The following is a 72089-nucleotide window of genomic DNA, read 5'->3' as shown; positions in this document are numbered from 1 at the left end:
GAGCAGTGGAGTTTTTAGATGAGGGTTTTCCTTCTCCTAGATCAGCTGCCAACCACAACTGATGAGCCCCCTCTGCCTAAAATGACTGGTTTTAAGGTGCCAGACATCTGCTTTTGCTCTTCTCCCATCAGTAGAAATTGTTCCTTTAGGCTTTATAGCTATGCCACACATGAAGTTCAGCAGCTGGACTTGGTAGTCAGGGACAATTTGAGATCTACACCATTTAATAGGTAGTGGGAGCTTATCCCTACTACTCTCCCCTGGCTATAGACAACATTAAGGAATCTTCTTAACATAAAAATGCAAAGATATGATGTAAAATGGAATATTTTTCAAGCAATCTTTGAAATGTACTTCATAAGCTAATTTGTACTTGAAGTGGTAATGATATTGAGTGTCATGACAAATCATCCTGATTAAAGGGCTCTGTTTTCTGCTTGCGGTGGGGTAGATGGAATAGTGGAATGGCTGCAACATTTTTGCATCAAGATGAAAAGAGGGTAAAATATGTCACTGTACAAAATTAAGCATTTTGTTCCTACTGCAGGCAATACATTGCATTTTGAGCAGATTACCAAAGTATTTAGGACAATTACACTAAGATAATCAAATAAGATCATCTAATATTTTAACTTTCTTTGATTGACAGTATTAGCAGATGTATAGTATCTGCATTTTAAATAAAAACAGAGAATGCTGTAATTTTCAGCATATTAGGAAGCATCTGCATAAAGGGCAACACGATTTTGAGAATATTCATGTTCAGAGCTGAGATGGGCCTAAAGACTTTAAGACACAGGAGCAAAATTAGGACATTAGTCCCACAGAGTCTGGTCTGCCATTTCACCTCATCCCCATTCTCCTGCCTTCTCACAGAGGTCATGGTCCAAATCTGTACCAATAACATGGGTAGGAAGGGTGATGAGGTCCTGCAAAGTATGTTTAGGGAGTTATGTGCTTACTTAATAGGCGGGACCTCCAGGGTTGTGATCTCAGGATTGCTACCTGTGCTCCATGCAAGTGAGGCCAAAAATAGGAAGACCAAACAGATTAAGGAAATGGTACACGAAGGAGGGGTTCTGATTTTTGGATCATTGGGCTCTATTTCAGGGAATAAATTTACTTTGAACTTCGAAGCTCCTCTGGACCTTGTTCATTGTCAGCACATATCTAAGAGGCCCTAATCTACACACAATACTTGAAATGAATTGATTTTATTTCTTACATCCTTCACATACATGAGGAGTAAAAATCTTTACGTTATGTCTTCATCTAAATGTGCAATGTGCAGTCATAGTAATTTATAATGAATAGGACAGACGATGTAATATAGAGTACACTCAAATCAGCATGAGTTAATCAGTATGATGGCCTGGTGGAAGAAGCTGTCCCGGAGCCTGTTGGTCCTGGCTTTTATGCTGCAGTACCACTTGTAGCTGGGTGGTTGGGGCTGACTTGGGTCCCCAGTGACCCTTCGGGCCCTTTTTTACACAGCTGTCCTTGTAATTGTCCTGAATCATGGGAAATTCACAACTACAGATGTGCTGGGCTGTCCGCATCACTTTCTGCAGAGTCCTGTGATTAAGGGAGGTAGGGTTCCCATTCCAGGCAGTGATGCAGTCAGTCAGGATGCTCTCAATTGTGCCCCTGTAGAAAATTCTTAGGATTTGGGGGCCCATACCAAACTTCCGTCTGAGGTGAAAGAGGTACATTCAGAGACTCATTCCACTGAGATGCAATGCTGAGCGTCATAGGAAGTCATTCCTGCTTGTGGCCATCAAACTTTATAACTCCTCCCTCGGAGTGTCAGACACCCTGAGCCAATAGGCTGGTCGTGGACTAATTTCCACTTGGTATTATTTTCTTCTTATTATTTAATTATTTATAGTTTTATATTGCCATATTTCTACACTATTCTTGGTTGGTGTGACTGTAACGGAATCCAATTTCCCTCGGGATCAAAAAAGTATGTCTGTGCTGTTGTGCATTTTTCACCACCTAACTGGTGTGTACAGACCACATAAGGTCCATGGTGATGTGGATGCCAAGGAATTTAAAGCTGTTTACCCTCTGAACCCCAGATCCATTGATGTCAATGGGGGTTAGCCCATCTCCATTCCTCCTGTAATCCACAACTAGCTCCTTTGTTTTTGCGACGTTGAGTGAGAGGTTGTATGCTTGACACCACTGTGTCATAGAGATGACTTCTTTCCTGTAGGCCACCTCGTTATTGTTTGAGATATGGCCAATCAATGTAGTGTTGTCGGCAAACTTAATTAGCAGATTAGAGCTGTGGGTGGTGATACAGTCATGGGTATACAGCGAGAAAAGGAGGGGACTCAGTAAGCAACCCTGAGGGGCTCCTGTATTGAGAGTCAGAGGCTTGGAGGTGAAAGAGCCCACACTGACAAGCTGGTGAATCTGACAGGAAGTCCAGGATCCAGCTAGACAAGGCAGGGTCAAGGCTGAGGTCTCCGAGCTTCTATGGTGTTGAATGCTTAACTATAGTCCAAGGACAGCATTCTCACATAAGCAACCTTCTTCTCAAGTATGTTCTGACCAATGCCTTAGAGAAAAAAAATAGCTCTAAGTTGTAGAGAGGATGGGGAGAGTGGAAAAGGGTGATGGATAAGTGTGGATGGATAGAAGTCATACTGAGGGTAATTTTTAAAATTGATTCTTTCTTCAAGTACAACATCCACGTAGACTCTCTGTGGAGGTCAGCCAATATTGGCCTCCTACAATGAGCTCCCATAGTAGTTTTGCCCTTTCGTTAATAATAACTTGTATTTACATTCAGTAAAGAACATTCTGTCATATCCACAATCCATTACCACGATCAACAGAATTTGATCTGCACATTCATTTTTGCTATTCTTGTAAAGATCCAATATTCTACAGCTGGAATAATGATCTATGAATATTTTACTTGCTGATTTGCATTTGAGCTACACTCAAAACATTGCTTGCAGGTAATTTATTATTTAGTTTAACTTTTTGGTCATGTAACTAGGACACACTTATCTATAGAATTATAGAGTCATAGACACTGCAACGATAAAACAGGCCTTTTGGTCCATCTAGTCCATGCTCAACCATTAATCTGCTAGTCCCATCAACTTGCACCTCACATTCGTGTACAGTGCCTATAAAAAGTATTCACCCACCTCGGAAGTTTTCATGTTACATTGTTTTACAACACTGGATTCCAATGGATTTAATTTGGCTGTTTTGACACTGATCAACAGAAAAAGACCCTTCTGTGTCAAAGTGAAAACAGATCTCTACAAAGTGATCTAAATTTTATTACAAATATATAAAACATAAAATAATTGATTGCATAAGTATTCACCCCCTTCAAGTCAATATTTAGTAGATACACCTTTGGCAGGGTTTACAGCCTTGAGTCTGTGTGGACAAGTCACTATCAGTGTTGCACATCTAGACTCTGCAATTTCCCTTTCTTCTTTACAAAACTACTCAAGCTCTTTCAGACTGCATGGGGATTGTGGAGTGAGCAGCCCTTTACAAGTCCAGCCACAAATTCTCTGTTGGATTGAGGTCTCGACTCCAGGACATTAACATTATTGTTTTTAAACCATTCCTGTGTAGCTTTAGCTTTATGCTTGGGGCCATTGTATTGCTAGAAAGCAAACCTTCTCCCAAGTCACAGTTCTCTTGCAGACTGCATCAGGTTTTCTTCCAGGATTTCCCTGTATTTTGCTGCATTAATTTTACCCTCTACCTTCACAAGCTTTCCAGGACCTACTGCAGTGAAGCATCCCCACAGCATGATGCAGCCACCACTGTGCTTCACATTAGGGATGGTGTGTTTTTGATGATGTACAATGTTTGGCTTTTGCTAAGCATAGCGTTTAGTCTGATGGCACAATTTTGGTTTCATTAGACCATAGCACCTTCTTCCAGCTGATTTCAGAGTCTCCTACATGCTCTCTGGCAAACTCCAGCTGAGATCTCATGTTAGTTTTTTTTCAACAGTGGCTTTCTCTTTGTTTCTCTCCCATAAAGCTGTGACTGGTGAAGCACCCAGGCAACAGCTATATGCTCAGTCTCTTCTTTAGAGTTGTCATAGGTCTCTTGGCCTCCTTCACTAGTCCCTTTCTTTCACAGTCACTGACTTTTTGTGGACAGTGTGACTTAGGCTGATTTACAGCTGTGCCATATTCTTTCCATTTCTTGATGATAGACTTAATTGTACTCCAGGGGATATGCACTGACTTGGAAATTTTCTTGTATCCATCTCCTGACCTGTGCTTTGCAATAACCTCTTTGTGCAGTTGCTTGGGGTGTTCCTTTGTCTTTGTGATGTTGTTTTTGCCAGGATACTGACTCACCTGACATTCCTATGTACTTTTTCTGCAATCAGTTGAAACACCTTGACTGCACACAGGTCTTTGAAAACATTTAACTAATTATGTGTCTTCAAAAACCAGTTGGCAGCACCAGTGATGATTTGATGTGTCATATTAAAGCAGATGAATACCTATGCGATCAATTATTTTGTGTTTTGTAGTTGTAATTAATTTAGATCAATTTGTAGAGATCTGTTTTCACTTTGACACAAAAGAATCTATTTCTGTTGATCTGTATCAAAAATCTAAATCAAATTCACTGTGATTCAATGTAGTAAAACAATATGGCATGAAAACTTCAAAAGGGTCTGAATACTTTTTTATAGGCACTGTACCTATCCAAATTTCTCTTAAATCTTGAAATCAACCCAGCAGCTTCCATTTTGCTGGTAGTTCACTCTACACTCTCACCAACCACCCTCTGATGAATAAGTCCCTCTTAAACATTTCATCTTACACCCATAACCTCTAGTTGTAGTCTCACCCAAGCTCAGTGGGAAAAGCCTGGTTGCATTGACCTTATTTATACCCCTCATAATTTTGCACACTTCTATCAAATTTCCTCTCAATTTTCTATGTCCTAGGGTATAAAGTCCTAACCTCACCCCTACCTATAACTCAGGGCCACAAGTCCTGACAACATCCTTGTAAATTTTTTCTGCACTGTCTGTCTTATTTTCATCTTTTCAGTGGGTCACTGACCAAATCTGCACACAATACTCCAAATAAGGTCTCACCAATGTCTTATACAACTTCAACATAAAGCCCCTGCGCAACACAAGCAAACCTTCCCACTAGGATATTGGTCCCACTGCAGTTCAGGTACAAACCATCCCTTCTGTACAGGTTCCACCTTTCCTGGAAGAGAGACCAATGATCCAAAACTCTGAAGTCCTCCCTTCTGTACCAACTTCTTTGCCCGGTGTTAACTGTATGATCTTCCTATTTCCATCCTCACTAGCACAAGGCAGAGGTAGCGATCCTGAGATCACAATCCTGGAGCTTTAGCTTCTAGAGTACAACCCTTTAACTTGGCACATAAGTCCCTTTGCAGGACCTCTTCACCCCTCCTACCCATGTCATTGACACCAACATGGATCACGATGTCTAGTTGCTCACCCACTTAAGAATACTGTGGACCTGATTCAGGATGTCCCTAACCATGGCACCCAGGAGGCAACAAACTATCGTCCACAGAACCTCCTTTCTTTTCCCTTAACCAATGCATCCCCTATCACTACAACTTTCCTCTTCTCCCCCTTCTCTTCTGAGCCATAAAGCCAGGCTGAATTCTAGAGATCTGACTGCTGTGGCTTTCCTCTGCTAGGACATCCCTTCCAATAGTATCCAAGCAGTACACCTGCTGCTGAGGGGAACAGCCACAGGAGGTCCCTGCACTAGCTGCCTGTCCAACTTTCTCCCTCCTGACGGTCACCCAGTTACCTGTGTCCTACACGTTAGGTGTAACTACCTCCCTGAATGTCCTGTCTAGCAATCCCTCAGTCTGCCAAATGAATCTGTGTTCATCCAGTTCCAGCTCCAACTCCTTTATATGGTCTGTTACAAGTTTCAGCTGGATGCTCTTCTTGCAGGTGAAGTCATCAGGGACACTGGAGGTCTCTCTACTTTCCACATCTGGCAAGAAGAGCATTTCAGTAACCTGCCTGGCATCTCCACTGCCCTAAATATGTAATAAGAAAGAAATAATTAATAAATAATGTAAAAGAAATCTACTTACAGTTATTGAGCCAAAGCCTTAACTGCCCTATCTAAAACTGGCCCACTCCCACAAAGGCCACTCCACTTAAACCTAATTTATTTCTATTGATACTTACCAAGTGCTTGATTATGTGCAAACCAATGTCTCCTCAGGATTGTAGTGCAAAAAAAAATGCAACATTACCTTGTAACTTTTCAATTCAATGTCCCAACTAATGAAAACCAGTACAATATACACCCTATCCACCCTATCAATGACTCACCAACTTTGAGGGATAATTAGACTTGGTCCCCCAATCCTTCTCTTCCTCCACAGAGCTAAGAATTCTGACATTAACCTTGTCCTTCACCTTCATATTCAATCTTCCAAAACATTATATTAATATTTTGTCTGATTGAACTCCATCTGTCACTTCTCCACCCAACTTTACATCTTGTTGGTATTATGTTGTAATCTATCACAACCTTCTACACCATCCATAACATTGTGTCAGCTGAAAATTTACTAATCCGCCCTTCCACTTACTCATCCAAGTGATTTATAAAATTCACAAAGAGATCAGGTCCCAGAACAGATTCCTGTGGAACACCACTAGAAACGATCTCCAGCAGAGTATGCTCCTTTGACTACCGCCCTGTGCTTTCTGTAGGCAAACCAATTCTGAATCCATGAATTCAAGTTTCCATGCATCCCATGTCTCATGACTTTCTGGAACGTCTGAGATATTTTCACTCTGTTGATATTCTGCATTATTGAAACTGCTCTTTTAAAAAATATATAGGCATGTGTTGTGAATTCTTTTGAAAATCAAGCAACTATTATCAATAATGACTTGTATGAACATTGTACCTTATTATTTTGGATGTTCTATCAATTTTTGCTCATAGGTAGTTTTGTTAAAATAATGATTTCTAATGTAATTAGGGGAATTTGCAAGAATAATTTATTGAGCTTGCCAGAGTGAAGAAAGTTAATTATCAGTCGTGTTTAATAACATGATTACTGAATCAGGTGGAGATTAGCGAGTTCACATTGCCAATTCTATCAGATAATAGGTGTTCTTCTACATGACTAACTGACAGCTCAGCTTGGATTTAAGAAGATAAGTGGTATGTTGGCCTTTATTGCAAGAGGATTTGACCTCAAGAGCAGAGAAGAATTTCTTGAATTTTAAGAGTGACTATTCTGTTCAGGCCCTGTATTCCTACCTAAGAAAGGAGATACTTACAATGGAGCAAATACAGCTTCCCCACTCTGACTCCTCAGATTTCCTTTTCTGTACAAGGAATGACCAAGTAAAGCAGTCTTATACTTTACTGAATTCAGAAGTCTGAGAGCTGATTTTATTGAAACATAAAACTCTTTACCATGTTTTTAAGTGCAGAGTTAATGTGCTCCTTGGCATGAGTGAAGGTCTCAAAATAATGAACTGGCCAATCAAGACGAGGAGCAGGAGAGATCCTTCACTGAGAGTTTTCTGAGTCTTAGAATTCTCGATCTAAGGAAACACTGTTTGCTGAGTATATTCAAGATAAAGATACATAGATCTTTAAGTATTCAGGGACACAAGAAATATGAGATTATTTCAGAGAAGTTGCATTGAGATGCCTAGTTCATCACAAGCTCTTTACACTTCATCGTGTATTGCATAAGGAATGCTAAACATATTGTCAAGTTTGTCTTTTAGCTTGGTACCATCTAACCTGTTGTCATGAATATCAATTTCTCCTTTTGGTAAACACATTTCCCTCCCACTTCATTTATTCCCCACTCTGACCTTTTACCTCTTTTCACCTTACTTCCCCCTAGATCCCCTCCTCCTTCCTTTGCTCCTATGGTCCACTCTCCTCTCCTATCAGATTCCCTCTTCACCAGCTCTTGTCCTTTCCCATCCATGTGACTTCACATAGCACCTTCCAGCTAACCCTTCCCTCCCCACAACTTTTTATTCTGGCATCTTTCCCCTTCCTTTTCAGTCCTGAAGAAGGGCCTTGGAACAAAATATCAACTATCTATTAATTTAATGGATGCTGCTGGACCTGTTGAGTTCCTCCAGCATTTTATGTGTGTTGCTCTAGATTTCCAGCCTCTGCAGACTTACCCTTGTTTGTTACCCGGGTGTTCCCTTTTCTCTCTTCTACATTTTTGGAGAAGATATAGGGATTTGAAAGCTCAGATAACTAGACTTAAAAGCTTCTTCCCCACTGCAGTCAGACACCTAAATGAGTTGCCTTTTTCACATTGCCTTCCCAGTGGTACTGTCACGTCCTCAAATCCTTAATTCTACTTCTTCTGATAGTGTCACTTCAGCATTTCTTTTTGAGCTGTTTGCTCTACTGTACTTTGTAAAGTTCTGTTGTTTTTGTGCTCATTGCTGTATTACTGTTGCACTTACTGACACCTTATATAACTTTTACTTTGAAATCTGTCAGCTTTTAAGTGAGGAAAGAATTTTATTGGACCCACATAAACTAAAATAACCTGAAAAAGTCAGCCTTGAGCATTTTGATTGGTGGAGCAGGCAGAAGGATTGCATGGCTATCACTTCTAGTTCTCAAAGCTGGTTGTTTTTAATTTGATTTCTCTATTCTATTTTTACTTCTTTTAATCAGAAGGAATAAAACAGAAGAATGCCCTGAGTGTGACTGTCCCCATCAATCAGGTGCTTACTCTCCACTTATTCTGCAATTTGCCTGCAGTACCCAAAGGATAAACATTTTGGGCTAAAAACATACCCTCTGATAAAGGGTACAAGGAGCACAACAAATTGCAAAATTAGACTCACCTAATGCAAATTTTGTTCATTATAATGATTTCATTGCCCAACCAGCACCACCTGAATGGTAGTGTACATCAGCAGGGATCACAATTTGCAGGTTACCACCTGTATTCCCATAAAACTAGGCTCAATCAACAGGCTTGAATTTTGCTCATTTCACTGCATCTCCACATTCTAACCATCTTTAACACCAGGATTCAAATCCCACAACAGGTACTTCGTCAGCTTTGGCACGGTTGTAAGCTTCAATAATACCTGTCTTTGCTTCTGTACAACACCAACGATTCAGTTTTGAAAGTCAGTGAGATAAATTGGGCACGACTTACTGACCCCCTCTCAGGTGAGATGATGGCTCAGATTAGAGACAGCAATGATTAATTGTAAGGGAGAGACACACCCTAATTCACTAACATCAATGACAGAATGTTTTGTGGCCAGAAATGGGACTAAGCATATTTTATTATTTATTTAGAGGTAAAGGATGGCTACAGGCCCTTTCAGACTAATGAGGCTGCAATACTCAATTACACCCATGTGATCAATTAACCTACTAACCCGTATGTCTTTTGAATGTGGGAGAAAATCAGAGTACCAGGCAGTAGCCCAAGTAGTCATGGGGATAACAGAAAACTCCTTACAGACAGTGGGGGGAATGGAACCCACATCACTGGTGCTGTAATACTGGTGCACTAACTGCTAAGCTACCTTGCCACCCATCGTTATAATATTGCATCATTAAACTCATTCATTCCTCATTCCTTAATTTCATCAGCCTTATAAAAAATATAATTTGCAAAAAATGACTTGTTTGTCTTCACTACAACATTACGACTGTGCCACTCTCCTGCTAAGTACACAAGAAGGAAAATCTAGCCACACAGTGAAGAGTTCAGTGAGGAAATGATTAACTGTTTCGTTACTGTCAATATTCGTGAAATTGCTGGAATCTTTCCTCAAGGTTCTAATATTAGAATAATAGGGTTAGGCAGAATTGACATGGATTGACGAAGGCAATATCATATTTGACTAACCAAATACAGTTCTTTGAGCGTATGACAAGTAAATAACTTGGAAAGGGATTAATCCAAAGACTCAGCATGGCCCAATCAAGGCTAGATTTTGTTTGATCAATGTGATTGAATATTTTGAGGAATGTGTGGATGAGGGCAGTGCTGTAGAAGTGGTTTAGATGGACTTCAACACTATCCCACATGGCAAACAGATCCAAAAGGTTAAAGCCCGTGGGACCAGGCAAGTTGAAAAATTGGATCCAAAATAAACTTTATTAGGTACTTCCTCTCTTCTGCCTCTGTAGCCCAACCACTTCAAGGTTTGGCATGCTGTATGCTCTTGTGCACACCACCGTTGTAACACATGATTTTTTGTGTTACTGTTCTCCCTCCTTATGGCTTGAACCAGACTGCCCACACTCCTCTGACTTTCCCCATTAACAAGCACACAGAACTATCACTCACTGGATGATTTTTTTTTTTTTTGATTATCACACCATCCTTTGTAAACTATTGTACTCGAAAATTACAGATCAGCAGTTTTGGAGTTGCTTACAATTTGGAGCATCAGAATCTGAGTCAGATTTATTATCACCGATATATGTCGTGGTTTATTGTTTTGTGGCAACAGTACAGAGCAAAGCATAAAAAATTACTATGTTAGAAAAATAATTAAAAGGTACAAGAGACGAATAGCATGGTAGTGTTAATAGGTTCATGGATGGTTCAGAAATCTGAATGCAGAAGGGAAGAAGCTGTTCTTGATATGTCTAATGTGGCTCTTCATGCTCTTGTACCTCTTCCCCGATGGTACTAACACCACAAGGCAACAACACACACAAAATGCTGGCAGAACACAGCAGGCCTGGCAGCATCTATAGGAAGAAGCACTGTCAATGTTTCGGGCCGAGACCCTTCTTCAGGACTAACCAAAAGAAAAGATAGAGATTTGAAAGTAGGAGGGGTAGGGGGAAATACGAAATGATAGGAGAAGACAGGAGGGGGTGAGGTGAAGCTGAGAGCTGGAAAGGTGATTGGCAAAAGGGACGCAGAGCTGGAAAGGATCATCGGAAGGGAAGGCCTAGGGAGAAAGAAAGGGGGAGAGGGGAGCACCAGAGGGAGATGGAGAACAGGCAAAGAGTGATGGGCAGAGAGAGAGAAAAAAAAGGAAGGGAGGGAAAAACAAATAAATCAGGGATGGGGTAAGAAGGGGAGGAGGGTATTAAAGGAAGTTAGAGAAATCAATGTTTATGCCTTCAGGTTGGAGGCTACACAGATGGAATATAAGGTGTTGTTCCTCCAACCTGAGTGTGGCTTCATCTTGACAGTAGAGGAGACCATGGATAGACATATCAGAATGGGAATGGGACGTGGACTTAAAAATGTAGCCTCTGGGAGATCCTGCTTTCTCTGGTGGACAGAGCGTAGGTGTTCAGGGAGATGGTCTCCCAGTCTGCGTCAGGTCTCACCAATATATAAAAGGCTGCAAGCAACAAGGCAACATTCAGGTTTTGGTGAAATGGGCTAAGAAATGGCAGATAACGTTTAATCCTGATAAATGTGAAAAGACGCATTTTGGAAATACTAATGAGGCTAGGACAGGCACTGTGAAATATAAGGTCCTATGGAATATTGAACAACAGAAGCATAAAAGGCTATAGATAAAGTGCTGGAAGATGGTACTAATACGATTAGGTTCCCATTGGTCATACTGTAGGAGCTGAATGGTTTATTTCCAGGCTACCTCTAGTAGTAGAGTAGAGCAGGAATCACTGCTTGTACTCCAGTTATTCATAACCTTTATCAGCATTTTGGCTCAGGTGACCAAATATCATATTTCCAAGTTTGCTGATGATGCTAATTTAATTGGGATTCTAAGTAGTGAGGATTATGTGAAGTGATTTTAAGAAGTAATGGACTGGTTGAGTCAGTGGACAGAACATGACTGATGGAAAATGATATCAAAAAATGTGGTGTCATTACCTTTGACTTACAAAATTGAAAAAAGTACTTTTGAAAATGGTGAGAGATCAGGTGGTGTGGATGTTCGAAGTGACATACTGTAAGTGTCTTTATACATATGTCACTGTAAGTCAAAATACATGTCCATCAAGAGATTAGGAAAGCAAACTTGTTTAGCTTCATTTATTTAGTTTACAGCGTAGAACAGGCCCTTCTGGCCCAATGAACTGTGACACCTATCAACCCATCTATTCTACCCGAATCACAAGAAAATCTACTATAGCCAATTTACCTACTAACCAGTACATCTTTGGACTCTGGGAGGAAACTGGAGCACCTGGAGGAAACACATGCAGTCAAGGGGAAAATGTACAGTCTCCTTGCAGACGGAGCTGGAAATGAACTCTAAACACCAGCACCCCAAGCTGCAATAGTGCCATGCTAACCACAATGCTAACATGTTAACTATATGATATTAGCTCTATGTTAATATTTTATTAAAAATGAATGTTGGCTCTTAATTAGGTTTTACTGCATTTTTATAGTGTTCAGTGAAACTGCGTAATGAAATGGGCCATCAGTGTTTCATGTTGAGACTCTTCACCTGGACTGTCCATTACTTTTTCATTTATGTCCATTTCCTTCCACAAATGCTGCCTGTCACAGTGAAGTCATCCAGAATCCTTGTGTCTCCAGGCTGAGCAATCTGGAAACAAACATTAAGACTCTTATAACCTTTGGATCTCTCTATCACAGGGAGGCTCAGTCATTAAATTAATCTAAAATAAAGATTGTTAGATTTCTAGATATTAAATGAATCCAGGGATATGTGAAAATTACAGAAAAACTTCTCTTAGGTAAAAGATCAGCTATGATCTTGATGAATGAAGGAGCAGATCAAAGAGCTGCATGGCCTACATCTGTTCTAATATCCTCTGTTCTTATATTCCAATTCAAACCCGTTTTCACTCAATTTCATGTTCATAGTGAGCAGATTAGATTTTGGCACTGCATATAATTTAGAGGATAGATCAGAAGCAGAATCTGCTCTTCATTAGACACTTGGCACAAGTGTCCTGAAGCCAGGGAAGGAGGTAAAGTTAATTCTACAGAGGGTACCGAGAGGGCTGATGGATATACGTACACAATCTTGCCCTTGATGGATTGGAATGGCTGCCAGAAAACTTGTGTTCAATGTGCATTTCTTCGGATGTGAGGTGGTGGGCAATCTGACTGGTTGCATCACCATCTGGAATGGAAGCACCGGTGTTCAGGATTGGAAAAGGCTGAAGAGGATTATAAACTCAGCCAGCTCCATCATTAGCACAAGCCTCCTCAATATTGAGGACATCTTCAAGAGCTAATGCCTTGAGAAGGCGGCATCCATTATTGGACCCTCACCATCTGGAACGTGCCATTTTCTCATTACTGGAGTAGGTACAGGATTCTGACGACCTCACGGCTACAGCTTCACCCCTTCTGCTATCAGACTTCTGAACAGTCCATAAATCCATGAACATGCACTACTTATTTATTTAGTTTCATTGTAAATTATAGTAATTTTTTAATGTCTTGGACTATACTACCACCACGAAACAACAAATTTCACAACAGTTAAATCTGATTCTGATTAAGGAGTTGAGTAAGATTCTATCAAATGAATTTAGTACAGGTAGGCACTGCCTACTCCTCGAACAGTGGCTGCAGAGAGTTGCAGAATACCTCCGTCTGAAAGAATGAAGGCAGAGTATGTTAATTAAAATGTACTTTAAGATACTTTAAGCAATGTGCTTAAAGTATAGTACTTTAATAGTACTTGCTATGTGTTGTACCATGTGTGAAGGATAGGAAGATATGAATATAAGGAAGAAGATGTGATAGGAGCGGTAGATACTGAAAATAGTGAAGTTAGACGTGGTATAGGTGTGAGCAGAGATTAAGCTTTGCTTTGTTGCTGGAGAAATGTCTTGGGTCTAAACCCTCTGTCATTGATCTTCTTTGCAATATCTTTTCACTTTACCTGGAGGAATTGCTGCTGCACTGGGGAGGAAATATATTTTATGTTAGCTCCTTGCACCAGGATCACCAGGGCAACATTACTTACTGCTATCATTTCCATATACAATATTGTTTCGTGGTCATCTCACATTAAAGTGATTCTACTGCTTTGATGTGGCATGAGAGATGCCATATACTAACCCAAATAACATGGTTGTACAGACTACAAGTATGTTATTTTAATGGTGGAATGAATAGGCATTAAAATGTCTGGGACATCTCCAATAAGCATGTGTATTATTAATCCTAACCTATGAGTTTCAATATTACAAAATCATCGAAAGTGTAGTTCTTTATCACCTGTTCCCAGTTAAGTGGATCTTGCATAAATGGAGTCAAACCAGTTCTTGTTTTCTCTTTAAAACTGCATTGATTTTTCTTCTTTTAGACCATCTGTAATTAGAGAACATTAAAAGAAAAGCAGGGTTTGTTCTCTTCATTTAATTTTATTATTAACCAAGTATCAGTTAGATACCATTGCTTTATTTTCCACAACTGAGTTCTCCATTCAGCAATTCTCCTCAGATTTGTTATGATCAGAGACAGCACATTTTAGCAATCTCTAATTTACCTGCCAGTAATAGAAAGTACAAGGACTGCAGTAAACAAGACTCAAGTTGACTTGCATTAAACAAGACTTAGGAGAATATAAGATGATAAGAGGCATAGATAGAATGATCACCCTTTTCCCAGGATAGCAATGGCTGGTATGAGAGTACATTCTTTTAAGGTGATTGGAGGAAGGTATAAGTTGAACGTTAGAGGTAGGTTTTTTACAACTGAGAGTGTTAAGTGCAAGGTACACACTGCTGGAGGTGGTGATAGAGGCAAATAGGCTGAGGATGTTTACAAGTCTGATAGATAGGCACATGGGTGAAAGGAAAATGGAAGATTTGGAAGGGAAGAGTTAGATTGATCTTGAGTTAGATTAGAAGGCCGGCACAGCTACATGTACTATACTGTTCTATGTTCTATGTTTAAGGCTCAGAACAATACATCCAGCTCAACTCCTCCAGGCATCACATAATCGCTGCTATTGAGCACAGTGAAAGGGTCACTGATGCAATTAATTCTCTTAAGGTCCGAAAGAAGCAGTTGTATTGAATAAATGTTTAGTTGCTACAAATAAGGAGCTGAAATATTTATGGTAATATTGCATTTTGTGTTTAAGGGTGAAATTGGGTAATAGTAAATTGTTGGCATGTTCAATCTGCTATTTGGAATGGGCTGACTAACAAGACCTACTACATCTCACACTAATGTGTTATTTTAAGATAATATCACTCACACTATTTATCACCCAGACAACTACTGGAGAAGCAGATTTACATCTTGGTCCTGCACTTCACTAATTGGAAATGGCAGGGAAGAAATTGGACAGCCTGAGACAATTAGAAAGAGGAGAAATCATGAAAAATAGTTGCAAGGTAATTGTGAGCTCATCTTCTAGGGGGTTTCAGGTTAATATAGTGACAAATAAACCTTCAGACTCTGAAATCTGAACCAATAAGGGAAATAATGGAAGGTCTCAGCCAGTCAAGTAGCATCTACTGGAAGAGAAAACAGTTAATCTTTTGGGTCAAAAGCCCTTCATGAGACAGAACTGGGAAGGAGAGACAGTGGAGGAACACAAAGGGTGGAACAATGTCTATAATAGGATGAAATGGACAACCATAAAGTAAATGGTTAGGCTCCTTTGTTCCTATAATACGTTGCTAATTTGTGGACTATTGACATGTTGTAAAATCCAGCCTAATTGAAAAAGAGGAAGTTCTGGTAGAACTATATATTATTAAAGTGGATAAATCTCTGGATCCTGACCAAGTGTATCCTCGGACAATGCAGGAAACTAGGGAATAGATTTCACAAGTCCTGGCAGAAATATCTTCCATAGCCATGAGTGAGCCTCCAGAAGACTGGAGGGTGTATAACATCATATCTTTATTTAAGAAAGGCTGTATGGATAGAGCAGGAAACTACTGGGAAGTGACACAGACATAAGTGGTGGAAAAGTTACTGGAGGAGTCTCTGAAAGACAGGATCTAGCAGTATTTGAAAAGGCATAGACCGATTAGGGATAGTCATCATAGATGTGTGTGTGTGTGGGAAATCGTGGCTTATGAATTTGACAGAAGAGTTGCTCAGGAGGACTGATGAAAGCGAGGCTATAGATGTGACCTAAATGTGCTTATTAGGTCTTTTGCCAAAGTCCTACACAGCAGGGTGGTCTGGAAGGTTAGATCACTTGGTGTCCAGCATGACCTGGATAAAGATTAGCTTAGTGGTTGTGAGCTGTAATTTTTCAGATTGGAGGTGATGGCCAATGTGTGCCGGAGGCGTTGCAATCAGACCCTCTGTTGTTTGTCATCCACTGTGTGATGAACTGAAACTGAGGCTGTGGGCCTGTGTGTCTATGGACTCACTTTCATTCCGAGTGCTGTTGCTTGCTGTTAGTGTTTACACAATTTGTTTTTCTCTCCCTGTGTACATTGGATGCTCATTGGTCTTCTTTTCTATGGATTCCTTTGGGTTTCTTCTGTAGCTGCCTGTAAGGAATAGAATCTCAAAGCCGTATAATTTATACATACCTTGACAATAAATGTACTTAAACTTTGATCTTTGAATTTTGTTAGTAAATAGTTAGTAAGTTTGCAGAGAACACTAAAATTGTTGATGGGAGTGGAGAGAGTGAATTCACTAATTTGTTTAGAGACAAAGGGGACGGGGCCTTTTCCCTCAGAGTCACACAGCCCAGCAACACAGCTATTTAGCACTGGCCTAATCACAGGACAATTTACAATATCCAATTAACTTACTAACTGGTATGTATTTAAAACATCCAGAGGAAATCCACACAACTCACAGGGAGAACATACAAACTCCGTATGGACGGCATCAGAATTCAACTCTGAACTCTGGTAAGCTGTGAGCTGTAATTGAGTCATGCTAACTATTACACTACCATGACCACGGTACCTTCTACTTTCTACCACCCACAGTAGAAGAAGGTTATCTAAGTTTATGAGGAATCTAGATCCATTTGGGAAATGGGCAAATAAATATCAAATAGAACTTAACTTGGACAACAACAATAAAACAGGTTATTTTTTCATTATTATATTGGTAATTTGGGGGTAGTGCTGTGTTTAAATTAACTTCTTTGTTACAGCATTCACTACACTTTTAAAACACATACTTGGTTGTAAAGAACATTGAAATATCTTGAAATCCTTTAAGTCCTACCTTTCTAATTGTAATCTGTTAAAGCTTAATTTATATTTGCCAAATCTGAGAAGTTTAACTGTATTAACACTGTTCAAAAATGTGTTCAGATATTTAACAGTGAATAATTAGATAATGTTGTGATGGATTATAACACTGCATTGGGTTGTTACTTTTATTAAGTAGTTTAAGAATGTTTTATGTGCTAATGTTCCCCTTGTTTATATTTTTGATGGAAGGATTTGACTAGATATTTAATGATGAACAACAGTTGTGTTGGATTGATAGCGTTTTCATTTATTGTTGCCTAGAAGCAGATAGAATATTCATAGCCCTGTGTTGAATATGAAATGTCACTCTATCACCAAACATCCACAAGTACTCTCTGATTGGGAACTAATGGAAGAAAAATGAATTCATGAACATATGGGAAAATAGTACAGAATTAGGAAGCCACACTTAATTCCTTAGTCCACAAATTCCAAGTTACTATATACAGTGCAGTCTCTCCCCCATTGCAGTTTATGAGTGATCAGACTATAGTATCTGCTAGCAAATCATCACCATCATTAAAGACAAACAGGTAACAGGTCAGTAAAGTTATTATCAAAGTATGTATATGTCACTAATATTATGCTGAGATTTATTTTCTTGCAGGCATTCATAGTAAAACAAAGAAATACAATTGAATCAATGAAAAACTATAAAGACTGACAAACAACCAATGTGCAAAAGAAGTCAAGCTGTGCAAATAGAAAAATGGCAAATAATAATAATATTAAGTAAATAAATAAATAGAGATCACCAAAAACATGAGTTGTAGAGTCCATGAAAGTGAGTCCATAAGTTGTGTTCAGTGATAAGTCAGTGTTCAGGTGAGTGAAGTTATCCACACTGGTCCAGGATCCTAATAGTTGAAGGGTAATAACTGTTCCTGAAGCTGGGATCGAAGGCTCTTGTACCTCCTTCTCGGTAGCAGCAGTGAGAAGAGAACTTGGCCATGGGGGTCGAAGTCCCTGATGACTAATGCTGCTTTCTTGTGGTGGTGCTCCATGTAGATGTGCTCAATGGCAGGGAAAACTCCAATATATTGAAATAATATAATAGACTTTTCAATCCCAATTTTTTGCATCCCACAGTCAACATTCCCACACTATCCACAGATCTGAAGGCATGTTTGACAAAATTCAGCTACATAAAGCTGCTTTATTGGTGCTACGTATCTCAGAGTCAGCATTTCCTTGGCTGGATGGTGCCCTTTTGAAAACTCAGTCAGATATTTCAAGTTGAGGTTCATCATTTCAAAACCACTGAAATTTCCACTTCAGCCACACATCAAATGACATCAATTCCTTTGCAATTTTTCTGTTGTAAATTAATCAGGGAAATTACACATGTTGCCCGGGCGTGGCTTTGTTGAAATTCACTCCATAATCATATTTTCATGGAACGACTACAGATCAGAATTGTACAGGTTAGTACCACATCGTGATCAGCTGGGCAATTGGATCGAGCAATGGCAACTGAGGTTTAATCTAAATAAGTGTGAGATGTTACATTTGAGAAAGACAAAACAGGCAGCAGAATTTTAGGCTGAGCTCTAGTTTAATTAGGGAGAAAGTTGAGAAGATGGCCATGAGAATAATGAATTTTATGGGTAGAGTTATACACCTGCAGTTAAACTAATGCCTATGCAGAGTTCTGCTAAGTTGGACTGATGGGCTTGGAATGGAGGATTAGGTGGCACCAAGTTTCTTGGTGTTCACCTGACGGAGCATCTCACCTGGTCCCTCAACACCAGCTCCATAGCAACGAAACCCCAGCAGCGTCTCTACTTTATGTGAAGGCTGAGGAAAGTCCATCCCCCCCACCCCCCGCCATCCTCATCACATTTTACAGGGGTTCTATTGAAAGCATCCTGAGCAGCTGCATCACTGCCTGGTTTGGAAATTGACTTGCAAGCTCTGGTTAACTACTTGACCCATTTTTAAGGTATAAGTAGTTAACCTTAAAGTGGCATACAACTCATATAAATGAGTCATAAACTAATGTATATACACACCTCACTACTTCTCCTTCTCAAGTCATCAAGAAAGACCTGGTTTGATTGTGTTTTGTGAGTTGTCAGAGAGATGTGATGGAGTTGATAGCACTGCAGACTGAAAGATAGACAAGCTGTGCAGTAAGTCAGAGAGAGCCTGTATTGTGCTGTGGGTTTTCTATGCTTCTAATTAAAAATGAAGAACATATGATTTGTTAAATATTTTGCTGGTTCTTTAATCTCCTAGCAGTTTCACGTGACACCTCCTTCTGTTGTATGTCATTCTGGTTTGCCTCTGATTCTACAAAGAGTATGTCCTCAGGTCTTTTCTCTAGTTATTTGTCTCATCTTCATTAAAGTCATATAAACTGAAGTCTTACCACTGACTCCTTCAATCACTTCTAGTGAAGGCAGAATTATTTCTGTGTTCCTAGCTCTCTATCAGAATTATTAAATGGACTTCCATATTTTAACTTGTAGCAATGTATCTCAAAATCAGTTCTGTCAGTGATACTTCAATTTCTTCTCCTTTGAACTGATGCATGTTTCTTTATAGGCACGAATACTGCGGCTCTAATGCCACTATTCTTCTGCCACGAATCTAATTCCATTCGTAACCGTTTGACTGTTGTTAGAATTCTGTGATTAGCAACAACCTGATGGAAGACAGACGTGTTATTAGTAATACTACTTTCTTTGAAAACGAAACATTATTCAGGATTGGGTGATCGATGTGAGCTTATTTTAAACATGCAGGGTTCTTGATTTTTCACTCCTTAGTTCATGGGCAAGGGGGACAGATAAAACAGAGCAGTGTTGACAGCAGAATCCTTATCACATTAATAAGTGAATAAGTAAAGCCAGTTAACATTATCATGGCTCCTCTTTTCCATACAGCTAACAGACCATTTGTTACATCCTCATGGAACAAGGGCATGGACACCCCACTTATTTGGGAACACCAAGTTATTTTTTATTCATTGATTCTCTCCATCCAGTCTTTGCAGTATGCAATCTTGAACTGACAGATTTCTTCTTCAAATTGTGCAGTGTCCTGATGACATCTGATTCATTTGGGTGATTTTTTCCCCCCCTCTTCACTGTGCTGAAACAGAAGTGGGATTCTGTTGCTCCATGCCTTCTTTCCATCCACCTAGTGCTCAAGAAGAATACATTTCTAGTGTCTTCAAATGTTCCCATCTTTTCTCTTTCTAAAGTCGGCTTCAGGCTGGAGTCATCTATACTTATCAATCTTTCAATTTCCCTGTTCTACAGAGCCTCATCACACCTCAACTTTCTTGGCATATTCAGCCTTCCTCTGGAGTATGTGCACAGGAAGACATTATTCTCAGTAAGCAGGACTTGGACAGGGTTGTACCTTTAAGTGTTACACCCCATTACTGAGCAATCTGCTGCAGTAGCTCTATTCATTACAATATGGTGACTATTTATCTTAATGGTTGCTTTACATCCACAGCAGTGTTCTCGTTTATCACCATCTGAGGCAGAAAAATAAATTAGCTTGCATCCTTCCATATCATAATTTACTTCTGTGATGCTCAAGACATCTTTCTGATTTGCTCTGTGTTTGTCTCCCTGCCTGTGAGGTATGCCCAGATTGTTGCATTCAGTATTTGTTATACTCTGCCAACTTCTGTAAATCTGTGCCAGACCACATTTGGCATACTTTGTACAAAATCAATGTCCTGATTTAAGGAAGGAGCTCCAAACAGGTTTCTGTGATTAATACCAGACATGGGGGGATTGTCTTATAAGTAAATTCTGAACAGGATGGAATTGCATTCACTGGAGTTTAGAAGAGTGAAATGCGACCCGGTGGAAACATCTATGATCCTGTGAGTGTGAAAGGGTGGCTAGAGAGAGTTTGTTTTCTCTCAAAGTCAATTGCAGCACTTTTAAGACAGTGATGATGTCAAAAAGTTGTTTTTTTTTCTCAGAGTTCTGTGAGTCCTTGGAGCTCTTTGTCCAAGCTTGATGGAAACATGCACACGTTCTATTTTAATGTATTCATAACAATGAGGTCTGATGCAAGATTTGAACACAGTAATCTCCCTGTGCACGCACACCTCCAACACACTCCCACACACACATGCTTCTTGACCTGTTGAGTTTATTCAGCAGATTGTTTATTATAAAGCCATGACTCATCCTGGTAGATAAAACGGTAAGACATAGGAGCAGAGTTAGGCCACTTGGCCCATCGAGTCTGCTTCACCATTCCATCAAGACTGATTTATTATCCCTCTCAACCCCATTGATCTGCCTTCTCCCCTTTCAATCTCTTCATAGATTTATCTAAACAAATCAAGACAATAGAACTTTCCAGTGTGAAGCATTGTCTGTGATCAGAAACAGAAGCAGGTAGGGCTGAATAACAGAAGACAGGAAATGGAAAGAAATGATACTCAAACATAAGAATGTTGCATGGTCAGATTCAATAATAAACACAGGATGCAAAGATTTATTACAATAACATTAAAGTTAAATCTGTACACAGACTTAGGATGACTGGCTTAGGTTGTAGAACCTGATCCAACTACATGCTGGTTTTTAACTTGAAGATATATTTGAAAATACTGTTTTAAAAATGTGGTTTATTTTAAAAAAAGAGGGCTTGCAAATGGTAGGATAAAAATGAATTGTTTGTCATAAAATGAAATGTAAATGAGTAACTAATCTGATCACAGAAAATTAAATCTAAAGAAATTTATGTTATTTACACTATAAATGGTACAAATTGCAATAAAGTTAAAACAAGTGTAACCTGTATCCAAGGATTGTTTTGGTCATTTCTATGAAAGCTAAAAAGGGAATAGAATAAAGCAAAATGAATATTTGTTGTGATGACAGGGTTTATTTTAATTGTATTAGAAATATATTATAGCTTAGAATTTGATTCAGTACTGCAGCAATCTTTGAAAGATTTAACAGTGCAGGTTATGTAACAGAATAATAATATAGTTGATGACTAAGTAGATAGACTTGTTTCAGTTTTCACTTCTGAAGATAAGGTATGATCCCCATTGAAGATAATAAATGTCTATGTTAAATTACTTTGAAAATTAGTAACAGCAGATTGAGACAAGGTAAAGTTAATCAGTTACATCATGTATAGTTAACTTAGAATGTGAAGGAAATTAGGAAATCAGTTATTTCAGGTCTAGACTCTAAGAATTGGAGGAAAATAAATATGATCCAATTAATTAAGATGGGGAAGAGTTCTGACATTTACCCATCAACATAATCTTAAATATTTTTCAAGAAATGGTAAAGGGACAGCACTCACTGATGATTTTGAATATACCTTCCCCCAAAAAAACTTATATAACATTCACTTTCTCTTTCCAGCCATATGTTCTTCCGGGCCATTTACAGTGCAGTTGATTTGCCCAGCAACAATGATTTTGTAAACTTGTTTGAGAAACTAACCTAATTGAAGAATGCTGATAGAATATAAAAACATACATAAATAGAAACAGGATTCAACCATTCAAGAAATCACAGCTGCTCTGCCATCCATAGCTGATCTTTAACCTCTGTACCACTTTCCTGCACATAACCAGCAGCTCTTAATTCACTGTCTTTAATATATTCAGAAACTGTCCATCCTTTGCCCTTTTGGACAGATAATTCCAATAATTCACCATCCTTCTCATCTCTTTTGAATTACTGAATACTTATTATGATATATCTTCCTGAAGGCTTCTAAAAGACCACCCTGTCACTGAACTACATATGATTTCCAAATTTGGATATGTACGCATGATTCTCTCAACGAAATAGTTGAATACCTCATTCTAGACTTCCCACTTAGGATGAGGATCAATTCTACAGTGACTATTAGGAAAGGTTAACATGGTTTTATGAAAGGGAAATTATGTTTGACTAATCTACTGGAATAATCGAAGTGAACATGTGACTTGGATAAAGGAGAATTAATTAATGAAATATTCCTACATTTCCAGTAAGTCACTTGATAAGGTACTGAAGGAATATTATGGAAAATTAAAACTCATGCTATAAAAATGATCTGGGTTCATAAAAGATTAGCTGGCCTAGAAAAAGAAGATGGGCATTAATGGGTCTTTTTTGATTAGCAAAATGCAATTAATGAGTGGAGTGTCACGGGCTTTTACAACTTACATAAATGATACAGCCACAGAAGATATAGTTGTTAAAATTACTAATGATGCAAAGTTAAATAGTAAGCTATAAAAAGTAAGCTATGAAGAGGATATTTGGAGTATGTTAGCGATTGTTAAAGAGGTTATAAATTGTTTTAGATAGATTAAGTGGAAATAACAGTGGACAGAGTGTTAAAGAAGACCTACAGCATGTTTTCCTTCACTGGGTGAGGCTCTGAGTATAACATTTGGTAATTCATGTTACTGTTGCATAACATTTTAGGTAGGCTGTATTTAGAATATTGTATACATTTCTGGTTGCAATTAGCAAACATGAGCAAGTTAACTGCATGCCTGTGGTCATCTCTGAGTAAAGTGATGTTCAAGGACTACTGATTGCACTGCAAGTGACCTTGTGATGGTAAGGAAAGAGTTTTTGTGCTGCAGAATCTCTGTCTTAATTGAAGTGAAAAGAAGATTTGCTGCACTTGGATTGAGACAGGCAGAGGAATGTGAAACACAGAGGAGATGAAAGTGGAGAGATATTGGGAGTTCAGCTTAATCAAACATACCAAAGAGATGCAGCACAAGAAAGAAGATTATCAACCATGAAGAACATCAAAAATTTCTTTATTATTGTCATATCTACTGACTGAAAATAACCTCCCTCCTGCATAATCATCCTATTAATTTCTTGAATACAAGTTGAGTACTCCTTATCTGAAATTCTTGGGGCTGGAAGATTTTCATGTTATGTATTTAATATTGTTGTAATACTTGAGTAATATTGTAAATATATTATTTGATTAAGCATCCTTTGTTGTTTACACAACTCACTGTAAGTTATATATAAAAGTATATTAATGGCATTTGTCATTACATCACTATGCCATATGTGTGTGCTTCACCTACAGTAAAAAATAATCTAAGACCATGGACTCCAATCTTTTCTTAAATTAGTTGTTTTGTTTTGAAGTTAAAAAACATAACAGTGGTGATGAGGAACTTTTAAATGGACTCACAACACCTACTACCTGTTGAAGTGCAGCCAGAAGTGCTGAGTAAAAATAAAAGCAGCAAAATGTTCAAGTTAAATAAAAAAAAGCAGTACAGCATGTTCTCCTTTGCAAGGGGACAGAAACATCAAGATAAAAAAGGGCAAAAAAGGACCAAATCATGGGTTCATAAATAATGAGTACCAGATGATAATAATCATAAAGTTAAAATAAATACAGAAATGTCTGGCTACATCAGAAAGAATGATGTGTTTGATTGCACAATAGACAACTGGAATTTGTATACTGAGTGAATTGAACAGTATACTGATGCAAGTGAAATAGACAATGAGAAACGTTTACCAATTTTGCTGAGTGTATTGGATTTAAAGACATACAGTTTGATTAGAGGTCTGACTGCTCCAACAAAACCAGCCGAAATAAGCTTTGCTGATATGAAAGTAATAAAGGAATATTTATAACTGAAAACATTGTTGATTGCAGAGCACTTTGGGTTTCATTAGTAGAATCAAAAGGAAGGGGAGCCAATTTCAGTTTACACAGCTGAATTGAAGAGATTATCTGAGCATTGCCTGTTTGGTAATGGGTTTAAGAATATACTAAGAGATGATTTAGTTTATGGAATCCTAAAATAAAGCATTCAAAATGGGTCCTGACTCAAACACAACTTACGTTTAAAAGAACAGTTGAAATACTGTAGCTATATCAGTAGAAACAGCAGACAGAGATACAACTGAGTTGCAGTCAGGTATGAGATATGAAAGTGTGTGTGAACAAAATTGCAACCTCTAAACAGGAATGGGCCATGCTAAACAAATTATGTTTCTGTCATGGCAGGGGCTCACATACACCAGATCAATGCAGATTTAAAGGTGAAACTTGCTGAAAAAGCAGCAAAGTAAGACACATACAAAGAGCATGCCAGAAAGACAAAAATAAATAGACTACACAGGGAAGACAAAAAGCTAAAACGTCAAGTTGCAGTTTCAAAAACAGCACTAATCTGCATGCTGTTGATGAAAAATAAGATGATGAGAGTGACACAGGACTAGGTAACCTTGAGATTTACAACGTGCAAACTAACAATAGTTAAGCAACATGGTCCAAGTAGCCAATAAGAATGGGTCTGTCAGGATCTGTGACAACTTTAAAGTAACCACCAACCAATATTGAAAATAGATAAATACACTCTGCCCAGGATAGAGGGTGTCATTGCAAACCTTTCTAGAGGGAAGCACTTCAGTAAAGTGTTCTAGCTACAGATGGAGATGGAAGTAGAGTGGGCAAAGTGTTTCTTACCATAAACACTCACAAAGGGCTTTTTCATTATAATAGGCTTATTTTTGGAGTAGTATCTGCACCTGCATTCTGCCAGATGGCTACTGACCAGCTGTGGCAGGGCTGCCCAGGCACTGGATGACATCATTTTATATGGATGACAAGGAACATCACTAAAATCTCAAGGTAGCATTAAAAAGGTTTGAAGATTATGGGCTCAGAGCACAATGTGACAAATGTGAATTCTTTAAACCAAGTATCATTTACTATGATCACATTATTGATGAACAAGGATTACACAAGTGTAAAAATCCAAGCAGTGGTGGCTGCCCCAAGGTCAAAGGACATATTACAGTTACAGCCCTTTTCAGGATTTGTCAATGACTATAACAGGTTTCTGTCAAACCGGGTTACTGTGATCATTAAACTCATTTCTACAGATTGGGAAGAAATGACAATGGGCAAAGCAGTGAGAGGTGGCTTTCCAAAAAAGTAAGGGAAATGTTGACGTCAGACACTGTCCTCACACATTATGAGCCACATGCCAATACGTTCAAAAGAAAGGTGTCTAGAGCTGTCAGAACCACTTCCTATAGTCCCACAACTACTAATATAAATACTAATCAAAATAGTCGACATTGTAGACTTTTTCTGGTGTTAGATTTTCATCAGTGACAATCTTCGCAAACTCAACAATGAATTTTTTCTGTTGCTTCATGATCAGCTGATGCTTTATCGTTAAAATTTCTTAAAACTTTAAAAATTTAATACCTTGCCTTTTCTTAAATTTTTTTGTCAAGCAACTTGCTGAATATTCACAATTACCTTCAATTTTTAGTGGCAACTCCCACAACTACCATAGAGGAGGCACCCAGAACCTGGGATTGTTTCACAGTCACAAGTCTCACCGGCCAAGCAGACTGATCCCCCTCATCAGGAAATACATTATCCCACATGATTAAGACAACTATTGACAATAGGAATAGGACAACTTAAATGTACAGTACTATGCTGTGGATGTATATAGTAATTATGATGAGATAGTCTGGAATTGTCATCATCTCTAACTCTGAGTTTATGTGTTACCAGTAAGCGACTTTGTCTTACACTTATTCATCACATATATGTATTCATAGTAAAAATTATTACAATCCGTTATTATAATGAAAATATAATGTATGCAGAGTAACAAACACAGCACAACAGCACCAGAATACCTGAATCAGCTGTTGAACAACAACAAACAACAAACAATGACATGCTTTCAGTCTCCACATATGATGCTGAGTTTTGATTAAAAGGATACAGTATACTGTATTTATATTTTTAATGCTTTATATAAGGTATCAAAATAGTCGACATTGTAGACTTTTTCTGGTGTTAGATTTTCATCAGTGACAATCTTCGCAAACTCAACAATGAATTTTTTCTGTTGCTTCATGATCAGCTGATGCTTTATCGTTAAAATTTCTTAAAACTTTAAAAATTTAATACCTTGCCTTTTCTTAAATTTTTTTGTCAAGCAACTTGCTGAATATTCACAATTACCTTCAATTTTTAGTTCATCGTGATAGGTCTTCCTTTGTTTCATGATCAGCATATTGCTAAGTGGTATATGTTCACGCTGATGCTGCCAAATCCACTCGTTGAATTCATATTCAAGATCTTCAATTTTTGCTTTATGCTATGTTTTTCTATTTTTCATTAAATTCTGTTCATTACTGTACATATGTGAGGTCACCTCTCAGAACTGTATGTGAAGCCTAGAGACCTATACAATGCCTGGGAGCATTCCCAGCACCTTGTGGAACTTTTCATTTCTGATGTCAAGTCAGTGCTAAAAACAATTTTGGATTTCAGAGGTTTTCTGATATTGGGACGTTGGATAAGGAGTACTTAACCTGTAATGCTAATTTCTTTGATTTTGTCATTCACCTGTACTCTAATATGTTCCAGGTGGTTTCTGTGTCTTCCTCCAAGTGAGCAGATATAAAATATTCATTGAATACCCTGCCATTTCTTATTCTCCAGTGTCATTTTTCTGCTTCAGTTTGTAAAGGACTTACATTAGCTAAACTTTTATTTTTTTCTATGTATAAGATTCCTGGAACTTGTTGCTTGCAAGTCTACTTTTGTACTCCACTTTCCCTTTCCTAATAAATGCCTTTATACTTCTTGCTGAATCTTGAAATAGTCTCAATCCTTCAGCAGAAAACCAGAAAGTAATGTGCTCTAATTGTTCCATGCATTTTAAACATTCTAAAGAGGGCATAATAGAGACTGATGCTTCTATTTGCATGAATTATAGGAAGATGAAACATCATAAATAAACAAAAAATGACTAAATTGGATAGCACTAGAAAGTGAGTTTGAAGATACTTAGTTACAGTGAATCTGCTTGACTAGTTCAAAAAGTTCAAAGTCCAAAGTAAAATTTATTGTCAGATTACAATCATGTCACCACATACAAACCTGAGATTCTTTTTCTGCGGGCACACGTAGCAAATCTATAGAACAGCAACTGCAAATTGTAAATATCAACTATAAACTGTAAACAAACTGTCCAAATGCAGATATAAATAATTATGAATAAATAACAAGCATGAAATAACAATATAGTATTCATCAATATAACAATATAACAGAGTCCTTATATGAGTGTAGCTATCTCCTTTTGTTCAAGAGCCTGAAGGCTGAGGGGTAGTAACTATTTTAGAACCTGGTGGTGTGACTCCTGAGGCACCTGTACCTCTACCTGACGGCAGCAGTGAGGAAAGAGTGTGGCCTGGGTGGTGAGGATCTTTGATGATGGATGCTCCTTTTCTATGGCAACATTTCATGTAGTGCTCAATGGTTGGGAGGGCTTTACCCGTGATGTACTGGGTCAAATACATTACGTTTTCCAGGACTTTCTGCTCAAAGGCATTGGTGTTCCCATACCAGGCTGTATTGCAGTTAGTCAGGGAACATTTCACCACAGATCTAAAGAAGTTTGCCAAGGCTTTAGACTACATTCTGAATCTCTGCAGACTCCTAAGTAAGTAGAGGTGCTGTTGTGCTTTATTCACACTTATATTTATAAGCTGGGTCCAGGACAGGTCCTCTGAGATAGTGACACCCAGGAATTTAATGTTACTGACTGTCTCCACCTCTGAATACTGGCTTATGGACCTCTGGTTTCCTTCTCTTGAAGTTTACTGTCAGTTCCTTAGACTTATTGACATTGAGTGAGAGGTTACAGCACTCTGGCAAATTTTCAATCTCTCTTCTGTATGCTGATTCAATTCCCCTTTGATACAGTCCACAACAGTGGTGTCGTCAGCAAGCTTGCCTTTGGTGTTGGAGTTGTACTTGGCCACACAGTCATAATTGTAAAGCGAGTAGAGCGGGGGTTAAATACATATCTCTTCAGTGCTCCTGTGTTGATGGAGATTGCAAAAGAGATATTTTTGCCAATCTGAACTGATTGGTGTCTAGAAGTGAGGAAATGAAGAATCCAATTGCACAAGGAGGTATTGAGGCCCAGGTCTTGGAGTTTACTGATTAGTTTTCAGAGGATGATGGTGTTAAATGCCGAGATGTAATCGATAAAGAATAGTCTTATGTATTTATCTTTGCTCTCTAGGTGTTCCAGGGTTGTGTGAAGAACCAATGAAATAGCATCTGCTGTAGACTTGTTACTTCAGTAAGCCAATTGGAATGGGCCCAAGTTGCCTTTCAGGCAGGAGCTGATATGTTTCAAAACCAGCCTCTCAAAATACTTCATCACTGTGAATGTAAGTGCCACTGGATGATAGTCATTTAGACAGGTTACCACACTCTTCTTGGGCACTGGTACGATTGAAGCCAGCTTGAAGCAGATGGGTAACACACCAGCCGGAGTGAAAGGTTGAAGCGAATACACCAGTCAGTTGAATGGCACAGGTCTTCAGTACTCAGCCAAGTATTCCAGCTGAACTGAATGCTTTCTTTGCTTTCACTCTCTTGAAGGCAGCCTGCACATCATCTGCAGGTACTGAGACCAAAGGAACATCAAGATACATAGGGGTGTGTGATAGCTCCTCCCTCAGCTGGAAGCTAAGCTCTGCTGTCCCCTATGTCACAAGATTTAGCTTTGAATGGTTCAAATCCAGCTGTAGTTGTTGAACAAACTTCGTTGAATCCAGTCTAGTCCAGAATCTCTACTCTGCCTGAGAGATAGGTTTCCAGAGATCATGTCTGCTCCTCTTGTAGCATTCTTGATCTCCATACTTGAATGCCTCTGATCTGGCTTTCAGTAGGTTCTGGATTTCATAGTTCATCCAGGGCTCCTGATTGGGGATAATCCTGAATGATTTCATGGAGACACACTCATCCACAGCTGTCTTAGTAAAGTCTTTAATGACCCTCTTGTTATCATTCAGGTCCACAGATAAGTTCTTGAATATGACCTAGTCCACTGACTCAAGGCAATCCTGTAACCGTTCCTCAGCCTCCTGTGCCCACCTCTTAGTTGCCTTGATCTCTGAAGCCTTGGTCTTTAGGCTCTGTCTGTCTAAATCATATGATTTGGAATTTTTACTGATATGTTTGATTACTTACATGTATGAAGTGCCCAGCCAATGATAATTCTACTGTTTATATGATTATTACCTTACAAGAGGTGTTTGATTTCTGGAATAGATATGTCCAAAGTTTTTAAGGTAAGAATAAGAAGTTAAATGAATGAGCAATATTGCAGGGACTTTGAAATACACTCGGCACACCTCATGAAATCCATGAAAAGAGATAGTTCGAGAATTGAATGTTTGCAGCCAAGTAGTCAAGACCTGGAAGGAGATTCAAAAAATAAGTCAATGAATTCTCACAATTCATTGATTCAGAATCAATAAAAGCTTATTTCAATGCTGGCTCAAAATCAACACTATTGAACTTTAATGTTCAAAGTTCAAAGTAAATGTTTTATCAAAGTATATATTGTCATCATATACAATGCTGAGATTCATTTTCATGTGAGCATTCACAGTAAGTACAAAGAAACACAATAGAGTCAATGACAAACTATACACAATAAAGGTGGACAATCAACCAATGTGTAAAAGACAACAATCTGCAAATACAAAAATACAAAAAAATGTATTAATAATAATAAATATGTGATAAATATCAAGAACATGAGAACAATTGGTACATTAGTGAATACTCCACATCCTCATCACTTACCTATGAACAATCACTGTCAATTTGGACTCATTTAAGTGTCAAAATGTCCTTGTTTTCAGTTTAATTTACAACTCCTTAAATTGTAACTCAGAAGGTTTATTGCCATCTGAGATAGAGCACAGTGCCTTATTGAAACCCAGTTGATCTTCCAAAATGTGTTCAATGTTCACCTTCAAACTGCTGGAGGACAATCGGCATTTTGGGCCAAGACCCTGGCCTGAAACATTGACTGTACTCCTTTCCACAGATGCTGCCGGGCCTATTGTGTTCCTTCAGCATTTTGTGTGTTGCTTGGATTTCCAGTATCTGCAGATTTTCTCTTGTCAATGTCCACCCTGGCACTTTGTAGCTGCAGTCTGCATTATATACAATGTGCATTACATGCAGCATGTATTACTGCATATACAGTGTGCATTATATACAGCATACATGATATACAGTGTGCATTATTTACTACGTGCATGACAAAATATAACAAAGGTTTCTTCAACAATACTTTATAAAACTGTGAAATCTTCTGCCCAGAATAATGGCAGCAGACACATGGGAGTATAAAGGCCTGTGAGTTTCCATATGAGGAACATTTGAGAAGTATAGATCTCTTTCCAACTCTTTGGTGTTCAGAAGTATGAAATGTTAAAGCATTTAAATATATTCAGTCTTGAGGTGGGTTCATAGGTTGAATGTTTTAGGAGTATTTAACCTGATAGGAGAGTTCTGGATTACAGGCTTTAGTTTCTGAAAAAAGGATTCAATTGCTTAAGAATGAATGGATAAGAACTTTCTTTCTCTCTTTCAGTGGGTTGGGAATTATTGGAATTCCCTACATGCAGAAAGTTTTTTATAGAGTATATGGGAACAAGATGTTCTGGGGATCGGCTGGAAAATGATATTCTTGGATGTTGGAGCTAGCTCAGCATGCTGAATAGACTATTCCTGCTTCTATTTCCAATGTTAGCCCATAAGACATAGGAGCAGAATTAGTCCATTGAGTCTCCTCTGCCATTTAATCATGGCTAACTTATTTATTATGTGGAGGATCCTTAATGAATACTTTGCTTCAGTATTCATCAGTGATGAATTTGAAGTCAGTGTACAACCTGATGAACCCCATTTAAAATGTCTGACGACAACTACAATTTTACTGTACAGGAGTGTGCCTTGTTATATATTCAGTCAGCTCCCCTCCTGTGGTTAAATTATACATATTTAGCTAGCAATATAAAAGCAATGTAAATACTTGCTCAAAGACAAAAAAATCAGTTATATTAGTAGGTCACATAGATGAAACCGTATTTCTGATTTGTTTTGCCTCCAAAACGCTGTTTAACCTGCAGGCCATTTCAAGCATTTGTCTGTTTATGTACCATTCACAATTTGTTGATGGACTGAACTCCCTTTAAAGACCTCTTTGGATCAAAATTACACTTAAGTTTTTTTTTTAAAATCAGATGCTGCAGTACAGTAATTGTCCATAGGGGTTTTTGTCCAACTTCATCCAGCCTATCTCACAATGCTTGTCTCCCATATCATGTGGAAGAATAGCGATTAAAACATTTCAATATAGTAACTTAGTAACTAATAACGTATAAGGCTTAACTTACAGATTCGAACATCCCCACAAGAGGCAAATTAAAAATGGAATATGTCGCCAAATTATTGTTTTCCTTTCTCTTTGTTCCTAAACTTTCTCATGGCGACATTCCCATCCACCACTGCCGCTCCGAGCGCATGGCAGCTTATTTCATTTATCCATCTCTTCCTTTATCTAAGTGTGAATAGACTCACTTCCACTTTCTATAACGAATCTCTGCCTCTTTTTGTAAGCCTGATGAACCCAAAATCATCAGTAACCAGTCTGCAATAAACATTTCTATTCACGGAGAAAAGACAATTTTTGCCTTAAATTCTTTCCAATGCTGACCAAATTGTGAGTAAACTCGGAAGACTAATGATGAAAACAGACAATAAAAGACCATTTCAGTGAAAATCTTATCACATTATGTGGAAAGCCCAATCCTTAAATAAAGTTGCAAATCCATTAAAAATACCCCTACCTGATATTAAAAAAAATGTATACAGAAAGTCCTACTTTTATATAATTACGTTCCCTGTTGAAGGAATAATTCATTCTGTCTTGGTTTCCCGTTTTATTTATTCTGCACGTGTACCATAGGAGTGGTCACGTTACAACGATCAAGAAATGCAGAACATTTTCTACGTGGTGTTGTATTTACATCGATGTAAAGCTCTCGGATCCATATTCAGATTTTTGAAATAGGAACAGATGGAATCAAGGCTTTAATTCTGTAGCATTTCAATAAGCTGAATGCATGACTGGATGTCGGTGTCCCCATACACCCGCAGCAGCTCGGTCATTTGTTTTCTTCGTTTTATGCCTGCAGGACTGTGATTCTGGGATATTTTAGTCCATTCTCAATCCAGAGAGATTAAAATACTCTAGTAAACCATTCATATTTGCCAGTCTTTTATCCTTTCAATTAGCTTGATTTGAAATAAAGATCAAATAAACGCATTTCTGAAAATACTTCAAGAATCTCCTTGAACTAACATTGGTTAAAATAAGAGATTGACAGTTTCTCGGCTGCCTGGAAGGGAACGGTTTTGACTCGTGTTACTGGTATCGAGGCTGCTAAGCGATTGATATGACAATCGTACACAGGCTCAGACTTCACACCGCTGTCTCACACCAAATAGAAGTCATGCAGAGAGCATCAGGGACAGAAACAGTCTTCTGAATCGCATCATTCCAGAAATGCAAAACCGATGATTTCCCCTTGGTCTTAATGCTCATCAGAGCATTATTCGAAAATCTGGCAACATTTTTAGAAAGGATTTAATTCTGATTCCATGGACACTTAAGTCGAATAATTAAACATTAAGATGATATTTCAGTTCTTTCGACGTCTGCCCTAGTCTATTTGTTACTGGATAGAATTTGCACGGTATATGCGCAACGTGTTGCATTTAGAACGTCTTCCGAGAGGAACTGAGCGCCAAGATGTATAACCCCATTCCGCAAAGAAGATGCAGTAAATCTAGCGGTATACTAATTAAACAACTCCCTCTAAAACTACAGTGTAAAATAAGTAGACCGGTACTTAAATTCTCCGGGCTTTAAAGTCACTTAGTGACTATACAGACGGATGGAGATTTTTTTTTGCGGAAGAAAGGAATCAACCGGGCATGTGCAAACAATAATTTATGACATTTTACACAACTACAATTGAGTCACCCAGTAGGATCAGAAGGTCACTTGAGTTTCAGTCACGAGCTGTCAATTTTACCCCCTCACCCAACGACCTTGAAACAAGTCAATGCTATTCCCGCTAAACTGCTGCTACTGGCTTTGCCTCTAGTAACTGTTATCGCATACCAGAACTGCTGCAAATGTAATCCCAGAGTCAATGTATGGCAGAGAAACAGCGGTGAACAGCTATTACATATAATTTTCGTGGGGATAAACTGATGTTGCGGTTAATTACAGATCACATGATGATATTAAAAATTGCCAAGGCAACTTTCGACACAGAATTGTGGTCCTTCTGCGATGAATCATCTGTAAAGTTGTTAAAGACAATAAATCACGCATAGATGAGTATAGCATAGCCAACACAAATGATTACCCCGACCGCTGTTTCTACTCTCTCCTTCAGACTTCAAACGCGATACCAATGGCAACTTGCGGGCTGTGCCTATGAATAACAAATGGTGGGGTGGGGGCGGGGGAGAGGGAAACCTCAACATTTCTCATTGTTCTGAGGGATTTATCTCATTTTCCTTCCTAAACTCAGATATTCTCTAAGGAGAATGAAAAATATAGTCATCGCTTCATCTCAGGAAGTAGCTATTAATAAGTTTGGAGTTATTCATTTAGATATATAATATCACAAACTACATGGATTAACTAACTCATAAGGAATGTTTTTGGGTTGTGCTTGTTTCTAACCAGCCCATTTGCAAGAGGATGAATTACATACTCGGTCTCTTACTGATTCCTTTCAGCCTGCCTGATTCCAGCCGGTAAACCAATCAAATGACGCTGAGATAAAAGATCATTCCTGAACTAGTTGAAAGAAGGTTCCAGAGCGCTGGCCCACGAGAAAATCTGCTGATGCTGGAGATCGAAAGTAACACACACAAAATGCTGGAGGAACTCAGCAGGCCAGGGAGCACCTATGGAAAAGAGTAAACAGTCGACGCCTGAGGCGGAGTGCTTTTGAAGCGTCCTGACCCAAAGCGTTGAGTTCCTCTAGCATTTTGTGTACGTGTTACGTTGGTCCATTTTCGCTTTCCCTTTCCAGTTTATTGTGCTCCTACTTAGCCAGATTTGGTACAGATGCTACCTAATCTGCTGAATGTTTCCAACATTTTCTGTTTTTATTTCAGATTTCCGGCATTTGCAGTTTGTTTCATGATTTTCATTGGGAAGTATTATTCTCCCCCAAACTTTATTATGTTTTCAAAAGTTTAAGCTAATGATTAAGTCAAATCGATTCCGTCCTGAGAGGAAAAACCACCTTGCCTTAATTAAACTGAACTAAAACTGCAAAGCACATCAACTTGTGGCAATAGTTGCACTTTTCCAATTGGAAAATGTGAAGCAAATGAACCAATACTTCAATGTCACCAGTTTCCTGTTATGGTATTATCTGTAGACTCTCGTATGGGAACAATTACTGGTTCGTCGTGAGTGACTTTATCTTACAATATGCAACAGATGAGCAACACTGGGGAAGACTTTTAAGAACTAGTAGTTTTTGTTTTCCTCAGCAGCTGAAAGGCAGGACGATTATATTTGCGCCCAGGATATACTAAGGTTCAATGGACAAGATGGAGATTGGCTATGTGTTTTCTTTAAACTGTTCGTATTCTATTTAGCTTGCACCTTTGTTGCTCCGTTTTTATATACCCAAATAAAGGGATCGTGTTTTAGGGCCTAAAACATCCTCTTAACAACTCATAAATCAGGATGCATCGCGCATCCCGGCACATTTTGAGCCTTAATCTATCCCTCCCTATCAACTGGAAAATAGGTTTAAATTGCCGTGTGTGTTTTGCCGGGCTTTAGGACCGTATGCACGTCTGGTGGTTGAAGCAGAGCGCGTGCGTGCAGGCTAGCGAAATGGACTCGCCGCTCCTTTCGCTCCGTAGAGAAACATCAGTGGCTTTCAAACAGGCAGGTTTCAACATTATCCCGACAAAATTATTACTCAGGGCTAGGCCGAATTATGGAGATGCCTAAATTATCACTGAAAAAATAACATTGTAATAAAGTAACAAGCCATTAATTTTTGTGATGTGTGGCTGCATTTATCCGAAGTGACATGTTGTGATTTCTAATTAACTGTAATGGATGTTTTTTTTTCTGTGCTCACATGAAGGGACATTTATATTTTCGCGATTCTCTTACATATATCTCATTTGACTTATGTTGCACATATGCACATTTGGTTGTATGTGAGATCGAGGGAGACCTAGTTACAGTTTTCCTTCACTATAACGCAATGAACCAACGTGTCAGAGTTGAGGGGGTTGCTGTAAGTTAAGATCTGATATTTGTCACCCCGAAATAGATGAACGTGAAAGGCTGTAAGTTAAGTTGTGCGGTGGAGACAGGAAATCTACGTTTGGCGGCGGATTGGTTCTCAACGTGTTTACGTTCACTCAGGGTATCATCTCCCTCCCTCACTCAAAATCAGGGGAAAAAAATCTGCCTGATTTGAAGTCACGGCTTATTTCACATCCGGTTTACAGACGGGCATATTAGTATTGGCTTGGTAGAGTAAAGCTTCCTGGAACCTGCAGTCCCCCATCCTATAGATACAGTGTAGATGAAATAATTCGCCGCTTCTCCTTCCATTCAAGAAGGCACAGAGACTGTGACGGCTCCCGCAGGGGAATGCTGATCACAGCCAGGAAAGATCAGATCGTGTGTGTGCTGCTTCTGATTCAGATATTGGGTCCCCCCTAAAAAGGGGGGAGAGAAAGACGAGCCATCAAGCAGTAAGACCTGGGCTATTTGAATTTCAACTCAGCAATTTAGGAACTCAGTAGAGAAGTTTATTCACTGCCCCAGTCTTCGAAGGTGAGAGTTCTCGGTTCCAATGATCAACATAAATTTGTTTTTTGAAATGATGCTGCGAGCTGTAGTTGACGTTGCTGCATTCGACAATTCTTTGCTTTTGTATTTTGCAATCAAATTAATGAATTATACTTTAAACTTTCAAGCTGATCATCGATGTTGTTCTAAGAAGGCGTATATACCAAATCTACCTCTGTAGCCATTTAACCCGTTGAGCACCCGGTGTATGACACGTTATCCGGCTTGTCCTCTAAGTCAATTATTTGGTTTTGTGGGGTATTTTGTCATTGTTTTGCATCTACAGTGTACTGTTGCATTCTCATCCGCTCTCCGTTTGCAAGATACAAGATGGTGTGAATAGCGTTAATTTTGGCGAGGCTGATGCCGCATTTACCTTACGTTTAGAAAACAGTTGGTAATGTATCGAAGGAATTCAGATACAATGACTGTTTCACTTCTGTAATTTATACGTTGTGTATACACCGGTTCAAAGTGAGATTTTGGTGCTGGCTGTCTGTTCACCTGGTGGACATTGTTCTGTTTGTTTGGAGATCAGATGATGTGAATTCCGGATTTTGTAGCTATGCAAAAGGACTCTAATTTGCTTTGGAGTTTATGACCCTTGCATTGTTTATTTGAATACAGTAACGTTGTAGCGCAACCAGAAGGACCCTCACCTCAGCCAGGTGTTTCGTCCATTAACAGCACATGCTTTAGTCAGAGGGAGACATTATTGGGCTGTTTCGCTCGGCTGTGCAAAGTAAGGTGGCCGAATGCTACAAGGGTTAACCCGACGTTTCTATTGAAGCTTCTGGATTGCCCTTGTCCTTTGCCCACAAAAGTAGAGACAATATGTGTGAATGCAGATTCTCAATAATTTTCAGGGCGAGACAACAGTGTTGCGCCTTTCTCCCCGCCCTTTACACTGATAGCAATCTTGTGAAAACCTTGGCAATACATATTTTAAAGTCTGTCTTCTGAATATTTCATTACGGAGAATAAGTATGGCGATATCCAGCCACAGTTACCTGTGGACTCGAAGTGGTAATCCATGTTTGCTACCTTTTGCTGAGAGTATATATTGATGCTTGTATTGTTTATTTATTAGTGTGTCTGCTTCGTGGACCTGCTATGGAGCGAGTTACTGCTCTCGGTAGCTGCGTATCAGCAACACTCTGCCTTCTCCTCCTCAACGCAGCGATTCGCCCAAGGTGAGCAGCCCATCTTGTTGCTATGTGTCATACAAACTTAGCCATTGTAAATGAGTTGGTATGACTGCATTTCTTTTAGCGATTCATGAAAACCATCTAAGCTTGTCAGTTAATGAAAGTGATGTGTCGTTGTAGCTGAATCATTTGAGTAAGATAATGTTTATAGAGAATTTGAAAAAAGAGAGAGAATAAAGGTACAATCATTTGCATAAACTCTTTAAGCAATGTATATAAGTTTCACCTCAGAAAATGACGCCATATTATTCCATTTATAAGTGATGGAAATTAACTATATTAAAATCGATTGCCACGCTTCAGTTAAATGAATCAAAGTGGTATAATATTTCTGCATACTGCATAGAACGTAAGAACAGAAAATTATAATTTGTCAGTATCTGCCTCTCTTAGAACCAATAGAATCTCCATTAACCAAATAGAGTACGATCATATCCAGAAACCCTGAATAAGAAAGATTGAATATAGAAATAATGTCCGTCATTATGTAATTTACTGACAACGTAGGTGAAAGAGCACTTCAATGACAAAATAAGTGTAGGATTTCTTCAAGTAAATGCGTTTAGGATCATAAGTCATGCTTCTTATATTGGTTACCAGTTTTGTTTTGAATGTGCCTCTTTGAATGCACCACCCCACATCCATACCCAGTCTCACACACACACACACACACACACACACACACACACACACACACACAAACACACACGAAGTTTTGATGACAGTACATTGAACATTGGTATTAATCTGTAAATATACACTTAGTTTCTTACTAACTATCATTTAAACTGAGTCTATATTTTTATGTCACTGTTCCCATGGCCTGTAGATGGAGTTGGTGTACAGTATTCCTTATTCAGTTAAAGTCTTTCTGGAGTGTGTAAAAATCATTATAACCTATAATTCAGATCAGATTAGATCTACTGTCGTACTTTAACAAAGTCAGTAACGGCTCAGGGCAGGGAAAATAAAACATGCAGTTTATAGGTATGTGGTATTTGCCCTCAGAACTGCCGAACGTTAGTCTCCTCACTCAATGGTGTGATTCAGAAACATTTTCCTGGCTTCAGTGTGTTCGTTTTTGGTGTAAGGTTGCTCCTTGTATAACCCACGAAAACTAAGTGTATTCTAAAGTAGAGCATATGTTAATAAGACACGTGAAGTATTCCCCTTGTGAAAGATCATTTGATTTGGCAGTTTCCCTTCCACACTAATGGAAAAATCAGCGGTATCTGTATAGATTATGCATGTATACACGCAAAACCAACCATCACTTCTTGCGTTATTTTTATTTTTTTTATTTACTTAGAATGTTGCATTCATAATTCCCTTGCTTAATCCTATAAATGATGATTGACATATCAAATGTTTTAATGAAACTTTTTCCGATGATGGAATAGTCTTTGCAGGCATCTAATCTAATAAATAAATCACATTTTTAGCATAAAGAGATCATTTACTTTCTGACAATATATTTCATTTACAGCATGCTATCAGTGAACACAATCTCAAAAACTACTTTACATTGTATCATTGGAATATATTTTCATTATGCTCAATTTCATACCAATTATTTCCAGATCCAAGTAGACGATCTCATGGCTATTAGCTATGCTATTTCGAGAAATTCAAGCAAAATAGCAGCCTGCAGAGGCTGAGAATTAACTTCTCAAGTTTTGTGTGCGGAGATTAATCAGGCACTATAGCTGATTCTCTAGTGTAGTGCTGTGCAGGAGCTGCAATTGTCAGAGTTTAGCCTATGGGAATTAAATCCCTCTGCCTTCGGAGATGAAGGGAAAAGATCTGGCAACATTCAGAAGAGTAGGGAAAGTACTTAAACACTCTTTTATCCCTTAACTCAACACTTACCGGATTAATTTGTTATTCTTTTCATTACTATTTGTGCTATGCAAAATTGTCCGACATTGCAACATCCACCACACTTCAAAAGAACTTCGTTGCTTTAGAGCTTTGGGAAATCCTGGGATCACTAATATCATGTACAAAATATATACTTTTCATTAAATAAATGAGCCCAGTATTGTCTGAAGGGAAATGTTTTTTATTAGGAGCCCTGCTGCATTAGTATTGTAAGTCGGGTCAGCATTTCTTGTTTGCATAACTTTCATTTAGTTTTGCTAAGAGGTTGTGAATGTTGAAACTTTGTGAAGTCATTCTCCTTTTCATGTCCAGGATATTTTATAAGCTGCATTAAACTGTTTACACGTCTGTTCGAAATATAGCAATGTTAAGGGTAACGAATAAAAACATAAATCAGCGCTCGACTTTTACAATAATATATGAACGTAAAATGACAATTGTGGAAGTTCTGAGAAAGTAAGTTTTTTTTTGAAAAACTTATCTTTAAAAAACAATGATGTACTCACTTGTGTACTAATGAGTAGTTTCCTTAAGTAAAATCTGGTGGGACAACGAGAAGATAAATCCGGATTAATTGGAGGGCGAAATTTGTTCGGCTGACTCGATTCTTCTACATGTTCTGGAAGAATAATGACAGGTAGCATTGACATCCCAGGACATCCCAAGTCACTTTGCAGCTAGTTTTATTAGGCAAAAACAACACCTTTAAACCCATCTTTCAGGGATAGTGAATCAGAAAAAGTTAATACTGGACTGTAATATTATATTATATATTAAACTCACTCCCTTCATGCCTACAATTAGACGTGTTTCACTTAGCTGTCCCGTAATGCTCAACTTTCCGTTACTTTTCTCATTCTTATGTCAAAAGTGCAATTTAATTCCTGAATAATCTTAATAACATCCCTTCTGTAAAATTAAAATAACATTTGCGCTTTAAATGTTTATACTGTTTAGATCCCCTTATAAAGCGACATTAGAATGTAGGCAGTACTCAAAAACATGATTGAAATAGTTGGCGTTTTGTTTCTCAAAACGCAATTATGGGATAACCAATAGTGACAGTTTGCTCTAATGTGATAGATTTGAAACCATGGAAAAAATCAGGAATTGGAAGATGTGTAAATGTTTAATGCAATGCATGTCTCTTGTTTTATTCCCTCACCGCCCCCCACCCCAAATACAGCATTCAAATGTCTGATGAAGCCAAGAACAACATTACAATCTTCACTAGAATCCTCGACAGTCTTCTGGATGGATATGATAACCGTCTGAGACCAGGGTTGGGAGGTTTGTATAGTGGCATGGCTGCAAATGAAAGAAATACCTATTAGAAGATTGTTACATGCATTGTAAAGCCGCATACAACACACGTTATCAATCATTGCTACTGACTTTGCGGCTATCGAGCCTAATCACACCAGGTGGTTTTTAATGCATCTTGAAAATGGGAATGACGGCCCGCTAGGGCTCCGCCCTGGAAAGAATTTACAACCGTTAGCCTCTACCTCTTTAAGATATGTTAGAGAAAATACCTGTAGTTAGAGGAAACCATGAGGGATGTTATTTGATGTGGTAAAAGTAAACCACGATCTATAAAGAAAACAGTAAAGCTGAGATGGCTAGTAGATGGAATGAAAAATCTAAGAGTGAGGGCAAACTTGTCGATCAACAATTAAACTCACAGATAAACGTATTACGTTTCTATATTAGCGGATCCCAAGGTGAAACTCCAGAGTACTTCTAGGAGATACCGCCTTAATCCGTGAATGCTACAAGGAAACCCGGAAGGCTGATCCCTGGGGTCAAGAAGTCAAATTACGGGAGCAGACCACAGGTTAACGGTGCACTGTGAGGAGGCGATCATGGGAAGTCTACTCGCCTCTGGAGTGGTGGTGGTGGGAAATGCTGTCTGCTCCCTGGAGGCCTTCACCCATTAACGTTATCAGCATAACATTTTAGAATTTACTCCCCCTTATGTTATTCAATATCTCTGTCAGTGGATCTGTTCATTTCAGACAGTTCTCTTTATATCTTTCCCCGAGCCTCTCAGCCTCTCAACAGTGACCAACTGTAACGGGGGGGGGGGGGGGGGGGAAGAGAGAGAGAGAGTTAATTTGCGGAAAAAGTCTTATCTAAAAAGATTTATATTGGATTAATCTTCAACTTTTTCTCCTTTGGAGAACAGGGCGTTTTCACTGCATCTAATATATATGACAATTCAAATGATTCCACTCACTTGTATTTTGCTAAGCCATATGATAACAAAGTGAATGATATGCTATTACCGCAAATATCACCTTGCATTGCTCGGGTAAAATGTTCGACACGGGTTACTTAAAAAAGTTCTTTATTGATAAAGCTGAAATAAAATTAGAGCGCAACAGAGTTTCATCTTTAAGCGAGTCTGGTTAGGCACTTGAAGTAGATAAAATAACTGTCCCAATCTGGTCATTTGCCAGAGCGCATAACACAAGTCAAGACGGATATCTACGTAACGAGTTTCGGACCCGTCTCAGACACAGACATGGTGAGTGTTAGTTTTCTCTCACTTTCGACAAAATTTATCACTCGCACTTAACAGTGTGTACATTAATAGTGGTATTTACATTTTTATTAGATACGTCGACATACATCTTCAATTGAAATACCTAGTCATGCCAAATTTGATTTCTGAATGTTTAGTGGAAAACTCAATGTTTATTACAATCTTTTTCCTCATGAGCATTATGAATGAGCTTGAACTGATCCAACTTGTCAAGTTATTGGGAAGAGTATAAATGTGTTCCATGTATATTTAATGTGCTCCTCCATTTCCAGCAAGGCTGTGGGATGCAATCACTCATATATCAGTTACAGGGTCAATGAAACAGATGGAAAGAGCATGTTCACTCATAATACACAACAAATTATTTATTAAGTATTAGTCTAGCAAAACATTCGGAGAGTGAAACAAAGTAGATCTAGATCTTCAAAATTCTGAATATCACATTGCCCTCCTCACATGGTTTATAGGGAAATTCCTGCAACTAACAGTGAATTTGTTGTAAAAAATAATGCTATACTGCTTTTTAAATGACCAAGCCACAGGAACAGTACAAGTTTCCTCTTGTACTATTCTAATGGACATTTAATGACAACTGGATTGATGTTTTCTGCAGGAATACACAATAGACGTGTTTTTTCGTCAGAGCTGGGAAGACGAAAGGTTGAAATTCAAAGGGCCCATGACTATTCTACGTTTAAATAATTTAATGGCGAGTAGAATATGGACCCCGGATACTTTCTTTCACAATGGGAAAAAGTCAGTGGCACATAACATGACCATGCCCAATAAACTACTGAGGATAACTGAAGATGGAACACTTTTGTATACAATGAGGTGAGCTGATGAATTCTTCTGACTTAACATTAAAAAAGTATTGACTGTCCTTCTTTTGAATATGTTTGGCTAAACAAACAAATGGTCCAATGTGCAAAACAGAAAAATCTAGTTTGGAAGGTTGCATAGTATGCTTGTGTAATGTTGCAATGTAATAGACTAGGTAGGGAACAGTGCATAGGTCACATAAATTAGCTTTCAATTTATAATCGTGGATTAATCCAAGTTATTTATTGGCAATTAACAACATGGATTTTCATTATTTAATTAAAATGCTCTACTATTGCTCCATTTGGTACAAGGCTCCAGATAACACTGTGTGCTTCTCTAGTTATGTAACAAAAGATTTTCCCAATATTTTCATCCTTACCATTGTTGAAGAATAATATATACTGCATAGACTTCACCTAGTAAGGCTGTTTTGAACACGTTCAAAGTAAACAATTTAGCAAGATGAGCATACACTACAATTTAGTAGAAAGTTGATTCTATTGAATTGCCTTATGTTCTCTTTATGTTATTAATTGATACAATCACTAACTATTTCTAGCAGGTTTTTATCATTCTGCTGAACAGCTTCTAGGCTATTTTGGGAGCAGATAACTTAACTCTTGATTATACTGTCCAAGTAGAACTCTTCAACTAGAACATTACTGTCATTTTCTGGCCCAATAATTAACGGAGATTGATAATCTTACAATATTACTCTAAAAGAATAGGATGAGTTCCAGTCTTTAACAATGTTCATCCATCAATCAACACTAATCAAATCAAATTAAGTATTTTTGCTGCCTGTGTCCCATATCACAAGTGTATTTCATGCAGTGTAAAATGCTTTGTTAGGCTTATAAGAAGTTTGTAAAATATCATGTCATTGAAGCTGTAGACATAAAATGTTATTTTCAGCTGCTTTACTGTCATTTTGTGTTTTGTGATTTGGAGTTGTGTTTTGCGGATATGTGGTTTGATACAACTTCATCTGCTTAAATGACATCACTATGATGAAGGGAAGGGTTTATTTTCATTGAAACAGCTATGGGGGTGTATGAATAGATTTGGAGAATTGCTGTACTGCAGAATAGTCAATAAGGGGGCTTCTCATTTGAATTCAATTTAGTGATAGATATGAACTTACATTTTATTTGGGTGTAGTACTTACTAAGTTTATCTGCTGTATGTGAATACCATTAATAGCATGGGGAGGCACCTTTAAAGATTGATGGATTGCAGCCTTAGTTTTTTGCTTCACTAATCTCTCAATTTTAGACAAAGTTAAGTAAGTGGACAGAAGGAATTTACCTTCTTATAAGGAAAGGGTAACTGAAAGCAATTTTCATTCAATTAGTCTCACATGTTCAGAAATGGAAGTTGAGTTTGTTGTCATATTCACAAATACTCAAAGTTGTGATGAAAACTGACTTGGAGCAACATCACAGGCACATAGCATCATATAAGCAGCATTCTCAAGAAAAACAACATAAATTATAATACAGTTAGAACAAAAATCATGCATTTTAGTGCAAAGTTATCAATGTGATGTCATAGTGTTGGTAAACTGTAGTGATTAAGGTTGTGCTGATTGGTGTAAGAACTAAATGGCTAAAGGGGAGTAGCTGCTCTTGAACTTTATGGAAAGGGACTTCAGACTTATGTATTTCCTGCTCGATGTAGCAGCAAGAAGATTACATAACCCAGAAGTCTTCTTGAGACAGCATCTCTTTTAGATACTTTCAGTGGTGGGGAAGAATGTGCGCATGATGTCCTGGGCAGAGTCCATTACCCCCTGTAGCTTCTTACATTCCTGTACATTTGAATTGGCAGAGCAAAGTGCAATCAGTCAGGGTACATTCAGCAATACATCTGAAGAAATTGGTAAGTAATTTGTGAGAAGCTGAACTTCCATAACTTTCCTCAATCTGCAATGAAGAGAAATATGTTTGAGGAAATTTGCATGTGACATTTGGGTGATGATTCCACAGTTTCCTACTATCTACTGGAAGCCAAGGACAAGAACATATCTTAGAATTGCTTCTACATATTAATGTTTTTATAATATTAGTTTGGGGATGTCTGAATTTTATTTATTGTTAAAGTTATAGTACAATAACTATGGATATAGCTTCAAGCTTCTGGAGAATGGATTTAGGATGGAGAAGAGGAGAAACTGCTTTTGTCCTGGGAAGCAGTAGAAGCGACCTCATTAAATATATTTAAAGCACAGTTAGAATTTTGCATAGCTGGGGAATTAAAGGCTATGGGGAAAAGGTGGGTAGGTGGAGCTGAGTCCACAGCCAAGTCAGCTCCGATCTTATGGAATGGTTGAGCAGAGTTGATGGACCAGATGGTCTACTCCTGTTCCTGTTTCATATGTCCTTAATCTTCTATCATGGCTGTTCTCTAAACGCTGCAGTAAAGAGTTCTTTCAAAATCGATGCTTAACTGAGAACAAATAGAGGTCAACAGCTGATGACGGAATAGAATTATCCATGTTAGGACACAGGCTACAGACCTTCTGGGGATATATCAGACAATAGCTTCAATGAGTTAGAATCAGGCAGCATGGAACCAAGCCCCTCAAACCATTGAGTCCATTTAACCATCAAAAGTGAATTTACACTATTCCTACACTAATCTCTTTTCAGTTTTTTTATGAGTTCACTTGTCTCCTAAACTGTAGTGACTATAGGTAAGCTTTAGTCGATGTCTCATAAGAAAAGCTGTCTACTATACCAGTCCTAAGTAAAGGGTTTCAAGGTCTGCTCTGCAGATATGTTACAAAGAGCAAGCTGCTATTTTTTGTGCGTTATGGAAGGAATGCTCATTATTGGTGGTGCCAGACTTTGGATGGAATTATAAGCTGAGCCAGGTTTGCATTGTTCATCCAGCATTAAACACTGTTAATAATTTAAGAATGTGAGACATAGGAGTAGGATTTCCAGAGGGCTGATGAAGCAGTAAATTAAGTTTTTCCTTTTGCAGTAAGGAGCATCAAAGGCTTCCCTAATTCAACAAAGAATGATTTACAACTGCGTGTCTGTGGAGAGTAAACGGTTTAGGTTGTATCTTGTATGCATTGTCTGATATTAGATGGAACTACTGAATGACTTTAAAGTTAGGAAATTGAGAATGATATAAGCTTGACTTCCTCAATGATTGTAGTTCTGGTGTATTGAGATTGTTCTTGAGATGCTTTCTAAAAGATCACAGATGTAAGTAGATACCTAAGTTGAATAAGCAAAACCTTTTTAGACATTGAGGAAGATTGTCTCTCCTCATGAAATTTGGTGAGGTGCCTATGATGCTTTGGAGTTGTTTTTTGCAATTCATCCATGAAGAGGAACGTTATGTCTGGATAAATGGGCATTGGACAGTCATTTATGTTGTTGTAAAGCATTTGAAGAATAAGCAATTTTCAGTGGTCAGTGTGAGCAGTATAGTGTGGCGTGCAGCAGTCTGACTATCAACTCAGGTTTTATGTGATTGTCCCTTGAAATGATATCATTTCTCAGCCTTCAATGTTAGATCTTCTGTGAGTGAGCAGCAGTCTCTGTTTTTCAGACCAAATGATTGAAATTCTTACTGCTGATATTTTATTTTGAGTGTTGCACTAATGTTGATACCATTGATCAAATTTGATTCTGAAATAACAGATCTAGCAAAACATGAGAATCTCATCGAAAAAGTGAGCAAATGTCCTGATCATTATAACATTCCTGTTTGTGAGTGTTGCTCTGCATGAGTTGACAACCTCTGACAATTTAAAGGAGTGACTGCACCAAAAGAACAATTTGGGATGATCAGAGGCTATGTAAGGTACTATAATGGTACATTTTCTTCTTTCAAGATTGGTGTAAAAGTTTGTGTCAATTAACTTTTCAGTGATGGAGCTTCCACATTCCTATGCTTTGGCATATTGTATGTAAGTAGATGTCGAAAACCTTAAATTGTATTTGTTGGGCCCAGCTTATTGGATGTAGGCTGCATTACTGCACTGAATATACCATTCTATTTCTAATGGCTAATTAAATAAACATTTTACTTAATTTATTTATAGGAAAGCTCTGTAAGTTTCTGGGACTGGGAATATTGCTTCCTATTTGAATGTTATAACAGAATACCATTTCAACTCTGGTATAGATTCATACCTCGGTAAAACGGAATTATCTTTTGTCCCTGAAAACTTTGCTGGTTTCAGCAGAAATTTTCTTACTTATTTGATTCTGATATGAGTATCTAGAACCCATAAAATTAAGGAGTTTGACTGAGCAACTGCTGTTTCTAAATAGAAAATCTGTTTCTTTTATGCCTGATGTTTACCTGTATTGTAGCAGAGGATGGGTTAAGAAAAGAAATAGTTTAGAGGAATAATTGGCTTTGGTGTTAAAGATAACAAATTGCTAGATAGCAGTAATTGCAAATATGTAATTTGTTATTGATAGAAAAATTCATTGATGGATAAATGGTGATGAATAGGTGTTCTTTGTAATTCTTAATGATTAACTTGAGAATGAGACTGTAAAGCTGGCCAAATATTTAAAAAAATGGAAAGAAATGAAATGCTCGATGCCCTCAAATGGGCATAACAAGAACATGAATAAAATTAGAAAGGTTACAAGAGGAGTTGGATCAAAAGGGAATGTGGGCAAAGGAATAGAGGATGGAATTTAGCTCAAACAAGTGTGAGGTGATGCATTTTAAGAAATTAAACTGAGTTAGGACATACACAGTACTCTGGGGAGTGTTACTGAACAGAGAGACCGGGGGGAGTTCAAGTACATTGTTCCCTGAAAGAGGCAACATAGTTAGACAGAGTGGTAAAGAAGGCAAATGGCATGTTTGCCTTCATAGGCCATGGCACTGAACACAGGAGTTTTGATGCCATACTGTATTAGAGCTGTATTTTTATTGGTGAAACTGCAGTTCAAGTGTGTGTAGTTCTGGCCACCACAACATGGATGGATATGATTAAGCTAGAGACAGAGAGAGAGAAAAATGATTCTTTAGGATGTTGTCTGGACTGGAGATCTTCAATAATAAGGAGAGATTAATAGGCTAGGATAATATTTCCTGAAGGGAAGGAGGCTAAGAAGTGCCTTTATAGAGGTTTATAAAATTAGGAGAGGTATAAATAGAGTAAGTAGTCACAGTAATTTTCCCAGGGTAGGGGAGTCTGAAGCTAAAGGGTATTGTTTCAAAGTGAGAGGAGAAAGATTTAAAGGAGCTCACAGAAGGTGCTAGTTAAATGCAATAAGCTGCCAAAAGAGGTGGTAGGGGCATGGACAATTACAATCTTTGAAAAACTGTCTGAACGGATACACACATAGAAAACTTCAGAGGAATTATACCTAAATACAGGAAATTGGGAATAACTAATTAGGAACCTTTGATGGCTTGAATAAATTGAACTGAAGGGTTTGTTTCCATGTTGTAAACTTTATACATCTCTAGGAATCTAATATGGTCTCAAAATACAAGGATACTGAAAAGTTAGATTCTATCTTCCTCTGTAATAAGTATATAGTTCTGCATATTGATAGGAAGAGGATTCCTTTGGGAAATATAGCAATACCAAAACTGTTGTAAGCTGGTGGCTCACTATTACTAACTACTGTTCTGTGTTCTTTACCTCCCATTTTGTGAGATGCACTAGGATGTTTTTCAACACATATATCATTCTTCAGCACTATTTATTACACATTTAGAATTAACACAATATAATGTTTAAACTGACTGGGTAGCTTTTCAGATTCTGAGTCAGAATGTTGTAGGTTAACCTCCTGTTGTGGAAACATGAATGTACCAAGCTAGGGTGATTTTTCACTAATGTATCCCACTTCTAGTGATAGTCAAATCATAGCAGACCATGTGGACGCAGAATTTCTACACGCCTTCAGTCGAGGATTAATCTATGTATCCTGCTCCATATATGTTCCCCATAACATCTTCAAAACATTATCTCATCACGACTACTGTTTTTAGGAATGTGCTCTTTGCGAATTGGTTGCTGTGTTTCCTACATTGCAGCAAGAAATATGGTTCACCATGTTAATTGGCTGAAGAATGCTGTGGGTGTCCCAAGAGTTTGAATAGTACTTTATAAATGGTAGCCATTGTTTTCTTTTATTGGCCCTTAAATTACTACGGATCATGAATAAAATTTAAGAAAGAAGATTTTTTAAAAAAACTTTAATTGGCATATGATTTTGACTTGAAACTTGGTATTTGAAAAAAATATGCAACTATTTCTTAATGCTACAAAATAAGGATTAAATGTCATAAACAATACAGTACATTCAAATAATTTGGATTATCAGATAAGTAAATTCTGCAGTGGAGTAGATAAACAGCTGTAAAAATGATCGATCTCTACATAATAAAGAAGTATCATGCAAAGTACTTTTGGTGTCAATATTCTGATCCTGGCTGTTGGAGCCTCAGGACAGAGATTTTATATTCATGGCCATAAAACGTGCATTACTGAATGAGAAATTCAGCATCAAATCTGTTGTATTTGTTAAGTGAAAGACAGCTGGAAAAGACAAAATGCCTTGAAATATTATGAACAACACACACAAAATGCTGGTGGAACGCAGCAGGCCAGGCAGCATCTATAGGAAGAAATGCAGTTGATGTTTTGGGCTGAGACCCTTCGTCAGGACTAACTGAAAGAAGAGATAGTAAGAGATTTGAGAGGGGGAGGGGGAGATCCGAAATGATAGGAGAAGACAGAAGGGGCAGGAATTAAGCTAAGAGCTGGAAAGTTGATTGGCAAAAGGGATATATAGCTGGAGAAAGGAGAGGATCATGGGATGAGAGGCGTAGGGAGATAGAAAGGGGCAGGGAAGCACCAGAGGGAGATGGGGAGCAGGCAAGGAATTTTTTTGAGAAGGACAGAGAGAGAAAAAGGAAAAAAGGGGAAAAAAATAATAAATAAATAAGTAAATATATCAGGGATGGGGTAAGAAGGGGAGGAGGGGAATTAACAGAAGTTACCATGCCATCAGGTTGGAGGCTACCCAGACGGAATATAAGGTGTTATTGATTTCTCTAGCCTCCAACCTGATGGCATGAACATTGATTTCTCTAACTTCCGTGAATGCCCCTCCTCTCCTTCTTACCCCATCCCTTATTCATTAATTTATTTATTTATTTACTTACTATTTTTCACTTTTTTCTTTCTCTCTCTCGCTCTCTCTTTTCTCTCTCTGCCCCTCTCACAGTCACTCCTTGCCTGTTCTCCATCTCCCCTTGGTGCTCCCCTCTCCATTTCTTTCTCCCTAGGCCTCCCATCCAATGATCCTTTCCCTTCTCCAGCTGTGTATCCCTTTTGTCGATCACCTTTCCAGCTCTTAGCTTCATCCCTCCCCCCTCCTGTCTTCTCCTATCATTTTGGAACTCCCCCTCCCCTTCCCCTTCCCACTTTCAAATCTCTTACTATCTCTTCTTTTGGTCAGTCCTGACAAAGGGTCTCAGTCCAAAATGCTAACTGTCCTTCTTCCTTTAGATGCTGCCTGACCTGTTGCGTTCCACCAGCACTTTGTGAGTGTTGCTTGCATTTCCAGCACCTGCAGATTTCCTCGTGTTTGTATTGAAATATTATGACGTCAGATAAAAAGGAGACTGACTGAATTTAATGAACTTGTTCCTCAACCAGCTGGTGTGTTCATGTGAATTAAACTCATTGCTTCAGTATTTGTACTGTAAGCTTTCATTTTCTCGGAGCTTTACCAACGCAGGTTTTATAGCCCAGAGATCTAAAGTTACGTTCAGTGGCCACTCTAATAGGTACACCAGTATGTTTGCTTGTTAATGCAAGTATTTAATCAGCCAATCACCTGGCAGCAACGCAATATGTACAAGCATGCAGGCATATTCAAGAGGTTCAGTTGTTGTTCAGAGCAAGCAATCAGAATGGGGGGAAAACTGATCAAAGTGTTTTGACCGTGGAATGATTTTTGGTGCCAGGTGGGGTGGTTTGAATATCTCAGAATCTGCTGATCTCCTGGAATCTTTACACACAACAGTCTCGAGAGTTTATAGAGAATGGTGCAAAAAGCAAAAGGATCTAGTGAGTGGCAATTCTGTTGGCAAAAATGTCTTGTTAATGTGGAGGTCAGGGAAGAATGGTCAGACTGGTTCAAGCTGACAGGAAAGCGACAGTAACTCAAGCAATCTTGCATTACAACAGTGGTGTACAGAAACACATCCCTGAATCAGCAACTCATAGAACCTTGAAGTGGATTGGTTGCAACACACTGAGTTCCATTTCTGTATCTAATAAAGTGGCCTCTGAGAGTAAACATGGAGACTTTGAAACTTTGATCTGCTGATGATATAAATGGCACCACAGGAGCCTGCACTTCTCCAATGCCCTGTGAATAGGATAGTTTGAATGACTGGGGTTTGAAGGAGGAATCTACATGAGTCTGAAGATTGGAAAACAGCCTGTGAATCATGAATGGTTAGTAGAATCACAGAACCAGGTTAAAATTTTGAGAAGTTAAACAGAATTATCATTGACATTGGATTATTTTGGGGCTTCAGACTGACAGATGGCAAACCTTGACAATAGCTCAAGGTTTGTGTGTTCTGTCACTGTGGTTATACAAGGTTCAACTGCGATCTGGACAAAATTGGGGAGCATTTGGGTAAGAAATTAGAGTAATGTCATGGATTTTGCAGTTGCCATTGGTTTGGTTATGGTAAGGACCAATTCCATACTTAACAGAAGTTGAGAACCAGTTTCAGTGGAGAATTAGTGCAGATGCTAACTGGCACAGGGCAAACCAAAGCTTCAGAAGTAAATATTGGGTCCTTTTGTGGCACACACAAAATGAACAAGTCTGTTTTGTATGAGCGATGTGTCTTCTTTGATTGAATATTTGAATGGTGTAAATAATGGTGATTACATGATCAACTGATGAGCATTTGAATGCTAGCCCTTGCTCCAATGGACGTAGATTATTCATAGGTTAGCGATGAGTTTGTATTTCTTGTGAATGTAGTTGTGCATTTGTTGGGGATTGGGGTTTGATAATGCAAGCATGGATCAATAAACATGCTTGTAATAATTAAGCTTCTTGTTCACCTCCCTGTGGTCTTCCATCCTGATGCACGGATTATTCAGGATTGCTCCCTACTCTCACACCCATTGACCACGTGCTGAGGCCTTCCCTTCCCGTTGTGGTGGGAGATCTCTTCTCCAATTTAGCACAATACCAAGATTTCTGGGATCACATCAGAAACTTATGGGTGTCTGCTTTTAACTGAGCTCTCAAATTCCTTCAAGCTTCAATTGTTGTTGGAGATTCCAAAGATACATTATTGACTTACAGTAAATATTTTCTCTCTCTCTAATTCTGTCTCAATCATTCCATTTTTTTGTTTGATTCATTTTCTGTATCTGAAATGTAAATAGAAGTCTAACTGATGCAAAAAAGTTACATAGTTGCCACAACAAATGATGGCCAACAGACCGCTGATATATGTTAACAAAACCTTTAAACAGTACAGCCAGAGAGTTTCACCCGACTTCGGAGAAAATAGAACCATACTTAATAAAATACAATTTAGACTGAAAAACATGCTGAAAGTATGAAATAAAATAAGTATTTATAATGCATGCTATAATCCAAGATAAGTTCAGCAAGACATTGGACCTTGTTTCTATTTCTAACATAGAATATGTAACATTTGTCTTCAGTTTTTACTGTCCTGTATGAACTTTGTTATTGTGTTGGCTATGTCTTTCATTACAACACATTGATGATAGTCAACAATACTTTGTTAACGATCTTTACAATCTTTAAAAACAATGTATAATCTTTATTTTCTCCAGGTTGACTGTCCGTGCTGAGTGTCCAATGCATTTGGAAGATTTCCCAATGGATGCTCATGCATGTCCTTTAAAATTTGGGAGTTGTAAGTACAGGGAAGTTTAACAATTTTTGGATGTTCACAATACATATTATTTTAAATCTAGTATAGTTTCTAAACTAAAATTATATCAGCAATAAAGGCAATGGTATATGCAATGTATGCAATAATCACTAGATGCTGAAGGATTTTAAGATTAATTTAATGTCATAATTTTAAATAATTTAAAGAAACTCTGTGCTCAGTGGAATTTTTAAAGGAAGTATAGTCACTATCAATAACTTTTTAAATAAAGAAGCATTCTTGTTACTGTGGTTTCTTTTAAAGAAGATTCAGGAAATTATAATTCAATTTAATTGCTTTGATGATTAACAAAATTGTTTCTGGTTGGAAAATATTTTGTATTACATGTAAAACAATTTATAGCTTTACAACGAGCTCTCTGCATTAATTTGTCAAACATTGTCCAGTTTTAAATTAAGGCAGAATGTAATAATTACTTGAATTTTTCACCTGTACCAGATTAAGGTCAGACATGAAAATGATAGTTAATAAAAATGCTTATATCGTTCAATCTTCTAACTTAATCCAAATTTATATTAAAGTTTTTATTTTGTTTTCTGCAAAATTGTTAAAACATTAATTATTTTCTATATTATTAATTAAATTATATAAAATTCTAAGCAACTGTTTCATAATGCAATATCAAAAATCAAAATTCTAGAATATTATGTTGCATTGCAAAATTTGATCAGGTACTGTTTATGAAGCAAATTGTCCCTCTAATTGATTTACATTATGTATTGGTCGGAAGCCAAAGAACATTCTCCTCATAGCTTTATATTTTGCCACTTACTGTTCCCTTGAGTCTTCTGAAACCACACATCATGAAGATTTTCTAGATTTAAGTTCTTCTGTGGCAAATGCCCCACATGAATTATTTTCTGTGGTATGTGGCTAGCAATTGAGATTACTATCCTGAAGAAGCTAATTTACTTGCAGGTCTTTACTTGCTTTAGCTTTCATACCAATGCAAATACAAATTTAGTATAGAGGAGCAAACATGAGGAAATCTGCAGATGCTGGAAATTCAAGCAACGCACACAAGATGCTGGTGGAACACAGCAGGCCAGGAAGCACCTATAGGAAAAAGTAACGTATGTTGCTAGTATAGAGGTGTCTAATTTTGAAGCGCAGTTAATTTTTTTTGTAATTGGATGCCATGGTAATGAAGCAGTTAGCGTGATACTATTACAGCTCGGTGTGAGAGATTGGAGTTCAATTTTCAGGCCATCTGCTTGGGGTTTGTGCGTCCTCCTAGTGAATGTGTGAGTTTCATCTAGGTGTTCTAGATTTCCTCCTCATTCCAAAGACATACTGGTTAGTAGGTTAATTGATCATTTGTAAATTGTCCTGTGATTAGGCTGGAGTTAGACTGGTCGATGGCAGGGCTGTAAAGGCCTGTCAGCATTCTATCTCCAAATAAATAAGGGATACTGTAACATGATAAAACATAATTACTTTATGGACATTTTGAAAGAAAAATAACACTGAATATCAAGTTCTATGTAACACGTTATTGTACATTAATTTTGGCAAAGATATTAAAGATAACAACAAATTTGTATGTAGGAATGAAATTCATCTTGAGCAGAAGCAACATGGCTACTTTTTGAGTCAGTAACCCAAGTCAGTGTCATTGATTCCAGGAAAGAAGGAAGATGAAAATAAATTAAAATTAAGTAACAGAGGAGGTAGATAAAGATAAACAATGAATATATATATTTCTTTAATTTGCAAATAGGGAACTGCCCTAGTGGTGTTAATGATTTAACAATATGTATCTAAACTGTGTAAATTATGACCATAAGAATAAGAATTCAGGCAGAGAATGGAAGTAAGTTCATGTGCAATAGCTGTCCAAAAAAAGAACCATGCTTGACTGAGACTGACTTGGTGAATTTGCTTCCATTCTCTGCCTGAATTCTACATAAATACACTTGACCCATCAAGAATGCAGGACAGCACTGAACTTCCTTTTTCCAGCACAAAACTAAAGCATTTAGTATAATCTTGTCATGAGCCCATTTTTTTGAACAAACTCAGTGTGGATTGGGGATCAATTCTAAATTTGTGATTTGTTTGTTCTTATTCTCAAGGTCATAATTGACACAGTTTAGATACATATTGTGAAATCGTTAACACCACTCAAAGCACTGCTGTATTTCAGATAGAATTATTGTTTGTGCTTCTTAAAGGCAACGTTCAAGACTATCAAAGGACTCAGGAATTATCTAACAATTTATGCAAATATTAGTAAATTCAAAGACACTTCATCATTAACAATAATAGCTTTATTTTCAGTCTACTACTTCCAAACACCAGCAGCACTTCTGTATAAAAACTTTTCAGTGAAGAAATGGTGAATGGTGGCATAATTAATCTATGTCTTTCACCTGCTCACAGTTGAAAAGTGTGGATTAATATTGAAATATGTAAATTTATATCTCATTATAACAGCTGTTGAATTTAAATTCAGGAAAACCTTACATAGGTAATGGTGACCACAGAGCTGTAAGATTAATTTTTAAAGAAGCAAATCTCTCATTTTTACATAGTCTGGCTTATCTGTGCCTCCAGATCTACAGTATTGTTGACTGACAATTAACAGCTCTCTAAAATGGCCCAGAGTGCCATTTAGTTGCATAATATGGCCACACATACTGTATGCACAAGCAAGTTGGAGGCTACTGTCTTTATAAGGATGGGCAAAAAAATGTAGATTTTGCAGTGATCACCGCTTTGCATGGGGGAACAGAGAAAAGATGAAAATGAATTGCTTCAGGCAATAATCATTTGTTATTCAACAGGTCCATTATATATTATTTTTATTTTGTCGATAGTTGAAGGAATAATTATATAAATACTAATATCAAGAACTATTTTGACAGGGTAGCAGAATTTCTCTCAGAATGAAAAAGGTCATCAAACATTTTGCCATGGGGATGTCTCCCCTTTACAATACACTCTAGTTTGCAAGAAATAATTATTCAATAAAAGTATTATTCTATTTGCTGATTTGTCCTGATTCTATTTGTTTTTTTATTGATTGGGTTTGAGAAATATTATTTACAATTTAATGCAGTACTATTGTTTCTTCCTATTTTGCATTGTTTTTATCTCTGACTTTTATATACAAGACAATTTATCATTTCTGATGTAGCACATGGATCAAAACTATTACTATGTCTTTGATACTGCATAATCGTATTTCATAGGACACATAAGAATGAATGAATTAATCTTATTTTATTGAGTATTTGGGTATATTTATGTTGTAAAATAAAGCAAATATGTCCTCTAACTGTTTTTGTTTCCTACCAAACATGATTTTTAAATCCAGAATGAACTTGAGTCCAAATTCTAAATGAAAAATGTTACTTTAGACAATTGCAATGAAAACCACTTGCATCCATGCTTCCATTTTATATTTGTATATACCTTTATTGTGATTAACCAGATATTATTTCAAAGTAATTCAGTTATTTCCTTAATTTTCTGATAAATGTTTATGTGTAGAAATTCCATGATTATGAGCATGCCTGATAAACAAGTTACCACAGTCTTTTATTGTGTAAATCTATTTTCAAATTCCAGTGGAGTTTGCCGTTAACCAATTTCCCCATCTGTCTTCAAACAGATGCATACACAATATCAGAAGTTGTGTACACGTGGACACATGGAGCATCCCAGTCAGTAGTTGTGGCTGAAGATGGTTCTCGTTTAAATCAATATGACTTAATGGGACAAAGTGTGGGAAAAGTCATTATTAAATCCAGTACAGGTTTGTTTTTTTTTAAATGTAGATGTAATACGTAAGTTTTACTGTTATTTCCCCATGTATTCTATGCGATATTGGTATGGAGAAACATTAATAGGATTTCTATAAACTTTTCTGTTTTTGGCAATCAATCAGTGATCAGCTGTTAATGGTATTATGTAGAATGTAACAGTACCAGACAAGCTATTGGGCCCAAAATGTTGTCCCTGATATTGAGAATGATTTCATATTTTTTATAATAAAGTAACTAGATGTTCGTTTAGTAGCATTATACGAACTATCGAAGTCCTCACAATAATATTTAATTATGAGTTGTAATATTATACACTGTTAAAATCAGACTCATCTCCATACCCATTTGAATTTAAAATAGTCAGTATGTGAAACAATCCAAATCAGTTTCAGCTGTTCAATTTACCTCTCCTATTCTTGCTGTTAAATTAGTTAGGCCTTCCTCAGTCATGAATGAGGAGGACTGGTTACCAGACCATTGAAAACAGATTGTTGACCAGTTGTCAGACAGCAAATAACAGGAGTAAATGAGGGTGACAGTGGGGTACCACAAGGATCAGTGTGATAGTTTCCCAACTACTCACAATGCAGTACTATGCCAATATCATAATCACATACATACCTTTAGCTGGGGTGCCTAAGACTTTTGTACCATATTTATCAATGTGGAACAAGAACAAAGGATGTTTGAATGGTGAAGTGGAGCACCACATGAGGGGAGTAGGACAGAAGGCTGAAAAGGAGTGCCAGGTGTGGAGGAGGTGGGTGTGGTTAGTGGCATGGTTGCAAAAACACCCAGCCATGACACAGCAGGCAGGGTCAGTTGATTCCAAACAGTTGGTTTATTGATCATTCCAAAATGTCCCTCTGGTGCTTCCTGTTCCCTTCTCTCTCCCTTCCCCTTCCCCTAGCAGTGATCCCCCTTTCCCTGTCTCCTTCCCATTTTCAGTCCACAACAGAGATGCTTTTCATAATAAGGTTTATCATCATTCATATATGTTATGAATTTTGTTTATTTTTTGAGGTAGCTGTTCACCACCATACATAAAATTGCATTCAATGATTTGAGTGGAACAACTATGAATTTTGTTTATTTTTTGAGGTAGTTGTTCACCACCATACATAAAATTGCATTCAATGATTTGAATGAAACAACCAAAACATAATGAGGTGCGGAGGATACCAAGAAACCTCCTGGCTCTTTAGAAAAGCTGAGGTGTTGAGCAAATATAACCTTATAACAATCACAGCACGGAAACAGGCCATCTCGGCCCTCCTAGTCCGTGCCGAACTCTTAATCTCACCTAGTCCCAACTACCCACACTCAGCCCATAACCCTCCACTCCTTTCCTGTCCATATACCTATCCAATTTTAACTTAAATGACACAACTGAACTGGCCTCTACTACTTCTACAGGAAGCTCATTCCACACAGCTATCACTCTCTGAGTAAAGAAATACTCCCTCGTGTTTCCCTTAAACTTTTGCCCCCTAACTCTCAAATCATGTCCTCTCGTTTGAATCTCCCTACTCTCAATGGAAACAGCCTATTCACGTCAACTCTATCTATCCCTCTCAAAATTTTAAATACCTCGATCAAATCCCCCCTCAACCTTCTACGCTCCAATGAATAGAGACCTAACTTGTTCAACCTTTATATGTGAGATGAAAATATATGTGAGATATAATTTAACTTTGATGAATCTCAAATGATCTGCAGGAAAATTAGAAAGATGGCATTTTTATGTAGAGAGTGAATGAGAATGTTGATGTGCAAAAGGGTATCACGTGTCCTTATACCACATTCCAATAGTGTTGGGCTGGATGCAAGATGGGTGTTCTTCCTTGCTTGAGGAGACCTAGAAAGGGGAATCACAGTCTCAGTATATCAGGTAAGGTGGTTAGGGCTAAGATTTCTTCCCTTCAGGGCAGTGGGAACCTTTTGAAATTCTCTACCGCAGTAAGGAGCAGAGGAAATGACACTGAAAATATTGAAGAAAGAAGATCAATAGATATCTAGATAATAAAAGTCTGCTGCTAGGGAGGTTAGTATGGGAAAGCTTTGGAAGGGTGATATGGGGATGGAATTTCAACTGAAAGGTGGAACAGGCTCTGAGTGTCTTCTGGCCTGTGTATGTTTCCCATCTGCTTTAATGATAAGCATAAAAGATATCAGGAGTACGCCTCTGTATTCTTGAAAAAATTAATCATATGGTATTTTAGACAAAAAACATATGAGTGCAGGCAACACTTTTCATTAGATGTGACACTTGATAGAGAAGTGGTCATTCAGTGCTGCATTGAATTGTCACCCAAATGTCCATGCTCAAATACCGTAGCACACAAACTCAAACTAAACCATAATCTCCAGATTCAAAACAGTGAGTGTCCTCTACTTATGTTTGGCATGTACATGTACATGTTACGTCAAATTACCTATTGTGTATCAAGTATAATGCTTCCCACAATGAGTTTTCTTGTAATATTTTTACTGGTAAGTTTAAAAAAAAACAATCTGTAGAAGTTTATGTATATCTGCTGGGCAGATATTTATGCTGTTGAAATCTGTGGCATGAAATAGAAGGTTTATTCTTTCTTTATCAGGTTCAGTTGAGTTCAGTTGATCTTGAATAAATATTTTGTTGGCTGAGAAGTTATGTTGTTGCAGCATTTGTAGCATCTCTAATTCTTGAAACTTGTAATCTCTTCAATTGATACTCTTGTAATGAGTTCAGAACCAGAATCAGATTGAATATCAACAACATGTGAAATTTGTAAACTTTTGCAGCAACAGTACAATGAAAGACATGATAAATATAGGGAAAAACTTGAAGTTCAGTAAGTATACGTATATTTCTATTAAATTGTTAAGTTAAAATAAGAAGTGCAAAAAAGAAAAGAAACATGGAAATGAAGGAGCAGTGAGATAGTGTTCATGAGTTCAATCTCCTTTTAGAAATCAAATGGTAGAGGGGAAAAAGCTGTTCCTGAATCTATGAGTGTGTGTCTTCAGGCTTCTGCACCTCCTTCACGATTGTAACAAAGAGAAGAGGGCATGTCCTGGGTGGTGGGGGTACTTAATGATAGATGCGCCTTCCCAAAGCACCACTCCTTGAAAAGGTCTTGGATACTATGGAGGCATAATGGAGCTGACTAGTTTTACAAGTTTCTGCAACTTATTTTGATCTTGTGCAGAAGACTCCCCCTCCCCACTCCATACCAGATGGTGATGCAATCAGCGGAGTTCTCTCCATGGTACATCTACAGAAGTTTTGAAGTGTTCTGGGTGACAAATCAATCTCCTCATACTCCTAATGGAATATAGCCACTGTCTTGCCATCTTTATAGCTGCATCAGTATGTTGCGTCCAGGTTGGGTCCTCAGAGATATTGACACCACACCCTTAATTAGGACATTCACTTCAAACAATGCACTGTTTTCCTTTGATAATATTTGTAATTATTTACTTCTTCTGGACATTTGATGTCTCGCACCTTGATCCGTTTTGTTACTTAATCTCTCTTGTCTTCTGGTCTATCATGAGCCATCTTATTCCCTGCTCTCCATTACCTTTAGGAACAGAAGTAGTCCATTCTTAAAAAACTGTTCAACTCTAACTATTCCAAACTCTGATTTGAAATGTTGGACTGAGTCAAGTTGACTGATTATTGGTGGTTCAAAAAGGAATTGCAGGCTATGATCTGTTTGTTATCATAGTACTCTTCGGCTACCATGCTCACAAATAAATCTGTGTGAGGTCTACCACTGTGGGGGTCAGGCTCCAAAATCTGCAACAAAACTGAAAGTTAGAATGCCTTCTTCTCTGCTAGTCCCTTGAAGTCATGGTTGACTTGCTTCCACTCAGATTTGTAAAGCTGGAGCTAAATGGGGCATCTGGCTGCCTGCTTGACTGTTGAACTCAATATTGGGTAATAGGATAGGTATTGGTTGAAGAAAAGTTTGCTCCATGCCCAGCCCTCAGTTTTATGTGTGGAAGAGTGGTGTAGGCATAGCCAACCTATTCATGTGAATGGATATTCCAAATCTGTCAAAAATGTAAGTGCATCTAAATATTTTACTCCCTTTAATGTTTTACATTAAGTATTAATGTTTTGATATGTCTATAATTATTTATAATTTTATTTCTTCTATAATTTAAATTTCCATAAGTAATTCTTGAGTGTCTCTGGCTATATTTAAACTTTGGAATAGATCTTTGACTGCTGGCAAATTGAAGGACAGTGTGTTTACCATTGCCTGGGTCCTAGAGTCCTCCCTGCCATGTCAGCTGTGGCTGTGCAAACTCATGAGGCTCCCTACTTCTGAAACAATGTGTGTACCACAGGAGAAATTCTGACAAGGGGCAAAGTCTGTGATCCCCAGCTTGTATTGGGAAGAATGCAAGAGAATGGGGTTGAGAGGGCCTAATTATGCCCCTATGTCTAATCTCCTCTCTTGACCAGACCTGCTGAGCATTTCTATTCATTCTGTTTTTATTTCATTTTACAACATTCACTGTCTTTTATTTTTGCTTTCAGCCTTACCTTTCTTAATGTTTTGAATTAATGCACTGAAATATGACATTCTGCTGTGTTTGTAGTGTATATGAATGAATATTCTAAAGTTGTTGAGGAGTCTATACTGAGCTGAATGCTTGTAAGTTGTTCTAATACTCTTTTTAAATTTCCAGGTGAATATGTTGTAATGACTGCTCACTTTCACTTGAAGAGAAAAATCGGTTATTTCGTAATTCAGACTTACTTACCATGTATTATGACAGTCATTCTGTCACAAGTATCATTCTGGTTAAACAGGGAATCTGTCCCTGCAAGAACAGTCTTTGGTGAGTGTTTCGGAAAATATGTTTGCAGACGTTTCGAATATTGTTCAGAATTTTTTTAAAAGTTATGTCAAAAAAGAAGCAACTTTGTTGTTTTAGTTTTTGGTATGTGTGACCATATGATTTTTAATTTTAGGCATTCCTTGCCAATTGTTACACACTTCAGATACCACAAAAACTCATTTTTATGCTATTCCAAAAACATTGTGGTCTTGGTTGGCTTTTGTCTGTCTCGAAGGACAATGGGTGGTGATGATGATCATCACAAGCCTGGGCGGAAAGTATGGAGATCCTGAGATGCCCAGTCGTCAAGATCCCCCTCTCAGCCTCACCAGGGTAGTCCAAAGGAAAGCTTATGAAGCAATACATTTGGCACCAGCTTGGCTGCAGGATCTGCCAGAAGGATGTTGAATGATATCCAGCTGCTTTAGGGGCTCCACTCTGGATTTGCTGTCTGGTTTACTCCCGTAGCCTTCGTCTCTCCCAAGGCTGCCCACAGGCAGTGGAGCTATTTACCCATGGCTGGGGATCCAGTTCATGAGTACCAGGGCATGTCCAGACAGCAGTGGGCCTGCGTGCTATGTGTGCAGGGGCCAGAACTCCTCCTCATCCTCTGTAGCTGAGCCGGAGTCCGAAAGAAGATCAGTTTCCGTGTGTCACCAGTGAGGAGACACTACATGAGGCTTGCTGTTGGAGAGGCTAAGTACCGGCATGGTGAGACTTACACACTCACCTCTCCTTTTCGCAAGACTGCTAGCCAGTGGTGGAAGCTGAAAGTGAGAGTGACTAACACTACCCACTACACTACCACACTAGACATGTCCAAACAATGATTTTGACACCAACAATATGGTGTAACCTTACCTTATTTAGAACATTTCCATATCTAAAGTTAACGTACTTCTTGAGATTGATGTTCATCATTGATTATTACTAAGTTGAGTGATTGTTTTTGTTTTAGACTATAGTAATTCATAACCAGACTGAGTTATTGCCCACCACTTGTACCAAATCCCAGCATCAATTTATTGAATTAGTCTCTCACTCTGTTCTCTATGTTTCGGTAATTTCTTTTCAATGGAGGTACAATACAACTTTAATTTGACACAGTAATATGAACTCTCACTACCAAAGGAAACTCATTGGTAGATTATATACATGTTATTAAGAAAGATGGGAACTGTGAATGTATTGCTGGTATAAAAGTGATTCTTCTTTGAAATGCTAAAACAATTTATTGGGAATGTTGATTAAGTGCTATGTGGCATTTAACCTTTAATGAGTTTCCCATTGGATTGAGTACAGCTAACACCAGAGGGATACTTGCCCAGGGTCAGGGATACTTGCCCAGTGGTTATGCATAAAGCCAAATTGTGAACGTGATTTCTTTGATGTACTGTATTTTATAATGAATAGACAGAAAATAAAGGACAGTACACCCCACTGCCTAACATGTGTAATAAATGTACAAGATTTCTGATCATTAATGAAGACCCAGAGAAGGAATACTTGGTAAAGAAATTTAGCAAAATATGCCTTCTCTTCAAATAATCACTCTCATCTCTGTTGGTATCAGATTACTGTCTAATACATGCCATTCATATCTGGATAAAGTATTTAATGAAAAGCTTCCCTTTATGATTATATCCCATTTAAATTTTATATATGAATTATTGTGTCAGAAAGATTCTTGCGATCAAGGAATTCTGACTTTAAAATCTACTGCATGAAGTTGAATTCTATTTCAATGTGTTTAAGTAAGCTAAACAGACTACTAAATTAGAGTTTCTTAGAAATAATCATGATGTGATATTATTAAGAAGGTGCCACTTTCTGAAAAGTGACATATTCTGAACCTTTTAAGCATCAAAATTAGGAAATGGCACTTAAATGGAAAACAAATAAAACTGAAGATATTAAAATCTGAAAGAATAAAAAAACAGACTGGAAGATCTCACCAATCAAGTAGCAACTGTGGAAAGAGAAATCAGTGAATGTTTCAGATTAGCAACCAGCCCTAGAACTGTTACTAACTCAAAACATTGTCTAGTCTTCTCTTTCCACAGGTCCTGCTTGACTGACTGAGTTCTCCCAGTAATTCTGGTTTTGAATAAAAATAGAGTTTGACAACATTACTGGGAGGTTACTATGGATATATTATTGTATATGTAAATATCATTATATAAAAATTAGGGATTGATATTATGAAGTAAAATTGATACATCTAAGTAAATGATTTAAATAAAGAAATTTTCTTCATTGCCATTTAGTGGAGTAAATTTGAATTATTCAATAGGGAATAAAATCAATTCTCACTTCAGAGATGAGTAGATTATAAAATAAGGAAAATCTGCAAAGATAATAGAATCCTCAAATTTTATATAAATGTAACAGTAAGTTGAAGACTTCAAAGTATTTCCTTTTACCTTTTTTTCCTGTGTCCTTGGAAGTAATGGAACTTATTTCAGCTTGGCCAAGATTAAAATAAATTGTCATTCTTTGTTTAAAACTTATTGGAGATAATTCAGAGAGTATGGAAAATGAACACGACCTTAATACACTGAGTTGCATGGTGGAAGTAACCCAAAATAAATTTCTGGCTAACATGAGCATAATGGGTCACATGGCCTCCTTTTGTACTGCTTTCGATGAATTAAAGATTCTGCAATACTCTGATAGAAAAATAAACTCTTGGAATGAATATTTTTAACTATTTATTATCCTGTTGAATATTCAAGACAAACAGAAGTAAAGAGATTATGAGAATTATTAAAACTGCGTAGGATTATTCAGTTTTTGTGTGATTTCTACTAATTTGGTTATAGAGCAGCACATCAAGGAGTTGACGAGAGGTTATGTATGTTTGCCCAATCCATTACGAATTAAATAAAAACAGGTGGAAAAATGAATAGCGTTTGCCAAAGAACAAACCTTTTATTCTTAGCAACATCTGGAGAGATGACACATTTCATCTAGATCTTAATCCAGATTATTGCTGATACTGTCATTTAATACAGTATACTTAATATACTTAAATTTAATACCAAATTTTATCTAAAATACGGCTTAGTTGGTATTGTGTAAGGATAATAAATAGAAGGAAATTCTACATGTCTTTTCATTGTTTAGGAAAGAGTATACCAATTGTTTGCTAGAATTCAAATATGTATTATAAATTTTTGCAGATAATATTGACTGCATTTGAAATTGGTAGCATATGATATTGAGCTACCAGATACAATAAGACATAAAACTGACTAAAAATACTTTTCAATGCAACTTAAAATATATTGACCTTTTGTACAACATTTGATAGTAAATGTGAATAATATGTTCTCAATATTTTATTTTTGGCTACATTATATGTTTCATTTTAAAGTACTTTAGTATTATGTTATTTATAAAATTTTTGATTTATTAGTTTGCAAATTTAAAGACACAAGTAATACAAAATATTCTAGTAACCTATTGTTTTTATTGTACCTTATTCAGGAGTCACAACAGTATTGACAATGACAACTTTAAGTATCAGTGCCAGGAACTCACTCCCAAAAGTTGCATATGCAACCGCTATGGATTGGTTCATTGCCGTTTGTTATGCTTTTGTGTTTTCTGCACTTATTGAATTTGCCACAGTGAATTACTTCACAAAGAGGAGCTGGGCATGGGATGGGAAAAGCTTAGTTCCTGAAAAGGTGAGTAGTGCAGTTTTACTTTTGTTCAATTAGTATCAACAAAGTAGTACTGATTCTGTTTATAAAATTAATCATGGTTGAACTGTGGAAAACAGGAAGAAATAATTGTTTGGATGCACTTTCATTTTGTATATTATCTGTACTTTGTTGTTTGCCATTACAAATATAGGAACATTTTATGAAAAGAGAATTAGTGTCATTTGCAATTGATCTAATTTAGTGTATTTGTTACACAGTTTATAAAATCACAGTTGTCTGAATGTAATCATGACACATGAACGTTGATTACTGGTGATTGTTGACAACAGCATTGATTATCAATGGGACATGGTTACTTGCTCCCTTGTTGGTGAGACTTACTGCACTTGCCATGAATGCTTTTTGCTGCATTAACAGTATAAGCCTGGATAATGGGGAGGACCTTGTTAGATGTGGGCAAAGGCAGATTTATTATCAGAGAATTGTGAAAGTGCAGTATTCCCAAATCTCTCCATTTATTATTTAGCTTACTGTGAAGAGAAGGTCATTGATGAATTTGTTGAAAATGTTTGTGCTGAGTACACTACTCTGAGGTACACATGTATTGATGTTGTGAGGTTGAAACTATTTACTTATAACAACCTCAATCAACTTGTGCAAAATATATCTCCAGCTAATAGCCAAATTTCCTCTGCTCCCCATTGATTTCAGTTCTCTGGGGCTTCCAGATGCCATGTTCAGTTGAATTCTGCCTTAGAGCATACAGTAACACATAGACAATAAAAGAGTGAAGTGCAGGAAATGGTTCTTCATCCCAAGATATCTGTGCTGAACATGGTGCCAATCCAAGCTGAACCCATCTGACTGACTGATCCATACTCTCAATTGGGATTGGACATGCTAGAGGTAGAAAACATGTTCCCGATGTTGGTGGTGTCCAGAACCAGAAGCCACAGTTTAAGAATAAGGAGTAGGCCATTTAGAACAGAGTTGAGGAAACACTTTTTTACCCAGAGAGTGGTGAATATGTGGAATGCTCTGCCTCAGAAGGCAGTGGAGGCCAATTCTCTGGATGTTTTCAAGAAAGAGTTAGATAGAGCTCTTAAAGATAGTGGAGTCAAGGGATACGGGGAGAAGGCAGGGACAGGGTACTGATTGTTGATGATCAGTCATGATCACAGTGAATGGCGGTGCTGGCTTGAAGGGCCGTATGGCCTACTCCAGCACCTATTGTCTATTGTCTATTGTCAATTCTCTACCTGCTCAAGTGCTAAACACCTGCTAAATATTGTTATTGTAACTGCTTCCACAACCTCTCCTGGCAGTGCATTCTAGGCGCGTGCTACTCACTGTGTGAAGTCATGTGATATCATGCAAAGAGACATTATCCTCGTACAGTCGCTCCTCATAGCTACACAGCCACTGTCACTGTCTTACAGTGTTTCCATATGCCCTGCTGCAACCCAGAAAAGTTCCTCCTGCCAAGAACTACTTAGTCTCTTTTCACTTCCTGCCTGTTACCTAATGCACAGATACTCCTGCACCAAGTGTTACTTTATGTACAGCCAACTCTCTAACAATGTGTTTAATAGGATTGGTTTTTATTGTTTTTCCTTCAGGCTTATTGTGTTTATTTTTATGGATCTGGAGTAACAATAATTTAGTTCTGCTTTATACGCTTGCACAGAAGAATGACAATAAACCATCATGAATCTTGAATATTGTAGATGTTTGAGTGGCTGACAGGATAGTACAATGGTCTACAGGAATAAAAGTGAGAGAAGAATTTTAATTGTGGGCTTCCCCAACATTCTAGGTCCTTTGCTATTTATGGTGCATATCAATACTTTGGATTTATATGTAAATTGGTATATTGCTCTATTATGGTCAGTGAAAAAAATGTCTGGGATACTATTCATACAGATCAATTCATTACAACAGTGGATGGAGGTAAAACAATGATAGAGTGCAAAATAAAACATTTCAATGATAAAGAAAGTGCAGTGGGGGCAGACAATAAAATGCAAGATCATAGCAAAGTAGATTAAGGTCAGGAGTCAAACTTATCACACTGTGGAGCCATTCAACAGTCTCATAAATTTGGGATAGAAGCTGTCCTTGAGGCTGGTGGTGTATGCTTTCAGACCTTTATATCTCTTGTCCGTGTTTAGGGTGGGTGGGGACTTTGTTTATGCTGGCTGCTTTATGGAGGCATTGAGACGTGTTGCAAGTCCATGGAGAGGAGGTTGGTTTCAGTGACGTGCCAGGCTTTTTCCACAAATCTTAACAGTTTTTGTGGTCATGTGCAGAGCAGTTGCTGTACCAATCTGTGATACATCCGGATAAGGTGTTTTCTATGATGCATTGATAGTTATCAGTCACTATCAAAGGGGACATGCCAAATTTCTTCAGTGTCCTGAAGAAGTAATGTAGAGACATTGGTGAATTTTCTTCGCTGTGGCATCAATGTAGTTGGATCAGAACAGGTGATGTTCTCTCCCTGGAACTTCAAGCTCAGAACCCTCTCAACTTTAGCACTTTTGATGCAAACAGGAGCATGTGGACTGCCCCCTTTCCTGAAGATAATGACGAGCTCTTTTGCGTCGTTGACTTTGTGATGACACCATATCATTGGGTTCTCTATCTCCTTTCAGTATTCCAACTCATCGTTTTTAGAGATACAGCCCACTATGGTGATACCATCTATAAATTTGCAGATGGAGCTAGAGCTGAATCTGGTCAGGCAGGCCTGAGTGTGTGGGAGTAAATTAGGGGGCTGAGGACACAGCCTTGTGGGGCACCGGTGTTGAGGATAATCATGGCAAATGTGTTGCTGTCTATCCTTACTGATTCCGGACTATCATTAGGAAGTTAATGATCCAGTTGCAAGAGGAGGTGTTGAGTCCCAGGTCTAAGAGTTCGAAGATGAGTTTTCCTGGAGTTATAGTTTTGAAGGCAGAGCTGTAGTCAATAAACAACAGTCTAATATAGGTATCTTTTACTGCACAGCTACTCCAGAGTTGTGTGTAGGGCCAACAAGATGGTGTCTCTTTTGGCGATGGGAAATTATAGTGCGCTGTGATGGTCGACAACACCAAAGTTGCCTTTCTGGTCATTAGGAAAAAAGGAAGATGCAGACTACAGAAAGATGCTAATGACTGGTCACAAAAGTGGGAATTTATCCCAGAGCATTGGCTAAACTTTGAGAGGGCTAAATCAGCAAGAGTGCATGCACTTGCTCAATTCTCAATCAAGGTTATTTATGATTTGGGGTTTATATCAGAATTTAAATGCAACAGCTGCATTTTCGGTGGCAATTTTCAGTTAAGATGTTTTTTTTTAATAATAAAAGGTTCTTAATTTTGATTCCCAGAAAAAGGAAAGAGAAAGAGAGGCACTTCTGAAGAAAAACAACACCTATACAGCAACATCAGCGAACTTTGCCCCAAATATTGCAAAGGATGCAGGTCTGGCGACCATTGCAAAGAGTGCCGGAGCAGAATCCAAAGACCCCAAACCAGAACAGAAGCCTCCAGAGCCTAAGAAGACCTTCAACAGTGTCAGTAAAATTGATAGATTAGCCAGAATAGCATTTCCATTAATGTTTGGGATTTTCAACCTGGTTTATTGGGCAACTTACTTGAATAGAGAGCCAGTTATCAAAGGAGATGATGAACATAACTAGAAAATATTAAAAGAGCAGTTCCTCAATAGTAACAGTATTTTATTTACTGGGTAATTTCTGTGAAAGTTCTAACAGATTCAATATCCCTATTCAATTTGACGCATACACTGTTTTCCTATTTGCCTCTTTCTTAAACCCAATCGAAATATTTTTCTGATAACATCAGAAAGAAAGAAATCACTCAAAGTCAATCTAAAAACAAAAAAATATTATACTGTCAGTAAGACGGGCCTAGTTCTGTGTCACCACTGACATACTGAATTATTAATGGTTTATTTTTCTTAGTTTATAAGGATTTTCTTTTGATAGCATGTCCACGAACAGAAGAAACCTCATTTTAAGCATTCTGACAACAGGGTTAATGTGAAATTTGAAATGATCTTAATAGTTTCTGGGACATGACCAGAAAACTTTAGTTTCTAAATTTAGGTTAAGGATGTGTTCAGCATTTCTGCATGCAGCAGACTTTGTGGACTATTTTGTTTACTTCCATTCTCATTCCAAATTATATTTAGAAGAAAGAAATTACATATATTGAATATATAATGCAAAGACTGGATATGTTTTTCTAATATTTTCTTTCAAGTTATTTGGAAAAGCTGCCTGTAATATGAGCAAAACATGATTTTGAATTCAATTAGCTGACATGCGTTAACAATAGACATGTTTTGCTCCAGGCTGGCAATATCTTAATGGGGCCAATGGCCTGAATAACAATTTACCAAATGGTAAGACTTTAACTATTTATTGAAAGGCAAAGAGTGTGGTGTCAGCTAGTATGAATGATGTCTTGCCTGGATAAGTAAAGTGCACTTTTCAAAAAGGTTTATAAAGTATCCCAGCTTTACTTCTTGTAAAAATTCAAAACTAAACAATGTAATATTTTCTAGGCTTAAATGTAAAGATAATTTAAACTATAATATTTAAAAATCTTATATAGTTAACTGATATCTGTATGTGATACCCCAAGCAGGTACCTGTAATTTCAAGTTTCAGAAATACCAATAAAGTAGGTTAATCCGTTATTTGTACCGAGGAGGGTTACTGATGAAGATCATTGTACTTGGATTCTATCAATATGCATGTACTGGAAAGGGTGTAATATATATGCAGGAGTTATTTTGAAAACAAAACTCAAGAGTTCACAAGATAACCATATTTATGACTACCGTTTAGTGAATGCTATTTTCATATCTTGATTTTCTTCTTTACTTATTTATTAAACTACAGAACAGTTTCATGGAAATACTATTGCACATAGTGCTCTTTTTGCTCAGGCTATACAATGTTTCTTTGAACAAGCCCAATCCTGTTGGCATTTAAATGAAATGATGTCTAATATTAATGCGACAGTAACTTTTTTGTTTTGTTCCTTTCTGTATATAGGTCCTTGATGGCTGACACCAGCCTGCCTACAATCAAGGGCATATATGCAGAAAGGTGCCAGAAAAGCACCATTAACATCATAAAGGATCCCACCTACCCTACTCATGAACTGTTTGTCTCACTTCTGTCAGGGACCATACCAGGACCACCAGACTCAAAAACAGTTACTTTTTTGAATCAGTAAGGCTGAGAAACACCTCCCCCAACTAACCCATCCCTCTACATCTCCCAACCAACATTACTTTATGTTGCATCCTGTTAGTCACCTTAAGTCACTATAGTCACCGTAGTTTACAACTTTACATTCTGCTGGTCACTTTAAGTACAGACACTCCTGTGCCTAGCAACACTTTACAGATGTACAATCAATCTATGTATGTAAGCTATGTACTTATATTTATTGTGGTTTAAAAAATATTTTTTGTTTTCTTTATCATATTTTGATTTATTTTTGAGTTGCATCGGATCCAAAGTAACAATTATTTCATTCTCCTTTACACTTGTGTACTGGAAATGACATTAAACAATCTCAAATCTTGAATCTTGAATTGTAAGAAGAGGAGCAAACCATTTTACCCACTGGAACTAATTACAATTGATGGCCTACAGTATAATCACAGCACTTTAATGATCAGATCATGATCATAGTGACACTGTAGCAATGCCTAGCTTCAGAGCACCCCAAAACCTCTGACAGACACTTTAACAGCTGCTACGCGGTACACATAGCTGTTACAGTCATGCAGCTGTTACAATCATGCAGCAATATGCATTGGACTCTTGACCATGGGATCTATTAATCATTACTCTAAAACCCACCAAACAATATTAAGAAATGCAAAATAATCGTACCTTCTAAATACTAGCAAGCTGTCCATGCTTGATTAAGAAGTATCTTTAAAATTAAACCTTGATATATTGAAAGTATGTATGTTTCTATGCTATGTTTCTTTTTGGACATAACTGATTGAATGACAATATGAGATGACACTATTCTTTCTAGAATTAGACTCTTACTGAGATTGAATTTTGTTTGATATAAACTCTCATCTTCTCTTGCACATATGTAAGAGAAAATAGTGATCAAATAATACCCATGTATTTAAATTAGCAATTGATCAAGGGGGAATGAAACATGCTGTCAAAATTGTGTATCAAGAGTAAGGAAAAAGTGGGATCTTACCTCTTTGTATCTCTGTTCTCATTGGGCAGATCCTCCTGAAGTCTGCTGACATTTACGGCTGGTACTTACAGCCTTCTCTAAACTGACATTTTCTATAAGGAAAGGCATCTGCCATATGCCAGTTTTTCAACTCAACACTGGTACCGTTCACTTAGGAATCTTGCTGGACTGTCAAACTTCTTTTAGAGTTG

The 72089-nt window shown here is 37.7% G+C and overlaps 1 protein-coding gene across 1 annotated transcript; it reads left to right on the top strand.

The window, feature by feature from the left end:
• The first annotated feature begins 38043 nt into the window (after positions 1-38043).
• LOC132405200 (gamma-aminobutyric acid receptor subunit alpha-1-like) lies at positions 38044-69329 on the top strand. The gene is made up of 9 exons (XM_059989887.1): positions 38044-38123; positions 41206-41309; positions 42482-42549; positions 43181-43401; positions 53240-53322; positions 56978-57121; positions 61821-61973; positions 65463-65665; positions 69018-69329. The coding sequence occupies exons 1-9, from the start codon at positions 38044-38046 to the stop codon at positions 69327-69329; spliced, it is 1368 nt and encodes a 455-aa protein (XP_059845870.1).
• The last annotated feature ends 2760 nt before the right edge of the window (positions 69330-72089 follow it).

The sequence above is a fragment of the Hypanus sabinus genome, chromosome 15 (assembly GCF_030144855.1).
Source record: "Hypanus sabinus isolate sHypSab1 chromosome 15, sHypSab1.hap1, whole genome shotgun sequence".
Classification (NCBI taxonomy): Eukaryota; Metazoa; Chordata; class Chondrichthyes; order Myliobatiformes; family Dasyatidae; genus Hypanus; species Hypanus sabinus.
The sequence above is the reverse complement of the archived record's forward strand: the minus strand, read 5'-3'. Positions and strand labels throughout refer to the sequence as shown.

Bases quoted from the DNA above. Each gene is read 5' to 3' on its own strand.
- LOC132405200 (XM_059989887.1), top strand. From the start codon at position 38,044: ATGGAGCGAGTTACTGCTCTCGGTAGCTGCGTATCAGCAACACTCTGC. The intron at 57,122-61,820 runs GTTTGTTTTTTT...TTAAATTTCCAG, and splicing joins CATTATTAAATCCAGTACAG to GTGAATATGTTGTAATGACT. The intron at 61,974-65,462 runs GTGAGTGTTTCG...TACCTTATTCAG, and splicing joins CCCTGCAAGAACAGTCTTTG to GAGTCACAACAGTATTGACA.